This window comes from Miscanthus floridulus, chromosome 7 (assembly GCF_019320115.1).
Source record: "Miscanthus floridulus cultivar M001 chromosome 7, ASM1932011v1, whole genome shotgun sequence".
NCBI classification, from domain to species: Eukaryota; Viridiplantae; Streptophyta; class Magnoliopsida; order Poales; family Poaceae; genus Miscanthus; species Miscanthus floridulus.
Window position 1 is genome coordinate 98,216,048 of NC_089586.1, and position 69,464 is coordinate 98,285,511.

General features: G+C 48.8%; 5 protein-coding genes, 1 long non-coding RNA gene and 2 pseudogenes across 9 annotated transcripts; 6 read left to right on the plus strand and 2 right to left on the minus strand.

The window, feature by feature from the left end:
* The first annotated feature begins 6,432 nt into the window (after positions 1-6,432).
* On the plus strand, positions 6,433-9,077 carry LOC136467397 (uncharacterized). Of its 3 annotated transcripts, none has more exons than XM_066466085.1 (7): positions 6,433-6,656; positions 6,762-7,115; positions 7,205-7,298; positions 7,819-7,940; positions 8,136-8,255; positions 8,352-8,450; positions 8,533-9,077. In XM_066466085.1, exons 2-7 carry the CDS (start codon positions 6,795-6,797, stop codon positions 8,572-8,574), a joined length of 798 nt encoding a protein of 265 aa, XP_066322182.1. In that variant the 5' UTR covers positions 6,433-6,656; positions 6,762-6,794; the 3' UTR covers positions 8,575-9,077. The 3 variants fall into 3 exon arrangements, 2 of the variants coding, with proteins under 2 accessions (XP_066322182.1, XP_066322180.1); XR_010761560.1 differs by having other exon boundaries at positions 6,434-7,115; positions 8,533-8,869; positions 8,949-9,077; XM_066466083.1 differs by having other exon boundaries at positions 6,434-6,651.
* A 360-nt stretch (positions 9,078-9,437) lies between these two features.
* On the minus strand, positions 9,438-12,124 carry LOC136467396 (membrane steroid-binding protein 1-like). Its single transcript, XM_066466082.1, has 2 exons — positions 11,642-12,124; positions 9,438-10,372 (listed from the first exon to the last, which is right to left on the minus strand). Exons 1-2 carry the CDS (start codon positions 11,965-11,967, stop codon positions 9,622-9,624), a joined length of 1,077 nt encoding a protein of 358 aa, XP_066322179.1. The 5' UTR covers positions 11,968-12,124; the 3' UTR covers positions 9,438-9,621.
* Positions 12,125-15,998: 3,874 nt separating this feature from the next.
* LOC136463919 (L-type lectin-domain containing receptor kinase SIT1-like) lies at positions 15,999-18,265 on the minus strand. The gene has a single exon (XM_066462890.1). The coding sequence runs from the start codon at positions 18,245-18,247 to the stop codon at positions 16,211-16,213; it is 2,037 nt and encodes a 678-aa protein (XP_066318987.1). The 5' UTR covers positions 18,248-18,265; the 3' UTR covers positions 15,999-16,210.
* A 22,757-nt stretch (positions 18,266-41,022) lies between these two features.
* LOC136465930 (salutaridine reductase-like) lies at positions 41,023-42,508 on the plus strand. The gene is made up of 5 exons (XM_066464474.1): positions 41,023-41,033; positions 41,142-41,385; positions 41,474-41,548; positions 41,669-41,854; positions 42,131-42,508. Exons 1-5 carry the CDS (start codon positions 41,023-41,025, stop codon positions 42,506-42,508), a joined length of 894 nt encoding a protein of 297 aa, XP_066320571.1.
* A 1,796-nt stretch (positions 42,509-44,304) lies between these two features.
* Positions 44,305-46,008, plus strand: LOC136465932 (UBX domain-containing protein 2-like; annotated as a pseudogene).
* A 9,624-nt stretch (positions 46,009-55,632) lies between these two features.
* On the plus strand, positions 55,633-59,688 carry LOC136467401 (salutaridine reductase-like). 2 transcript variants are annotated; one of them, XM_066466090.1, is made up of 9 exons: positions 55,745-55,763; positions 55,806-55,925; positions 56,070-56,313; positions 56,417-56,482; positions 56,616-56,810; positions 56,932-57,713; positions 57,809-57,876; positions 58,093-58,317; positions 59,273-59,688. In XM_066466090.1, the coding sequence occupies exons 2-6, from the start codon at positions 55,891-55,893 to the stop codon at positions 57,316-57,318; spliced, it is 927 nt and encodes a 308-aa protein (XP_066322187.1). In that variant the 5' UTR covers positions 55,745-55,763; positions 55,806-55,890; the 3' UTR covers positions 57,319-57,713; positions 57,809-57,876; positions 58,093-58,317; positions 59,273-59,688. The 2 variants fall into 2 exon arrangements, with proteins under 2 accessions (XP_066322186.1, XP_066322187.1); XM_066466089.1 differs by having other exon boundaries at positions 55,633-55,925.
* A 502-nt stretch (positions 59,689-60,190) lies between these two features.
* Positions 60,191-63,344, plus strand: LOC136467402 (uncharacterized; annotated as a pseudogene).
* Positions 60,745-61,754, plus strand: LOC136467405 (uncharacterized). The gene is made up of 2 exons (XR_010761562.1): positions 60,745-61,356; positions 61,446-61,754. It is a non-coding gene; the product is annotated as an uncharacterized lncRNA (long non-coding RNA).
* Positions 63,345-69,464: the final 6,120 nt, after the last annotated feature.

The following is a 69,464-nucleotide window of genomic DNA, read 5'->3' on the forward strand; positions in this document are numbered from 1 at the left end:
GCATAAAAAAGTCAGGGGAACCCCCAACGGCCTTCTCAGAGGCTAGGGGGCTCCTCCTGCAAATATGCCGAGACCCCATGACCCGGGCTCGCGCCCAAAGGGGCCTCAGCAAACAAACCCTCATGCGCGAGGGGCGTATAAAAAGCCAGGGGAACTCCCGACGACCCTCTCACACAGAGGCTAGGGGCTCTTCCTGCAACCTTGCCGAGACTAGAATGGGCTTGGCAAACTAACCCTCTGTCCGAACAAAAAGGACATGTGAAGATCAGATGAAAGGGCCAGGACACCCAAGACGAAGACAAACGGTCCAAAACCACGCTAGAGGTTTCGCTACAAACACGATAAAGGGCACCAAGCCTGTTATGATCTAGGGGTTCGAAGGCTAGGCCTCCAAGAGGTTTCGACAGCTACCCCAGGGTAACAAAGTCAGGGACGACATCGGGGCGAGCCTACGAATGGCCCAGGCCCGAGCGAACGGTTGCTCAGGGCATCCTAAGTCGTGTCCAAGAGCGAAGGGGAAGTATCCGAATGGGATCCCACTATAGGGAGGCACCGAGCCACCGAGGCCCGCGAATGGCCTTGGCACCCACTAGAGAGACCCCTTGGTGCTCTTGGAGTGCGTCTCTGGACCGCTAGCCATCCCCCAGTGAACGGGGCTCGGGCCTCCACTCGGACTACCGCTAACAGCTCACCGGAAGTGTCCATGCTCGTGCCCATCGAGGGTAGCCTGGCACATTCCACCCCTCCTTCCGAGCGAAAGGAAGCACGAGGATCATACCCAAAGTTAGGGGACCCCTAATGAACCTCTCGCTCCATGCGGAGGCTAGAGGGCTTTTTCCTGCAGCCTCGCCGAGACCCCCGCAACCCGAACTTGCGCTTGGGGGCTCAGCAAATGCAATAAGAACTACTTATTCAGACACACAGATGAAAAAAGCCCCTAGAGGAGTAACTCCACTCCTCTAGGGGCTCGGGGGCTACACCCGGTGGGTGCGCTCGCGTGCACGCACCGGAACCTCAAAAAACAAACCCCAATTCCCACAGGGTGGGTATAAAATAAGCCTCGGCAAACCCACAGGGGGAGTGCACGCACTCCCCCCGAGGCTCGGGGGGCTACTATCGGGTACCTTAGAATGGGGTACCCCAAGCAAACATCAAAAGGGTCACTAGAATCCCATCTAATAAATAAAAACTAGAAGGCAAGTTGTGGGCCCCTCACCCGCCATGACCGAGCCCACTGGGTCCTCCTCCTCCTCGCCTCGAGCCTCGAGCAGGAGGTCTCGACATCCTGATGCAAACTCTGCTTCACCCGAGGCTCTCCGGAGAAGGCCTCGGGAGGGAACGCCATCTCTGCCTCGCCCGAGGCTCTCCACAGAAGGCCTCGGTAGGAGGTGCATTCTTTGTATCGCGCGAGTCCTCTCGCGTGAGGTCTCGGCAAGGAGCCTGATCTCTGTCTCGCGCGAGGCCTCATTCTTCGTACCGCTTGAGGCTGGCTCGTCCACAGCCCATTGCCCCCACCTCGATCGACCCCCCCCCCAACAGCGCGTCATGTCTCATTAATACTTTCAACCACTCCCACAATCTCAGCCAGACAGTGGCTCAACGCCATAGAATGGCCGACGCGACCCAAGGTCGCATCAGTGCCATACCGGCTGGGGCAGGGCACGGCGGGGATTACTGGCCACTGTGTCCTAACACTGTGTCCATGATCAGCGCCATACCAGATGGGACAGGGTACGACAGGGATTACCGGCCACTGTGTCCTAACACTGTACCCATGATCAGCCGCCCGCACAAGGCCTCGGCACTATACACTAGGGCCTCGGCGATCTTGGGGTTCATGCCTACCGAGACCCCCCCACCGCAGTGCAAGCCTCGACACTGACCAAGTCTCGGCCTCGCGCACAGTCTGTCCACAGTGGCTTGCACGTTCGCCGCCACAACCGCTCCGAGGCATTCCCGGGGCTCCCATGACACACAGGATCTGATGGGACAACCACGCCACCCCAGTACTCCAAGGACGGACCACTCCTACGACCACGCCGCCACAAGAACAGGCCACAGGGCTCGAACGTGCCACCCCTATTGGCATGACGCTGCATAGTAATACATGTACTGTCCCTGTCCTCCCTTCAACTATAAAAGGAGAGGACTTGGGCCACTTAGGGGGGGATACTGGGCAACACACACGCACACATTCCAGCCGCTTGAGAGCAATGTCTCAGGCAGCCCACATGACACCCTGCTGAGACCTGGGACTAGTTCCTTCTCTCCCTTAGCTTGTAACCCCCTACTACGAGCACTTCGGTGCAAGGAATACAAGTTCGATCTCTCAGACTGGACGTAGGGCACCGATTGCCCGAACCAATATAAATCTTATGTCTCTTTGCATCACCATTCGGAATCGGGAGCACGCAGAACAAATTCACTAGTCGGTTGAGGACCCCCTGGTCTAAAACGCTGACACAACACTAACCTCAATTTGCTTCATAGCTGTGCAAAGGGTGGACCATAGCCTCTTCACCTCCCTGGTGGTGTCATCCTCTTCTACGACCACAATTTTCTCCCCTCGCTTGCAAAAGATGCGAAAGGTTTGAGGTCATGATCCTCCACGCTCGATCTCCTCAACCCCATCCTCTTCCTCCATAGCCGGTGGCGCTCCTTGGGGGCTCGGTGGCCCCACGGAGCGACTGACCACGCCTTGCGGCATCTCAGGGTGCGACGCTTGTTCCTCCGACGCTGTCGGCCTTTGCGCCCCTGATTCTAGCATAGCTCCGGCAGCTCCTGCTTCTACCTTCGAAGACTCAGCGGCTCTCGCTGTTGCTCCTAGTGTCTCTGTTGAATCGCCCATCGTTGTCGCCGACCGCTCTCCACCTCCAACTCCATCAGCAACGATGGTCGAATCCTCTGCAAACCGATGAGCGCCCGAGGACTCTAGGACAGAGTATGCCCATAATGTCTCCACACTAGGACCAGCCCCTGGCTGCTTGGTGATCTGGCATAAAGGATTGAGATCCTTCGTGTGCCCCGTTCTGCATTAGATTAGCTCATCGATCACCGCAACTATAAAAATCGAATAATTATTGATCCTAAGGCAAAGATACTTACACATCAGCTTCCTGATGAATGGTTCTGAACTGACGCTGCCTCCCCAAGCTCCCAGGCACTGCTCTGGGGTCAACCCGTGTGTCCTGGGCTAGAGGTCTTGCGGCCCTCGCCGTCGGCGTTTTCTCTGCCTACCGCTCAGGGACACCTTCCCCTCCCTTCGATTGCACCTCCGCGTGTGTGCTGCGCGATGATGCTTTAGTGCTCAGAGGGGGAGCTACTAGAGCCTCCTCGTTGTCTGACCACTTGGATATCACCGTACTCGACATCCGAGCGGTCCGACCGCCATCAAATGAGATGCCGACCAGCTTGTGGGGAGCTACATCCATTGTTCTTCTTTTATTTTAGACTGACTCATCTTTTGTCGCCCTTTTCCCCTGAACTTTCTCCAATACCGGGGGGACTCTCCTTTTGACTAGCACCTTCGCCTCTGGATTTGGACGAGGTGCTGACGGCACCTTCCTCCAACTGAGTGGTTGGACTGGTGTCCACTACCTCTGGCCAATCGCTCCTCAACACGCCCAAGAAGTACACTGCCCGTTCCTGCCAATGGATCTTTCCATGAGTAAATTAGTCCATTGCTCAGTGTCGGCATAGGATAAAAAGCACCAGGAACAACAGTCAAGATTTTTACCTCAGGAGGTGAGTATGAACAGTTGAAGGGTTTTGGCTGCCCCGGCACGGTATACGACACGTTTAGAGCGAATAGTTCAGTGGCTTGGTGTAGCACAGCCTCCTTCGGCAGGTTCTTCGTCCTCTCTTGGGTGTCGTCAGTATCTCCTTTGAAGTCAAAGCCCGCATGAGCCCTCTCCTTGCAGGGCTAGACACGACATAGTATGAAGTTCATCGCTACCAACACTCCGCTCGTCTTCATGCACCTCATTAGCTTGAGGAGCTCCTTACCTGTTCCATATCGTCACTGGTCTATTTCTCCGACCTGCTCCTTTGATTCTTCGGAATCTGGTCGACGTCGCATTGGATGGCAGAATCAGTTTGCTTCATATAGAACCGCCTAGCATTCCACCCCTTCAACGAGGTATTCAATGGCACAGGAATGTATTCGCTCGCCATCCCATCATGGAGTTATAGATACACACCGCCGACAACTTTGGAACCGCCCCTCCTTTCTTCTTTAGCCAGAAAAAGTGTCGAAATAGATTGAAATGGGGAAGAATGCTAAGATAAACCTCGCAGAAGTGGATAAACACATAAATGTGTAAAATAGTGTTCAGATGAAGATTACATAAGCTCACTCCCTAATACAGCAATAGATCTCGCAAGAAATGATGTACCGAAAGCCCTAATCCACGCCAGAAGTAATCTTCGAATACAACGAGTTCATCGGTGTGTGGCATCGGATGGGGCTCACCGTTGGCCGAACGCCATTCGGCGGTGACACGATTAAGAAGAATGCCCGCCTCAACCATCTCGTTGAGCTCCGTCTCTCCCATGAGTGGCGGTACCCATTCCTTATCATGGCTCGCCCCAGCGACCGCCTTCTTCGTGTTACCACCTTCCCTCTTAGGCGCCATCCCTCAGATCTGGATCAGAACCGGTCCCTTTACTCAAGCTTTCTAGCCCTAGCGGCGGAGTGCATGTGAATACGAATGGGGATCGTGAGGGCGAGGAAGAAAATGAAGTGATGGAGTGGCAAAGGTGGGAGCGTGGAGTGCGGTGACGTAGTTATAAAGACACCCTCCTGACTTTTCGCATTCAAGGGTTTTTGGAAAACCGCACCATGCTGATTTGCACCCTTCCAAATTCCCCAAAGCGGCGTGCTGGACCGTTATCTGGGCTTCCGCGCAACTGCGGCCCATATCGCCCATTTTTTGACGCAACTCGGTACTGCACACCGAATATTCGCCGACCTCTCCGTAATACCATCAAGGCTCAGTAATTTCTACTCTACAGTCATTACTCTGGTTTTTTTTCTCCACGATTTGAGTAATCGACACTTCTTGATTTATCCGAGATTTTTACTTGTGGCTCGGGGACTACATTATTATGATTCGGTTTCTCACCATATTGGGGACTTTTTTCTGATTACTGTTGTTTCTGACCCTGGCACCACGTGACCACATCACCTACTGTCAGGCTCGGGGACTAAGTGGATATACGTCACCTTGTGGTGAATGTGCGCTTTTCATTCTAGGGCTCAGCCCGTGGGCTGGTTGCCTATTCGGCTGGTCTTCTGTCTTTTTTCTACTTTTTGGACCCTAGCACCATGTGACCACGTCACCTACTGTTAGGCTCGAGGAGTAAGTGGGCACACTTCACCTTATGGTGAGTGTGTTTTCTTTAATATGTTCATTGGAAGACTTCGTGCCTCCTGAAGTTGAAGAAGATTATCTTCCTTTCTCGTGGTCGGACTCTAAGTGGACACACTTGATTCATAGCGAGGAAATTTTTGATTTTGAACTTGAGCTCCTTACATCCTTCTGGCAAGCTTCACTTGGGTAAGCCCGAGCTCGGCCGGACAGTTAAGCTGGTCGGTTACGGTTCACAACTGTTCGACGACTCATTAGGGTGGTCGGACTATGAGTCTGACTGCTCGGCTTTGTTTACTCCTGCTTGGATAAGCTCAAGACGGCGTTGCACAGCGGATACAAGGCGCTCGAGGACTAGCTGTGGGGGGTACGACCCCGGATACCCATGACGGACTACATGGGCTACGCTGCCAGGAGCGATCTAGCCCACAAGACGAAGACCTACGGTGCACGGTGCTGCTCAGCGTGTACCGCAAGACATCAAGGGCGATATCCTGAAGGTGCTACGAGATCTGTTAGGATATGCTCGATCCTGTGATTCCTGTAATCGATTATTACTTACCTGTTATCTCCTAGATCTAACCGACTTGTAACCCTACCTCCGGTTATATACGGCGGGTAGAGGACCCCTCAAAAAACACGTAATATCATACGATAGTCAATACAAAACAACAGACCACATGAGTATGGTATTACGTCGTGCTGACGGTTCGAACTTGTCTAACTCTTGTATCTCTGTTGCCTTTTTTTCCTAATTATATACACCTCTACTAATTGATCTATCTTTGTAGGATAACTTTAGAAGGACTACCGACGATATTCCGTCGATAAGTACCTAGGAAGGTGGCAATTGAGCCCGTGAGAAACCTAAAAGTGGGAAAAAAGAATCGCCGCATACTCGGGCTCGCCACGCCGCTCCGCCGTGTTTTGGATGGGCCACGCGACGCTTGCGTTTGTGACGACGTTCCGTGCATAGCCCACATGAGTTAATACACGGTTGGGCTCACGTTTCGCTGGCCCAATAACGACCCTCCGACCTTTCCTGCTCTTGCTCCGCACGCGTGACGGCGAGGACGAGACGAGAGGATTCTGGCGAGAGACGGGACAACGGGAGTGGGGCAGAAGAAGAAGAAGGTGGTTCAGGGGAAGAAGAGACACTCGTTTCCACCTCCTGCGGCGTGATTCGGGCAATCGGGCTCTGCCGCTCCTTCTCTCCTCCCAGCATCCATCGCCGCCGCTTGAGCTCTGCCTCCACGGCTCCACTTACCTAGTACAGCTACAGGTGAGGTGATTCTCTCCTCTCCTCCACTCGCCATCCGCCAATCAGCGCCGATTCTCTCGGGAGGACAAGTGAATCTGCCGCTGAGTTAGGGGAGCTCGTTGGTTCATCAGACCGTGCAGGCTCCTGGCCGGAACTAGGAAGGCATGCTGAGTGGCCACGCCGTGACACTGAGCGAGAGGAGCGCCTCCGGTACGCGCTTGGTCGAGGATGTAGCGCGCGAGGCAGGCGATGAGGAGGAGGAGGCGGACGCCGCCGCGAGAGTTGTGTACCGGGCCTCGTTCCAAGAGCTCATGCCCAACTACCTTCAGTACGACACCATCATCTGGGCACTCATATCCCTGCTGCTTGTCCTGGCGTGGGGGATCGGGATGCTCCTGCTCTACCTCCCGTACAAGAGATACGTGCTGAAGAGGGACATCCTGTCCCGCCAACTCTTTGTCACCGAAAATAAGATAGTGTACAAGGTATTGGTTGTCTTGAGTATTGATTGGTTGGTTGTGCTGGAGTTTTTCACTTCTCAGATTAACGCTGAATGGGTATGAAATTGTTTCAGGCGACTAGGCCTTCGTACTTGCCATTCAAGGGGATAGTTAAGAAAGAGATTAAAGTACCTCTCCATTTGATTGTTGATGTTATAATTGAGCAAGGTACATGACTGTAGTTCGGTAGTTTCTATTTCAATTTCAACTTTTCGCAACTTCTTGTTTGTGCGAACCAATACGACAAAACAGTCTCTACATTTTACTAAGCTGAAAATTCTTTATGGTCCCTTTCAACATTGTTTATGATTGATATGAAGTTTTGCTAGCACCAGCATTTGTTTTTCCTAATTCATCAATATACTCCACTTTTTCATGGAACGATGAAGGAGAGCTGTGCATACCTATATACCGTACTTGATGGATTCATTTGCGTAAAGCTATAATTTTGTTATGTCCTTCAACCAGGCATTGGTTCTTTGTAAAAATTCACTGAATGTTCAAGGAAAAAAAATCACTGATGGACATGTTAATGCATTTTACTTATCTAAAAGTTAAGGGTATATATGCCTATCTTACACTAGTTCGTGTGTCATGCATAAACTTGAACAGAAAATTGTGAAACGGCCTTCTTTAAAAGTTAGAACTGTATGTTTGTATGTTTCTGAAAAAAGGATCTATTATGTAGGCTGTCTACAATCTGCCTACATCTTATACACGTTTAGAATAGAAAGCATAGCCCATGGGAAACCTGCTCCAGTGGATGAATTGCAATTTCATTGTGTCCATAATCCAGATTTTCTAACAAAGGTGATTGCTCTGTGTTACTGCTTGCAGTGGACCTTATAAAGGTGTATTTTTTTTATTATTTTTACACCTGTTAATCTGTTTTACCATCTTATAGCCACAGTAATCCTTCACGGTTGAAAATAACATTTCGGTTTTGGACTTCTCCAATCACCTCTTAGCTGGTTGTTTGCTGACATCTGTTTCTATTTTGTGAAGGTTGTAATCAGAGAAGCTTCCAGGAGCATCAGAGAAGTCCAAAGTTTGAAAACTACATCGTACTCCGAGGAAGGCCCTTCTCATATTCCAACTAGTGGATTACACTCACCTAGTGCAAAGGTAGTGCTGCAGCCCTGGTCATATGTTTGTTTGTACTGAAATTTGATTGCTCCTGCTGGGTGTCCATGATTCTAACGCTGGAATTACTATTTGCAGGTTAAAGCTTCCCTAATCCGCGCTGCCCTTGATTCTAAGGGTAAAATCCCTGACAATATATTGCTCCATAAGATTGAAGAACTTAATCGATCAGTGAAGGTAGGGGACTTATCTTTGTAGTTCTGTATCATTTAATTGCTGGTGATAGCTCAAAATCCATTATTGCCTTTTGTTTATGCAGAATCTTGAGTCTCTACTCGTAGGATCACATAGAAGAGAATGATCTGATATTCGATTAACGCATATCTGATATCATCTTCGACAATTCTCTCTCAAATTAAACATGGAAAGAACAGGAGGAACAAGCAGAGTATATGAACTCTTTCTTCTATTTAGTCCTGCAAACACAATGGGAAATTGCAAAACTGCTCATGCCGAGAACGAGCTTCTAGTTTTATGCAAGTTTCACAAGTTATCTGTTGTACATAGGTCGTGCTGATTCTTCCAAGTTTCACAATTTGGTGTACAAAGAATTACAGAATCAGTGATCTTGGATCACAAAGTAGATCAACGTACATGTAAGCTTGTTTATCGTATAAATTCCAAAATGGTATCTGGTGCCAATATGTCATGGCTGATGTGAATATGCTTTTTCAGGCTTTTATTTGGTCACTGATGTAGAAGCATAAGATGTTTGAATACGTTTGTTGGAGATATGTGCAAGGTTGCACCTGTTGAACTCATGCTGAAGCTTGGAGTGATAATTGATTTATCGTTTGTATAGAATGGATTGTGACCAATAAGATGTAAAGTCATTTTTTAAGTTTAAACCAATCATTCGAAGGTGTAGAACTGCATGCTTGGCCCTAATGCTTATCCTAACTTGATTAATGCCCCAATTGATAACCAATCAACCCAAAAGATCTTCCTTCTAGTACCATCCAGGCTAAATTCAAATGATGTGCACGTGCCCATAAGTTTATATCCTTAGCTATAGCAACCAATGAACAAAATCAGTATTCAAAATGCTGATTACATCTTTTCCTGCTGATACTATCATACTAGAACAACATTTGCAAATACTTATATGTAAAATACTAAATTAAGAGCTTGCATAATTGGACCCAACGTGAACGACAGTTTACCTTGACCAGAGTGTACCTTTATTATTGTTATTATTACTATTACTATTATTGTTATTATTAGTTTACTTTAAGTATAATTATACTCCATACAAGAATTCATCTGAATTCTGGCCACAATGTGCATTACACTCTATTATGTTAACTGGCTCAGATAGCCAGAAAGCTTCCCAGCAACAGCACCAACTCTATGCATTCTTGACCTCTGCATCTGAATTTTCTTTTGGATTCTCCTCACCATGCTGATGGCTGCTTACATCCTTTTCATCTTCATTCCGTGTTTCCTTTGGTTGCTTAGCATCCTCATGACTGGTTGTGTTCTTTAATTCTACGGCATCTGCTGCTTCATCTGGCTTCTCTGTTGCGTCTTCAGGTTCACATTTATCTTTCCCATCTACTCCCTGAGGTGTTTCCTTTGGCTCAACTGCATCTTCAATGCTTCTCCTGTTCTTTACAATTGCGTTTGGTGTTTCCTCTGGCTTCTCCACTGCATCAACTTGGTTGCTCGTATTTGTCACATCTGAATCTGGCAATTCATTTGCCTTCTCCTCTGTATCTTCATGGGAGCTTGTGTTAACATCGACATCCGGTGATTCTGTTATCTTCTCCGCTACACTCCCTTGGTTTGTCATTCCAGTTTCCTTCGGTTCTGGCACATTGTTGCTTTCAAAAGTGCTTGCATCTATGTCTCTTTCAGTTGTCACAGCGCTCCTTGCAGTATCTCCCTCTGAGAGTGGAACAGTCTTCTTGATTATTCCAACCGTAACATACTTGCTCTTGAATTTGAGCTCCCATTCTTGCAAGGCCTCCACCTCGAACGGACCTAACCCCGAAATGTCACCAGTTAAGTCACTTGCTTCAAATGACATCTTTGCCAAAGCCCTACTTGCGTCTCTGCCAGCGAACAATGCGTACGGGCCACCAGGTCCATAAAATATCCTGCGAAAGGAGATGAAATTGGAAGATGAACATGTTGCAATCAGGAATATGTAATGTTCATGAACACTACTGGTTCCTGTAAAATCAACTGGGAAAATAGTGCTCAATTTGGAAGGGCAGATATGAATAATGTCAGAATCCAAACAACAGAGAAGTCTTGACATAGAATATCATCCAGAACCAAGTACTTTAATGGTATCTGGTTGACCATCTAGTCCTTTTCATGCCATCAGATATGCTGTTCCTTTCTGATAAATCTTCTAAAAGAGAAAATAACACCTGATTTTCCCCTTGAAGGTCAGATCATTTGATTAGAACAAGAATCAGCAGAATTTTCTAAGGTCAGATAGGTATATTACCATCTGAGCAATCTACAGTTGACGAAGGAAAATAACTGAGCTCACAATAGCTGAAAGCCTCTTGCTGAATGTGGTGACTTGAAGCGCGCTCGTTTACATGAGAAATGAATCTATTTGGGACTGACCAGCATCTAGAAACCGCAAGGATGGTCAGTATGTAAATATTCCATAACGAATCCGATTATACTTATTTGGTATCAAAATACATATACTACGTAAATATATTCCATAACGAATCCAATTATACTTTTGGTATCAAAATTTATAGTGCTTTTTTGATAGAAATTATCTTGTTGCAATCCTATGAATCAATTGGATTAAAACCTTAGATTTATACTAGAGCCACGATGATTGATGAGTCAAGGTTCGAATAAGAACTGCTTGATGATCATTTATTGAAAGAGAAAAACGTTGTCTTTTGAGCAAACAAAATTGGAATGAAGAAAATTCATACTTTTTTTTATTAGGAATCACTTGAATTTTATTAAGAGCCACGGTGGCGCTTGAGCATCCTTACAAAACAATTAGTTTAAGAGATTTCTCCTTTGATTTCACATGGCAAGGTCCGTAAATTCAGCTTTCCCGTTGCACTTGCTTTTGCCGACATGAAGATTACTAACTGAAATGACGAGTTAATTTTCTAGTCCAACCATCTTCCTTTTGCTAATTTGTTTTTTCAGTAATAAAGATTAACTTTTTTTGCGATTAGTAATAAAGATTAACCGAAGACTCCTATATGAACCATTTTATTTTTAAAAAAATTAGTACTCCGTGCTAAAGATTCTATGAGAGTATTTTTTTTTAGAGAAAAGATTCTATGAGAGTTTTAGGGGTGCTAGACTGCTATTGTCTCCGTTCCAAGTTTTTCCATCACAAACAAAATCAAAACAACAGGCTAGAAAGCACGTACCTGCTCTGCGTGACGTCGTAGATTTGGCCCTTGATGGCCATGAGCAGCGGTTTCTTGGGATCGGACCCATCGTAAGCTCGCAGCTCCTCCTCCGTCACCTCGCCGAGCTGCACCGGCGGCGGCAGTGGTTCGAACGCCCTCTCCTCCGCCGCCACCTCCTCCCTCCTCGTTGACGTCTGCGCCGGCCGCGCGAGCAGTCCTGAAACCGCGACGTACAGCGCCGCGGCCACCCCCACGGCCGTGAAGAACGCCGCAGGAGTCATCCCCGTGTACGCTGCGACGGCCGCCGTCGCCGCATCCCACCACTCCGCCATCGCCATGGCCATGGACGGAGCAAACCGACCGGCAAGGGGAGAGGGAGAGGGTGTAGTACGTGTAACCGACAGAGTAAGGTGGAGGGGGCAACGTAAGGGAACAGGTGAAATGGGACGCGCGAAGCGTGCGCCTTTTTTCAGAGGGCGCTGGGGGACAGGGGGAGCAGCACCGCGCGGTGGATGGGACTTGGGCTGTGCGGTGCGGTCTATGACGGTGGTGTGGTGACCTGGCGGCAGCCGGCGGGTCAGCGTTGGAGAGGGACTTGCAACCGCGCGGTTTTCTTCACCTTTGCAGTTTTCATTCACCAGCCAGCCTCCCTGTCTCTCTCCTTGCTGAAGACAGAAACGGAGAAAAAAAGAACCAGATTCGGAGAATGGAGAACTGAAGATAGGTTTGCCGTCAAGTCAGGTTTTCTGGAGAAAAAAATGTCAAGTCACATTGTCGACAAGTCGACATGAAAAATCAGGAATCGTGTGGTTTCTCTTTCTCTAACATTGAACATCAGAGGCTGTCAGTGTGCCAGGTGAAGGCGATCTTTTTTCAATTGGTGGGCTGAGGAAATCACATTACTGGGCTTTTGGAACCGTTTGTGAGGGACCGTGCGACCTGAGCCCACCAAGCTGATGCTGTGCAATCAGTCAATCACACAGCCCAGTAGCCAGTGCGCTTGGAATCCTTATGCCGTTTGGGCCATTTTCTTCCTGAATCCTTGAGGCTAAGTGAACAGCCTATTAAGGCTCTGGCAGAGCTGTTGTAAAAAAAAAAAAAAAATTCTGATCCTTAGAGGCTAAGCGAACAGCCTACCAAGGCCCTCCAGCTGATTTTCGGCTGAAGCAGCTCTGCCAAACAATTTTAGAGAAGTGATTATCTGTTGATTATATGAAGTGGTTCTATGAAATGAATTAAGTGGCTAAGACTTGAAAAAAATAGTTTCTCCTGATTTTGTGGAGTGATTCTCCATCATGATTTTGAGAGCTTATGCTAAAGAATTAAAGAGAACCACTTCTCTCAGGAAATCAGCTTCCACATAGAATCAGAATCAGATGGAGAATCTGCACCACCCGTAGCTGATGGCCAGTGGAGAATCTAGGATAAATTACTGCCAGGGTCGACAAAGACTCATGACCTAAACTTATAGTAGTAATCTAACACACCATGCACAACATAAATATTAATAACGATGACACACTGCAAAATTAAGCATTTGTATAGTAATCTAACACCATGCATAACATACATAAATATTAATAACGACGACAAATTGCAAAATTAAGCATTCGTAAAGGAATAAAATTAGCAATACCATAAATTGGAGACAATAATTTTTTTACGATGTGGTTACCTCTTACTGTAACTAGACGCGTTCTAGTGTGCTTTGACCTTTGATTGCCTATAAAATTAGTTAACACAACTAAAAACTAAAGCACATAATGAATAATGTGCAAGCCGCGACACCTATATGACTAGAAATCACTAACTTTCTTACCTGAAATTACAGCGAATGAAGAGAAGAAAGCTCTTTCTATGGATGGAACTACTATGACATGTTTGCTTCTGAATTCCGATTATCTCAATTCTCAAACAACTGAGATAAAACAAAAACAAATCTAAGACATTAGACATCAATAACTCGTAGGAGTCACAAGCCAATAGGGCACGCGGCCAAGTTTTTGAAGGAAATTACAGAAGAACGGATAGATTAATCCAACAATTACAAGTTTACGGATTAATTTGGCGTACCTTCACTACAAGCTTTTAGGCTCGAACAGATGCCCCACAGTGCCAGCCGTCAGTTCGTGGCCATGAGGCGCGGCCGCCTCGTTGCCGCAGGCAGAGATTGATGAACGAGCTAGTAAGCTGAAAGGGCGTCGTAGGCGATGAGCTTGTAGCGTAGATCGATCTACAAGGATGCCAGCAGTCGTTCACGCTAGAATTCTAGGCTTGTACAGCCTGTTCGTTTGGCTGTGGCTTATCGTAAACGATCGTAAATTTTCAGCTGGAACAATATTTTTCTCTCACACAAACCAGCCAGCAGTATTTTTTCACGAACCAGCAACGATACGAACCAGCCAACCGAACAGGCTGCTAGCCTGTTGGTGACTTTTGGTGGGCTTTTCTTTTGTGAGTTGTGAGCTGGCCTGCCGGGGTCGGATTTCAATGTTACTGGGGTCGTAGCTGGCCAGAAAACAAAGGGTACAGGAGCTTCTTGGAAGCCGTCAGCCGACCCCGACAACATACTATAGATTCGCCCTGCTTATACATGGCCAAACGGGCCGTCCAAGCACGGCACGGCACTAGCATGACGAGGCATGGCACGATGAGGCACGACACTATCAGGCACGGCGGCATTGCCGTGCCGTATCGTGTCACCGTGCCCATGTCATAGCCCAGGCACGCCACTACAGGGCATTAGGCGTGCCGTGCCGTACCGCTGGGCACGCGGGCCGCTGTGCCACCGGGCTCTGTTGCTATCGCTGACGCGCGCCCAGCCGCATGTCGCCGCCGTGCCTGCATCGCCACCGCCGTGCGCCGCCGCAAGGACATGCTCCACCTGCTGCGCGGATGCGCCTACGCCGCCGCAGGGACATGTCGTCGGCTACGAGGATGTGCTCCTGGCTGCGCGCCAGCACCTGCGTGAGGACGCGCCGCTGCCATGGGGACGCAACCCCGGACGCACCTCGCCGCCACCGCGAAGACACACATCTGGCCGCGAGCGCCGCCGCAACCCAAGCCACACGCCTCTGACTCCTCTGTCCGCGTTGGCCGCGAGCACCGCCGTAACCCAAGCCACACGCCTCTGACTCCTCTGTCCGCGTGGTGCTGAGAGTGAGCAAATGACGGCCGAGAGGGATACAGGGAGGAGACTGAGAGTGTGTGAGGTGAGAGTTTGTTTATATACCTAGGTCTTCTAGATCCAACGGTGACAAATGCTTTAAATGAATCCAACGGCTAAGCATAATCAGGCTGCATCGTGCTGGCCCAATTTCCGTGCCGTGCCCGTGCCGACACCGTGGGCCGGACCTGCGGCCCAGGCATGGCCCTAGATCGTGCTCGTGCCGGCACTGGTGCTATAGCTTCGTGCCCGGGCCGTGCTAGTGTCGTGCTTTTTCGGGCCGGGCACGCCCATTTGGCCATCTATACCCCTGCTGACGGCCACAGAATATTAATGCAATGAACAATACAGTCTACATCGCTGCAGATAACAACGTACAGTATATGTTATTGTCTGCCCTAATTGTTTTCATTCGCTTGCATTTCTGTCTGCTTGAGCGACGGAACGCAAGTCGTCAACGATATACAGCGTGCAGCGTGCTCATACGAACGCTGCACGTCACCACGGCGAGGGCTGCAAACAGTTCCCGAAGTTGACTATGCATGCATTTTTGTTGTACACGTAACCTTCGATGTACATCGTATCTGATCTCGAATCCTAAACTATGGAGATTACAAAACAATGATTGCTGATAGGCCATTATAGCCCCGTTCGCTTGTCTTAAATTTGGCTTGTTCGGCTTGTTTTTTTAGCCGGAACAGTGTTTTTCTCTCACAACAATTCAGCTGGAACAGTGTTTTTCAGCCAGTTTCAGCTAAAGTTCAGACCAGCGAACGGGGCCTATATTGTGTCCCAATAAAAAATGCCCCAAATTTCAAAGGGTTTTTAACATGCAGCGAATGGCCTGTAAGTTTGTTTTTTTCCAGAACCTGCACGCAGTAGGAGCTTTTTGCGCTGAGTACGCCCTTTAGAGGGAATGGCCTGTAAGTTCGTAACAGGATCAGATCTTGCACACGTCTTGCAGTCGCCAGTCCATCCATTCGTTCGCACTTCGCAGTCAATTTCAAGCCTCACGTGTTTCTAGAGACGTCAAATCGTCAATCTTACAATATAGAGCAAGAAAATCCAAAAGATCAACCTCGCAGTTGACTAGCTCCAAATAAGAAATTAATAAACATTGTGAAGTGTGAACTACAGAATACAGATACAGAGAGCTTTTCCCTTGGTGCCAGTTTGGTTGCCAAAATTTTTGGCAAAACGACACGGTAGCATTTTCGTTGTTATTTGACAATTAGTGTCCAATTATAGTCTAATTAGGCTTAAAAGATTCGTCTCGTGGATTTCGTCTAAACTGTGTAATTAGTTTTATTTTTTATTTATATTTAATGCTTTATGCATGCGTCCAAAGATTCGATGTGACGGAGAATCTTGAAAATTTTGGCATTTCTCGACGAAATCAAGATTCCTTCGCAGCAGTTCGCTCATCTCGCTGCAGGGATGTCAGAGATGTTGCCAGCTACGGCAGATGACGAAGAGTGCGCCTTCAACGCCTGGTTTTGCATCAGAGCCTGCAAGTCGAAGCTTAGGTGAGTTTCCGACAGCTCCGGGAGCGGCATGCTGCCATCCAAGAACTGGACGATCTGCCGAATGCCAGGGCGCGCACCGGGCAACGGGTGCGAGCATAGCAAGCTCAGCTTCAGCACCCGGCTCGCATCTTCGACGGCGAAGTCACCGTGGAGGCGCGGGTCAACGGCGTCGGTGATCGTCCCTTGGCGCCAGTGCTGGAACACCCAGTCCAGCAGCAAGCGGTGGTCGCCGTGCTCATCTTGCACGACCGGCCGCCGGCCGCAGCTGACCTCTAGCATGAACACGCCGAAGGCGAACACGTCGGACGCCTTGGATGCCCTGCCGGTGTGCCCAAGCTCCGGAGCAAGGTACCCCCTTGTTCCAATCACGTGCGTGGTGTGCGGGTCGGTGCCATGGTCATACAGCCTCGCCAGGCCAAAGTCGCCTAGCCTTGCGTTCATCTCGGCGTCGATGAGCACGTTGCTCGCCTTGATGTCTCGATGCAAGACGACTTGCTCCCAATCCTCATGGAGGTATAGCATGCTGGATGCGACGCCTTTGATGATTCGTAGCCTCTGGCCCCAGCTCAAAACAAGACTGTTTTGATTGTGCAAGAACTTGTCGAGGCTACCGTTTGGCATGTAGTCGTAGATTAGCAGCAGCTCACCCTTGCGCCGGCAGTAGCCAAGCAGCTGGACAAGGTTCCGGTGCCGGAGTTGGCCAATGGTGACCACCTCCGCGACGAACTCCTTTATTCCCTGCCTCGACTCATGGGACACCTTCTTCACCGCAACCTCTGTCCTGGACACAGGTAGCACTCCCCTGTAGACCCTCCCGAATCCGCCGATGCCAAGCAGGTGTTCGTCACAGAAACCTTTGGTGGCATGGAACAGATCCTTGTATGAGAATCGGTGCGGCCCAAACATGACCTCCCATTCCTCTCTAAGCTCCGCGTACTTGTGCCGCCGCCGCCGGATCAGAAGGACGACGACAGCCAGCGCCGACACGAATGCCGCCGATGCTATCGGTAACACTATCTTGAGTATCTTTGACGGATCAGGTTTGGTGATCGTCACCGGCAAGGCTGGCAGCCTCGATATGTTTAGCGGCGGTGCCGGCCCGTCCATCCTGAAGCTCCACGCGAGCACATAGTGGCGGCTGGCGACGACGCCGGTGGACGACGAGAAGCCAACGTAGGCTTCTGATCCGTCGACGATCGCCGAGAGGTTCACTGCGGTGGAGAGCAGCGGCTTCCTGGGCTTGGGCAGCTCGAGGGGAGCCATGGTGATGTTGACCAACGAGGTGCGCGCGTCGAAGTCCACCCACACCTGCGCCGCCGTGCGGTTCAGCAGGCTCATGTTCCGGAACGCACCGGTGCCGTCGTCGTAGTAGCCCGCGTTGTCCGCGACCACGGACACGAGGCCGTTCACGTTGACGCCGACGTGGTTGTTGCTCATGTCCCCGAACTCGGCGTTGACGATGGTGTCCAGCTCCACGGCCAGGAAGTGGTTGGTGGCATTGCCGTTGTCGGCCGCGTTGGCCAGGCCCATGTACTGGCTCTGCAGCGCCGCCGTCGAGAAGTCGGTGCTCTTGGCCACCACGAAGGCCAGCCCGGGGCTGCTGAGGTCGGCGTACTCGCTGACGATGCCGAACACGTAGGCGGCCGAGAAGGACCGCACGGCGCCGTCGCCGCTCGCCGCGTCGTGGCGGAACCGCAGAGGGGAAGGGTAGAAGGCGTGGCCCTTGAGCAGCGTCGTGCCGTTGGTCAGCATGAGGAGACCGTTTGGGGTGACTGCAGCCGTGCCGTCGAGCGTGACGTTCCTGCCGGCGAAGCCGTCGAAGGTAAATTGGTCAACCGCCGTCGCCGCCGCCAGACGAAGGCGATGGAGTGTCAGGAAGAGAAGCAATGGAATGTGGCGCATGATTCTTGGCTTGCGATTGGTCTGCCCCATGGCTCTTGCAGCATCGAGTGTTTGCTGAGGTTAACATGCTAAGAGCTACGCATATGGAAGATGGAAGAATCGGTCCGAGTATACCGTCATGATAAGTGACGGAAGACGATTAGTTGGTCGTGTAGTTTGGACGTACACGTACGTGTCGAGATGCCAAGGTCTACAGTCTACACATGTGGAAGAAACTTCCAAGAGAAGCCCGACGAATTGTACTTAATTCAGTACGGGCTTACAAAACTGCAAGAACAACTATGGGGACGAGGGGATAATGTTAAGCCCAGAGTGATGTGGTTATCGTTGCACGGTCACTATGAAAGATACCGTTCTGGCGTTCTGCTAACAAAATCCTCTAGAAGACCTTAAGCGACCTTACTCTATTATGTGCTAGGAAATAAATTGGGTGGCCCCAGAGGGGCGCACCGAGATCTCCGTGCGCTCCCCTCCTTGATGAACGCCACGTGGAGCCCGACGGCATCACACGCACCGTATTTAGAGTTAGCCGCGGTCCTCGCTCTCCTTCCGATGGACCGGCAAACAGACGTGAGGACCACGGCTCCAACTCTAGATGCGATGCGTGCGATGCTGTGGGCCTCCACTTGGCATCCATCGGAGAGGGGAGCGCACGCATGTGTCCGTGCGCGTCTCGCCCACACAATTTATTTTCCTGTGCTAAACCGCGTGTGTCCGAGCGTCCCCTTTCGTTTTTGTTTTACGTACGCAATGATTGGGGGAATAGGTGTGCAATTCGCGTGCAATTATTTATTTTAATATTTACAAATCATGTCTGAAATGCCGAACGGTTTCCTCGAATTTGTCTTGCTAGTATTATATAGTCACTTTGTTTTCAAATAGTGTATTTGATATCATCAACTCTTAGACTTTTTGAAACAATGTATTCTTGGCAGGTGACTGAAAATTTATTTAAGTATCAGTCAACAGTCTGGACCGTAGGGATCTAGATCTAACGGTAGGTGTACTTTCTTCTTCCTCCTGCTAAGGCCCTGTTTAGATGCAAGCCAAAAACCAAAAATTTTCAAGATTTCCCGTCACATCAAATCTTGCGGCACATGTATGGAGTATTAAATGTAGACGAAAAAAACTAATTACACAGTTAGCCGAGAAATCGTGAGACGAATCTTTTAAGCTTAAATAGTCCATAATTGGATAATTTTTGCCAAATAAAAACGAAAGTGCTACTGTAGCCAAAAGCAAAAAATTTTCGAAACTAAACGGGGCCTAATTGACGTTGGTTCCTCACCACACCACGGCGCCCGTGCATCCTGCAAGCAACTGCCTGCAGCCAAGTCGCGACTAGCGGAGCCCGTGCACCACTGACGGCGTCTCGTCGGAGAGGTCAAAGATTGAACGCAGAGCAGCGCCGGCTGACGGAATTGGGTTGATCCGGCGATGGGTGGGTTGAGAAGTGGCGCCGGCGATGGTGTAGTTGAGGATGGGGCCGGCGGGGGGATGTTGAGGCCTTGAGGAGCAGCACTGGCGATGTGAATTGAGAAGGCAGGTGACTGCAGGTTGTTTATTTAATTATTTAGCAATGTTATTTGCCCTGTTCGTTTAACTTATAAGCCGTATCTTTTCAGCCAACGAACAATATTTTTCTCTCACAACAAATCAGCCAACAGTACTTTCAGTCATGACTTATCAGTGAAGCGAACAGAACGAATTTGGCTTATCGTAACACGGTACCTGATAAGGATCTTTGGTATGATTAAGGATGTCCAAACGACTAGTTGGGCCTGCCCAAGAATTTGTAGGGGGGGAATTTGGCTCGCCCTTGCTGACCCATTACGGTTTATATATAGTATATATGTACAGAGTGAAGACGAGTGGAGAGCTGCAACGAAGAATTTCCATGGAGCACCCACTTCTTTTTAGATTCCCGCTCAGTTGTCTATCTGCTCTACTCTCCCTCGCAGGCGTCGACGCCTCCACCTCCACCAGTAGCTCCTTCCTTTACTCCGCTCGCAGCTCCTTCCTTTGGTCTATGCCTGGCCGCCTCTCTCCGGATCTCCCTCATCGGCGTCCGCAACTCTGCCCACCCGTCCACCCCTTTCGCAGCTCCTCCCATGCCTATACTTCCTTTCGCAACTCCTCCCATGCCTTCCCTACCGGGACCCTTGTAGCTCTGCCCGCTTCTTTCCTGCCGGGGACTGGCCTCTCAGCTCCCTCCCCGATGCCTGGAAGGCGGTCACCTCAAGCTGCAAGATGTGCTACCACTCTTCCTCCTCTGAAGGTGGTGTCTGTTTCTGCTACTCTACTGCTGTGTTATGACTGTTGCCTCCAACTTGTAACACATTTGTGTGGCTGTGCAGAGGATGCTCGACGTCATGCAACTGTTAAAGTCTATTTACCTAAGAATGAAGCTATCTCAGGAGGGGGTGGAGGTAATTCTGCCTCAGCGTCGTCGGCTGCTCCAACTGGAGCATCTCTAGTAGCTAAATCCATAGCTCAATTGCTGCTAGATCTTGCTGCCATGGTTGAATATAATATGAGAAAAGCAATATGAGTTTTGGGAAGGAGAATGTGGATGGACTGACACTAGCCACCACCATCTCATCAACTCTTTTGCAAATAGTCTAGTAGGAAAATTCTTCTTAGGTTCAGTTGATGCTTAAGTGAGATAGCCAATGCATCTATGTTAATAGTCTTGTTAGAGAAACATATTGACAAGGTTGGGAAGGAGAATGTGGTGCAAATTGTCATAGACAATGGATCCAACTACAAGGCTGCTGGAAGAATTCTTATGGAGAGGATCCCAACTTTGTTTTGGACACCATGTGTTGCCCACGGCTTGGATTTGACGATGGAGGACACTTTAAAGATACATGACTTTAGCTCTTGCATTAATTTGGCTAAGAAGGTGTTAGGTTTATCTGGAAGCATGGGAGGATTCTTGATCTTATGAGAGAAGATTGACGGAGATCTTTTGAGGCCTGCTATTACTCGCTTTGTTACTTCCTACCTCACATTAGCAAGCATGCATAGGCACAAATAGGGTCTGAGAAGTTTGTTTGTGAGTGATGAATGACATTCTAGCAACTTATCAAGAAGTGTCAAAGGGCAATTGGTTGATAACACAATCATTTCCATTGAGTTTTAGAAAATAGTGGAGCATTGTATAAAAGCATCACAACCCCTTCTCATTGCTATGAGGATAGCAGATGGTGATGAAACACTAACAACTCCTGAGATAATGGCAACAATGGATGTTGCAAAGAAGACAATCAAGTAAACTTTAGTATACAAATCATCATTATTGAATGAGGTAATGGCCTACTATATATGTGTCGGTGTTTCGAACAAACACCAACTAGTAAATTTATATTGTTGTGCGTTAGGCTCGGATGGTGTACTAAAGGACACAAGGTTTATACTAGTTCGGGCGGAATGTCCCTACGTCTAGGGTGCAAACGGTCGAGAGAGGGATAGGTCCCAAGTCTCTAATGGAAAGGTTGAAAGAACGCCAAGAGCTTGATTACTGCTTGGCTGTGTGCTATGTGTGGAGTTAATCCCTCCGCTTAGTGGGGTGTCCTACCCTCCCTTTTATAGGCCAAGGGGAGCAGGGGTTACAGATGAGAGAAAGAGCAAAAAACCAAAGGTAGAGAAGGTCCTTCGAAGGTGTCGGTCTTCCTTTTCCTTTGTGCCTGCCCTACTGTCATGGTAGACCACGCCAGGGATAACATGCTTCGTTGATCCTAATAGGGCTAGGCTCTGGCTTCGTTTCAGTGAGTGGTCATGTCCCATCCTCCCCCGGCGGACGGTGCGGTGTGTCACGGTGCCGAGCCATGACTCTATGGGGAGTAGACATGGAAGTGACTATATGCCTGTTACTGTTGATGACGTGAGTTCTCTCTTAGACTGTAGTGGTTGTTGTATGCCTGTGTTAGTATCCGCGCCCAAGGGCTGATGGCGGCGCCTACAACACTGTAGGACAAAAGTCGACGCCTACAACACTGTTCGGGTTCCGTCAGGTCGGAAAGGGCTTAAAGCGCCCATCCCGTCATATCCTAATGGTACATTCCTATAGGCGTGCATGGCATGGTCCTTGGGACTATGGTTGACTCGAATGTCCTGTCGTACCCTGTGCTCGTCATTATAAAGGAGCAGGGTGCAGTCATCGGGCGAGGCGGAGCCTGCCTTCAGACATCAGGCGAGGCATAGCCTACCCTCAGCCATCGGGCAAGGCAAAGCCTATGCTCAGCCATTGGGTGAGGCGGAGCCAATCTTCAGTCCTTTGGGCAAGAAGTGTAGCTGCATTCTTGTCTGTTCGGGAGCATCAACTTTCGATAGTTATTAGTTCCACCTCATTGGGTACCCTGATATTAGGTCCCCGACAGTAGCCCCTGAGCCCCTGGGTGATTTGGATAGAATCGCCTGGGGTGATTTGACTTGCTAGAGGGTGCACGCGAGCACACCCGACGGGTGTAGCCCCCTGAGCCCTCGGGTGATTCGGACAGAATTGCCCGGGGGTATTTTGATTCACCAGAGGGTTCACGCGAGTGCACCCGACGGGTGTAGCCCCCGAGCCCCTGGGTGATTTGGATAGAATCAGTCGGGGGGTAATTTTGGACCCTTCATGGGTATGGCTGTGAGATTTGGTTTTTATCAACTGGTCAGTTTAAAGGAAACCCTAGTATCCCGCTCACGGGGATTCGTCCAGGGTTAGCCCGGTTGGGATTTGATTGCGGATCGAGGCTCCCTTGAGGCTTGTGCGCCTGAGTTTTGGCCGCTCGTGGGCCAATCCCTTGTTGGGACGGCCGTCGAGACTATTGGGCCAGCCCTTGAACTCCTGGGCCCAGGCGGGTCGGAGAAAACCTTTTTGACCCGTATCCCTTCTGTGGGAAAAGAGTCCTAGTTTGCTCGGGAAGGCGAAACGTCTGATGCGATTTTGGTGGGAAAGGATAGGGATCGTGGGCGCATATTCCGTGACATGACATGGTGGTGTATCGTGGTAGGCTCGAAGACCTAGGTGCGTGGCTACCCTTCTCGCATCCGTCGCCCCTATAAAACCAAGGGGTTTGCCCCCAAGGTTTCATACTTTTCCTCCTCGCCTTTGCATCTACAACCTCCACCACCAATTGCCTAAGCCTCCCGCACTCGCATCGCAACCATCGTCAAGCTTGCGTTCATACCGCAGCCACCATCAATCTTGCATCCACCCCCCTTCCAATCGTTCAATGGAGCCATGGTGCAGATCTAACATCACCCCTCAGTGCCTGGAGGGCCTTGTTCGCCATGGCCTCCTTTGCCCACTAACCGCCATCGAGGAGTGGTGGCTGCCCGGTGATGAGGATGAGCCGTTGTCGCCCGAATGCTACATGGTGTCCTTCGCTTGCTTTCACGAGTGGGGATTCGCCATCCCCGCCCACAAGTTTCTTTAGGGGCTACTGGATTACTACAAGGTGGAGTTGCAACACCTTACTCCCAATGGGGTCCAACACATTGTGGCGTTCGTCGCCCTGTGCGAGGGGTTCCTGGGGATTAGTCCCCACTTTGACCTGTGGCGGTATCTCTTCGCCGTCAAACTTCTGAAGAAGCGGGCTGGGAAGCAAGAGCTGAGCGTGCTGGTGGGATGTGTCGGCATTCATCTCCGCAACAACCGTGTGAATGAATACCCGTCGATGCGTTTGTCGACCTCCAACAAGGGGTGGCATTCGCATTGGTTTTATGTCAAGGATGACATCGCCGCCCCCTTGCCAATGTTCTCCGGGCGCATCATCGAAGAGGTCTTGGAGTCGTGGAAGTGGGGTGTCCCGGACAAAGACAAGAAGAGGATCAAGGACCATCTCGCCTTCCTCCAAATTCTGAAGGAGAGGGGCGTGAAGGGGTCAGGGATCATCGGCGCCTACCACATGAGGAGGGTGGCGCTGCTGATGGCACGCATGGTTCCCCTGCCCAGATGGTGCTTGGAGCATCGCTTGAAGGGATGGTGCTTATCGATAAAGCACCCCCCTCTTTGAAGTGGCGCAGCGCATCAAGGAGGCGATGGAGCCTTTGAAGGACAATGCCGGCGTCGTCCTTGATTTCATGTATCTAGTGCCGGGGCATCCCCTGATGCGGTCGGAACCGGGGTTCATCGACTTCGTAAGTTCTCCTTCCCCGTGTCTCATTTTTACTTGAATTCCTGACCCCTCGGTGCTGACATTGGGATAGCAGGACCAGCCGAAGAAACTTGTCTTTATGGATTGCTTGGCTCCACTACCAAAGGACAAGTTCATGGCAGCGACCAACCGCGCCATAGCCGAGTGGCAGAGGAAGATGAAGGAGTCCGAGCAGAAGAAGAAATAGAAAAGACAACAGGCACGAGAGCTAGGAGAGGAGACAGACAGCGAAGATGACAAAGATGATGATGATGAGGTAGTTGTCGATGTGGAGTGGGATGTCCTAGAGAGCGAGGGTACACTGACAGGTACCCACACGTCCATGTAGGGGCCCTTCCTGTTTCACGCCGGGGAAGATGTGGCCGTAAGGCCGATGGAGGTGGCCTAGACCATTGGCCCGTCCTTAGGACCAATAGGAGCAGATGGATCCACCGCCGCACCTGAGGTGACGGTGGAGGGGGGCGGCTCTGCTATCGCGCCCCATGATTTGATAGGGGCGGGCGGATCTGCCATTGCGCCCGAGGTGTTGACAGAGAGGGGTGGCTTCGCCACCGCACCCTCAGAGGCAAGGGAGACGAGTCCCTCTGCCCTGGAGCAGGGGACAGGCTCAAAATGGTCCTACCCCGATGAATTAGAGCAGGAATCTAGGGTTCATCCCCAAAACGTCCCTACCGTCGAACATCGCCAGAGTAAGTCACCGATTCCTTTATTTTTTGTGTTTTTGTTTTTCAGTGTGACCTTATGCCTTTAAACTCTTGTAGACTCTGGAGACAGGGCCGCTCTTTGGTGCTGGCACCCAAGAAGAGTGTTGCTCTTTAGGTGGGACGGACGTCGTCACCCAACGTTGCTCCTATTTTAGGTAGGAGCGGAGCTGATGTTGTGGCCTTGTTGGCCGATCAGGCGTCGCCTACGGTGGTGCTCGTGCCCTCGGAAGGTCAAACAGGCGCCAGGGCTAAAGAAGCGCCCTCAGGGATCACCGAGCAGACGACGATGGAGGTGACCCAGCCGCCTATGTTGGAGCGGATGGAGCTATTGCCCGTGCTTGTGGCACCCTCTCTGGTGGGTGCGACACTACAAGTGGAGCACCCGATGTCGCAAGCATAGGTGACCATGATCATGACAAGCCAGGTGTAGCCGGACGCAGCCATGATGGTGACCGAGGAAGCGGCACGATCCGTGCCACCAGTGGCTCAGGCGACGGTGCCCGAGGCGGGCTGAACGGAGGGGGATACGGATGGAGGGTCCCTGGACATCATGGTAGTGGTGGAGAGGATCAGTGAGGGGTCGCCCTCGGCCCTAATGTCGGGGGGTAGCCGCTCGCCTATGTAGGGTGAGTTGCCGCTCCAGTGGATGGCTCCTCAAGACCCAATGTTGACTCTCATCTCACTCGACGATGCTACCGAGAGCATAGAGCGGGAGTCTCGACGTTGGGTTCTCGGCTATGATGGATGCCTTGAGCTAGGCCAGGGGTGTCCTACATGACATCATTGTTCCCACTGGCCGGGTATCCGCTTGATCTTCCGTCTCGCTTTCTTCTTTCTTCATGTATTTTTGTATTTTTGATACTGGTCTTCTTTTTAGTCCCTCATTGCTCGTAGCCGGGAGAAATCCCGGTTCCTCTATGAGCAGAAGGTGGAATGGGACCACCTCACTAAGGAGGCCTAGCTGTGTGGAGATGTGAGCGCCTAGCTTGCTGCCGCCCAATAGCAGGAAGCCGAGGCGCGTCGGGATGCAGAGGAGAACCATGGGATGTTCTAGGATCTATCGATGAGGGTGCAGCAGGACGAGCAGGTGGCCGCCAAGGTCCGAAAGGAGAGGGATGAGCTGCTCTAGAAGGATGCCGAGGCTAGGCAGTGGGCCATCGAGCTCCTGGAAGAGCTAGAGAGGGAGTGGGACCTCAAGCTAGAAGCCGAGGAAAGGTCCACGACCTTGTAGCAGAGGGCGAATCTGGATGCCGAGGTGATCACCCGGCTATGTAGGGAGCGAGACGAGCTATGCCAAACCATAGAAAGACTCCGCTCAGAGTGTGGCATGACCCATGAGTAGCGTGACCAGGGGGTCAGCTCCCTCTAGGCGGATCTTGGAGTCATGGTGGCCCGAAGGCTGGAGGCCGAGAGCGTCTCTGCCGGGCTAGGCATGGAGTTCGTCGAGGTGTGGGGATTCTTTAGGCTGAGAGTGATGAGTATGATCTCCTATGCACTGTCGTCGGGATTATTTTCGATGACCTAGGGGTGGCATGGCTAGAGGAAACCGGCTCACTTGCGGCCCATGCCATAGATATCACGGTGCGGGTGCGCCAGCTTGAGGAGAACGCCTTTCACGCTGGGATCACCCAAGCCTTTGATGTTGCCCACTCTCATTATGATCAGGAAGTTAACTTGGAGGCAATAAGCCTCGGCTTCACGCCCGGCTATGAAAACTCTGAGCTAGATGAGATTGAGAAGGCGGTGACTCCTATTGCGCGGAACCTAGCGAACAGGCTGAAAGACATAGTTCTCCCTCTGAGGAAGTAGTTAGTCGAATAAGTCTGATAAACATTTATCTATAATTTATGGACAAGTGTCGATACTTTTGTGTCCAAAAATAGTTTTGTAATTTTGTTTTGTTTGTTTGATCTTACTTTCTTCCCTTTTGCATTCAAGAAAAATGGTTTATGCGATCCGACCCTTTCGTTCATTAAGACCATAGGGCCCGAGGTGTATAAGGGGGAAGTTTCTATTGTGCTGGTGAGCAAAGTTACCATAGCCATCGAGGTGTGGGTTTTTTGCAGTCTTACCAGACATGCTCTTTCTCTGTTCCCACAAACCTTGCCGTCAACCTTAACGTGAGGAAGAGGTCTGATGCAACGGCTGTTTCAAAAAAGGAGGTATTTATACCTTTATCAGCCCACGAGTGAGATCCGACCCCTTACAGTCACTGGGGCCGGATGTTACTGGAGACCGAAGTGAGGGTAGCAAACTTAGTCTTGTATTCGCACGTACCCCTTACTTGGGATTTTAATGATCGTTCCGTGACCATGCGTTTGGTCTCATTGCTAGCCTAGCCTTCCCCCGAGCCCCCACGCATGGTGGGGATTCAGTCATGGGTTAGCTCATTTTGTGACTGTCGCCCCGTCCATGGTTTCCACAACTGGAGGGGTTGAGGTGACATCACTTGCCTCAACGGCTCGAGTGACGTGCATGATGAGCTCGCTAATAGGGATGTTCGAACGGAATTCGATCCTGTTGCTTTGCGATAGGGTCGACAAAGCCCCCGGGTGGCGTTCCATCGCTCCTTGACCCGCCTTCCAACAGATTCCCCCTCAATGGGGATTCTATGGGATCGGTTAGAGGCTGGATTGAACTAGAAGGTTGAGATGACCCTATCCGCCTTAATACAGGTTGGGCAAAGGCCGCTGAGGCTCATATGTGTTTTCTCCCCTGGTTCTTGTTTGACACGAGGTGACCTTAGACCCTTCGCGAGCCAGCTTTTGAACCTCAGTCTCTTGATCTCGGATCAAGCGGCTTGAGCCCCTGAGCCCCTTAGGGTCTGACAGGGGTCGATCGTGTTTCGTGCGTTACCCCATCCTTGGTTTCCCGCAACCGAAGGGGCTGAGCTGACGACACTTGCCTCGATGGCTCAAGTGTCACGCTCAATGAGCTCGCTAACGGGTATGTTCATGTGGAATCCGGGTCCGTCATTTGCTGACGAGGTCGGCAGAGCCCTCATGTGGCATTCCACTATTTCTTAACCCGCCTCCCGATAGATGCCTGAGCCATTCGATAGGCTCAAATGGCCCGTTGGCCTCTGCTCGACGGAGATTCTGTGGGTTTGGCTCGAGGTTAGAATCGAACGAGAAAGGTCAAGATGTCCCTGTCCGCTTCTGAGCAGGGTCGGGCAAGGCCGCTGGGGCTCATCTCGGTTTTTCTCCCCTGGCTCTGTTTGACACGAGGCGACCTCAAGCCATTTGTGGGCTAGGCGGTTGGCCTTCGAACCTTGGTTAGTTGCCGCTCATATCAAATGAGGCAGGTGCCGCTTTGTGACACGACATAAAGTGTTGAGATGCAGCGATTGCATATGCAACGTTTGGACATATGGGAATAATGTTTGATTTAATTGAAATGAAAGCAGGGGTCGGTAATGTTACCTTGGTGGCATGAGCGACAAGAAGCTCTTACCGGACATGTCCATGCGGGGTTCGGGTCCGACATTTGTGACGGGGCTGGTGTGACCTGCACGAGCATCGCAATTTTTTGTTTCTGTCTCTCGGTGGTGATCCGAGCCGTTCGATTGACTTTAGGCGACCTGAGAGCTTCTCCTTGAAGGAGATCTTATAGGCGAACCCCTCCAAACCCTTCTCGAGAAGGCGGATGCTAAAGCTTGGGGTACTAGGAACTGTGAATTCGATTATGCTGGTGAACAAAAATACCATAGCCATCGGGACGTAGGGTCTAGCGGTTCGTCCAGTTTTACTCAAAGTTTTACACCTACACACCATGTCTCCAGTTTCAAATGTAAGGAGGGGTCGGGCAAAGAGAACTATCTAAATGAGTAGACACTCTTGGCTGCCCCCGAGCGATGTCCGTGCCTCTGCCGTTGCTGGGGTCGGAGGCTCGATAATGAAATTAACACGCAAAATAAGTAAACAGAGGTGCTTATCTTTTGGTGGCCATTCGTTTGGCGCTTTACCTAGGCCATCCGATCGACCTAGGAGGCCTGATGGGCTCCCCCTGATGGGGGTTCCATCGTTGGGTCTTTCTAGGTCCTGCCTAGGGAAGCGGAGAGTCGCCTGCATACGGGTGCGCCCTGATTCTCGCGCCCGGTGTTTGGTAGTGGTGGGCTATGCCCAGGCAATGTCCTATTTGACCAGGCAACGTCTTGTCAGCCAGAGCATGTCCCATCGGTCTAGGCGCGCCCCCTTGGATTCCTGTCAGCATCGATTTCCCATCTGCATTGAATAGGGGAAGGGGGAGAGTTTTTCGTCCCAACATTTCGCCTTTCCTCAGCTGTTGCGCCTCTTCCTTAAATAGGGAGGGGGAGAGGAGTTCTCATCCCATTCCTTTGCCTATTCTTGAGCCGCTACCTCTCCTCCTTTCTCCTTCTCGTCTAGTGCATTTGCATGCCACGGTGATTCCTAAGTGAGAGAGGGTAATGCAAGGGAGAGGAGAACTCACAGATCTATTCATAAATCTAGAGTCCGATGTTGAGTTGGAGGTCATCCAACATAGATGAGATGGTGCTAGCCACCTTTGTCGAGAAGGGGCCGCTTCTGCCGAAGGAGGAGGCACACTGGAGGGTGCTGAGCGTCGTCGGCTTTGTCGTCGTGCGCGAGCCCTTCGTCGAAAGGGGGCCGTACGGGGACTTCTTCTAGCAAAGCTTCTCTAGGTGAGCCTTGTCGGTGGGGAAGCTACCTAGGACTACATCGATAGGGGGTTGCGCCCTTGCTACTGCTCAGATCAGCCAGTTCATGAAGCTTGATGAAATGTCAGAGACATCCATCAGCCATGGCGGCCTTTCTTCGGTGGAGAGCTCCCCCCGTCTAGGTGCCGTTGTTAGGGTTGTGGCTGATCATGATGGCGTAGTCCCTGGATGCTCTGGCGAAGGCACCACAACCACCGACGTGGTGCTTGATGTTGTAGACGATGGTGCCCTTGAGGATCCCATGGAGCGATAGGACGTCGCTGATGGAGAGCGTGGCGCGGCGACCGTAGTAGTACTCATAGTAGAATTGGTTAGAAATTATAATCAAATAAGTTGTGGGGGAGCCCCCGAGTGAACAATCTTTTGTATTTATGAATACATCAGACCTTTTTGTGATAAAATCACTTTGTAAGCGATGAATTTGTGTGAAAAATGAACAAGTTTTCAACTTTCGTTACGGCAAACAGTTTTTCAGCTCTTCTCCCTCTTTTTATAAAAGAGGTTTGGTGCCTTCCGACCCTTCCCATAGTTAAGGTTGCAAAAAACTTAGAGTGCAGGTGAGCCAATTTTGATCACGCTAGTGAGCAAGGAGGTCGTAGCCACTGGGGCGTGGGTTTCCCATAGTCCTACCAGTTATACTCAGATTTTGTTCCTGAAATCCTAGCCCTTAGGACTTGCTATGAGAAAAGAGGGAAAACAAAGAGAATGTTTGCAAAGATAACACAGAGAGTGTTTGCAAGATAAACATACTTATATCAGCCCCCAAGTGAGGTCCGACCCCTCACACTTTGCAGGGGTCGGATGTCACTAAAGATCAGGGATTTTTATGACAAAAACTGACAAGAGAAGGTATGCATTTATTTAAGGATAAAAACGACGTAGCTACTCAATGTTTCAGGCGTTGGTGAAGACCTCGCTGTCGATATTTTTCAATTTGTAGATGCCTAGCCGGAGTACTTCCATGATGACATATGGCCCACCTAGGGTGGAGAGAGCTTGTGGCGGTCCTTGTTGCTCTGCACGAGGTGGAGAACCAGGTCCCCAACGTTGAAGGCTCGGTCCCGCACCCGTCGGCTATGGTACCGTCGCAGTGCCTGCTAGTACTTGGCTGAATGGAGGAGGGTGATGTTGGGGGCTTCGTCTAGCTGGTCCATGGCATCTTTGTGGGATGCCTCGGCTCCTTGTTCATCGTATGCTATGATCCTTGGTGCTCCATAGTCGAGGTCGGTTGGGAGGACGGCCTCGGAACCGTAGACCATGAAGAAAGGCATGTAGCCGGTGGCTCGGCTGGGAGTTGTCCTTTGGCTCCAAAGCACAGCAGGGAGCTCGACGACCCAGCGTGCGCCGAGCTTGTTCAACTAGTTGAAGTTCTTAGGCTTGAGGCCCTATAGGAGCATGCCGTTCGCGTGCTCGACCTGCCCGTTCGTTTAGGGGTGCGTGATGGCGGCCCAATTGATCCGGATGTGTTGTTCATCGTAGAATCAAAGGAATTTCTTGCTGGTGAACTATGTGCCGTTGTCCATGATGATGGAGTTTAGTACTCCAAAGCGATGGATGATGTTGAGGAAGAACAACACAGCTTGCTTACGATCTGCTCGGCGTCGGTTATTATAGTGGGCTAGTAGAAGCCCTGCCGGAATGCATTTCCAACCAAGGTTCTAGGTGCGGTGTGGTGACTGTAGACCCCACCGTGGATATCGCTCAGCAGAAGCTTCCCCTATTCGACGGGGATACAGAGCTACAGGATCCCGGTATGGCTTCATCTATAGAGTTCGCCCTCTACAAGAACGAAGGGCTTGGCATGACATGTGAGCCATCGAGCTTCCGTCTTGTCTGTTGACAATGTGTCATGGAGGAGGTAGTCGAGGTAGAGTGTTCTCCAATCGTCTAGAGGGTCAGGCTCTATCGCTGGATCCTCTTCAAGCTCCATGACCTTAGGGCCGAACGGAGCCATCGGTTGGTTAGCCCTTGGGGCTAGATCGGACGGACCGTCGTCAGCCTATTCCAACCCTTCATAGCATACCAAGGGCTTGTGTTGGTCGCTGGTGAAGACACCCATTGGCACCGGCTCTCGATCGGATGCTACTTTTGCAAGCATGTTGGCCGCTTCGTTGAGGCGCCTTGGGATGCGACTGAGTTCGAGGCTATCGAATTTGTCCTCTAGCCATTGGACTTCTTGGCAGTATGCATCCATCTTGGCATCGTGGTAGCTCGACTCCTTCATGACTTGGTTGACAACTAGCTGGGAGTCGCCTCGGATGTCGAGGCGTCGGATGCCCAACTCGATAGTGATTTGTAGGCCATTGATGAGCGCTTCATACTTAGCCACATTATTGGATGAGGGGAAATGGAGACAAACCATGTACCTCATGCGAACCCCGAGGGGTGATACGAAGACTAGTCCAGCGCTGGCACCCTTCTTCATCAGTGATCCGTTGAAGTACATCGTCCAATACTCTTGATCGACGACCGCCAGTGGTGTTTGGACCTCGGTCCATTCCGCAATGAAGTCAGCCAACACCTGGGACTTGATCGCCATTCGGGAGGCATATGTGATGCCTTGATCCATAAACTCGAGTGCCCACTTTGTGGTTCTTCCTGTGGCATCCTGGCTCTGGATGACCTCACTGAGGGGGAATGGCATCATGACCGTCATGGGGTGCAACTCAAAGTAGTGGCATAGCTTCCTCTTGGTGATGAGTACGGCGTATAGGAGATTCTGGATTTGGGAGTAGCGGGTCTTAGAGTCGGATAGTACCTTGCTGATGAAGTATATAGGGCGCTGCACCTTGAGGGCGTGCCCCACTTCCTCCCGCTATGTATAGCAGGAGGGATTCTCCATCACTTGGAGGAACTAGGATCGGGGGCCTTGTCAAAAGCACTTTGACCATGTCAAGTGCCTTCTGGGCCTTGGATGTCCACTCAAAGCGGTTGACTTTCTTCAAGAGTCGATAAAGGGGGAGGCCTCGTTCGCCGAGGCATGAGATGAATCGGCTGAGGGCAATGAGGCACACTATGATTCGCTAGACCCCCTTTATGTTCTGAATCGATCCCATCCTTGTGATGGCTAAGATCTTCTCTGGGTTGGCTTCGATGCCATGCTCGGAGACGATGAAGCCGAGCAGCATGCCCCTCGTGGCCCCAAAAACACATTTCTCGGGATTGAGTTTGATGTCATTCACTTAGAGTTTCACAAAGGTTTGCTCAAGATCAGCAACGAGATGGTTAGCCCGCTTGGACTTGACCACGATGTTGTCAACATAGGCCTCGACGGTCCGCCCGATGAGGTCCCCAAAGCATTTGATCATACAACGCTGGTACGTAGCCCCAACGTTCTTTAGACCGAACGGTATTGAGACATAGCAGAACGATCCGAAGGGGGTGATGAAAGATGTCATGAGCTAGTTGGATTCTTTCATCATGATTTGATGGTAGCCGGAGTACGCATCAAGGAAGAAGAGGGTTTAGCACCCCAAGGTAGAGTTGACTATTTGGTCTATGTGCAGCAAAGGGAATGGATCCTTTGGACACACCTTGTTGAGACCCGTATAGTCAACACACATCCTCCATTTCCCACTCTTCTTTCGTACAAGAACAGGATTAGCTAACCACTCTAGGTGGTATACTTCCTTGATGAATCTAGCCACCGAAAGTTTAGCTATCTCTTCACCGATGGCCCTGTGTTTCTCCTCATCAAAGCGATGCAGGCGTTGCTTCACTGGCCTGGAGCCTAGATGGATCTTCAAGGTATGCTTGGTGACCTCCCTTGGAATGCCCGGCATATCCGAGGGTTTCCACGCAAATATATCTTTGTTGCCACGGAGGAAGTCGATGAGCGCGCTTTCCTATTCGGAGGAGAGCGTGGTACCAATGCGTACTATTTTACCCTCAGAGCTGCTAGGATCTATGAGGACCCCCTTGGAGCCCTCTACCGATTTGAATGACCCAGTTGACTTTTTTGCGTCGGGCGCTTCTTCGGCGACCTCCTCCTTGAGGGTGGCGAGTTCCCTAGAGGCGATGATTGCCGTGGCATGGCCACAACACTCGACCTCGCACTCATAGGCATGCTAGAAGGAGGTGCCAACAGTGATGACCCTGTGGGGGCCTGGCATCTTCAGCTTGAGGTACGAATAGTTGGGGATGGCCATGAACTTTGTGTAGCATGGACGTCCTAGGATGGCCTAGAAGGTTTCGGGGAACCTAACCACCTCAAAGGTGAGGGTCTCAGTCTTGTAATTGAATTGATCCCCAAAGGTAACGGGCATATCGATCTGCCTGAGTGGCATGGCCTGCTTCCTAGGCATGATGTCGTGGAAAGGCACTCGGGTTGGGCAGAGGCACATCCGATCGACGCCCATCTCATCGAGTGTCTTGGCATACATGATGTTGAGGCCGTTGCCTCCGTCCATCAGTACTTTGGTGAGTCGCTTTGGGCCGACAATTGGGTTGACCACAAGCGGATATCTTTCCAGGTGTGGGATGGTATCTGGATGGTCGGTCCGATCAAAGGTTATGGCGGACTCCGACCACCGGAGGAAGGGAGGTGTGGCCGGTTGGGCCGTGTAGACTTCACGGTGTGTGACCTTCTGACGACGTTTGGAGTCATAGGTCATTGATCCTCTGAAGATCATAAGGTAGCCATTCGGCATTGGAAAGCCATCGTCCTTCTCCTCAGCGTCGTCCACAGTGGGGGAGGGTCTTTCCCCTGCTCCCCTTTGTTGGAGCCTCTAGACAAGAACCGCCACATGAGGCCGTAGTCCTTAAGCAGATGCTTAACAGGAAAGGCGTGGTTCGGGCATGACCCCTCAAGTAATTTTTCAAAGTGGTTTGGAGTGCCCTCCGTGGGCTTCTGACCACCCTTGCGGTCAGTAGCGGCCATGAGTGAGTCCTCGCGCTGTCATTTCTTATTCTTCCTTTTGGCGAAACGATTGGAGGTGCCTTCGCTAGCTCCCTCATCTCGCCTTGCCTTGCCCTCGAGGTGATCGAAGATCGCTCCGGCCGCCTCCTCTCCTGAGGCGTGGCTGGTGGCGATGTCCAGGAATTCCTTGGTGGTTCATAGGCCTGTGCGTCCTAGTTTATGAACCTAGGACTCGCAGGTCATCTTGGACTGGAAGACTCCTACCACGTCGGCATTAGCGATGTTAGGGAGCTCGTTGCACTATCGGAAAAAGCGTCGGATGTACCTGTGGAGGGTCTCACTGGCCTTCTAACGATAGTTTTTGAGGTCCCATGGGTTCCCAAGGCATTTGTATGTGCCCTAGAAATTTCTCACAAAGATCTCCTTTAGATCCGCCCAACTCTAGATTGTGTTGGACGGCAGGTGTTCCAACCACGCTCGTGCCGAATTAGCCAAGAACACTGGAAAGTTGCGGATAATGAAGTCATCATTATTCGCACCACCAACTTGACATGTAAGCTGATAGTCTTTGAGCCAAAGTCTGGGGTTTGTCTCCCTAGAGTACTTAGGGATATTGGTAGGTGGTCGGTACCTTGGCGGGAAAGCAGCGTTGAGGATGTGCCGGCTAAAGGCCTAAGGGCCTGGCAGGTCGGGGCTCAGGCTCTAGTCCTCGCTGTTGTCGTAGCGTCCGCCGTGATGAGGATGATAGCCATGGCGGGCTCCTTCTCTTGGGTCACTGTAGGTGCGTCTGCGGGCATCGAGGGTGCTGCGGGCGTCACAGTTGTGGCCGAGACATTGATGTATTAGGATCGCAGCGTGTTGCCTACCGCCTTGTGGTGCTTAGTGGACTGATGCGTCCCTGGCGGGGCGCACCAAGGACGTACGTTGGCTGGTGTCAAGCTTGCGTCGCCAAGACAATGAGCTCTCCGCCTGCTGCGCCACCGCACGCTCAAGTAGCGTGCGTATTTCATGGTGGGCCCAACGATCCTCTGGCGTTGCGGCCTCTAGAAGGCCATGGAGCAAAGCCATTGCGGTGGCGATGTTCTGGCTTGCTCGAGCAAAGTGAGGAAGGGTTTCATCGTCAGTGATGATCCTTCAGTTTACGTCATGGGCCACGACGCGTGTGCGCCCACTGTCTCCAAGGTGTTCGATCTCCCAGTTGACCTTCGTGTATTCCCACACAAGCTGTTGTCCGGCTTTATCGATCTCCGACTTTTGGGCTCTCAGCTGCTCCACCCCTACACGAGGTGGGCCGCTGTCTCCCCTTCGGTTTTGCCACCGAGGTTGCCTGCCAGGGTAGCCTCCTCCGCGGAGACGCTTTTGACATGTCCCTTGGGGGTACCCACCATGAAACATTCCTAGGAGGGGTGATGGCTCCCCTATAGGAGTCAGAGCCAGAGTCCGACCCCGACTCCTCTGTGAGGAGGCCGTGGAGGGATTCTGTGACGCTTTCGATCATCCTCATGAACTCGTTGTTTATAGGGGACGGGATCGTGCGCTGTGCCACAAGGTGGCTGACGATCACCGCGGCGTTGCGGAGACTGAACAGAAGCGCCGTCAGGGCGCTCCGTGCAGAGTGTTCTGGAGAGGGGTGAGGCGGTGTGGGTCCTCCCTGGACGGCTGGGGTCCAAGGGAGACACCGGGCTGGTGCTCAAGCCCCCCATAGTTGAAGCCGATGGAGGGGAGAGATTGGATGGCTACGTGGGCCAATGCCAACTCTCCTCCCACCATGACGATGAAGTCCAGGTCACCGAAACATACATGTGCGCTCGGGACCCAGCTGATTGCGTGGCTAGCCATCCGACGCCTGATTTGGAACGCGCAAAGGCCCCTACCTGGCGTGCCAACTATCGGTGTTTCGAACAAACACCAACTAGTAAATTTATATTGTTGCGTGTTAGGCTCGGATGGTGTACTAAAGGACACAAGGTTTATACTGGTTCGGGCGGAATGTCCCTACGTCCAGTTTACTGCTGCTCGTGTTATTAGTACCAAAAAGGTTCATAGTAGGGGGTACAAATAGTCGAGAGAGGGACAGGTCCCAAGTCTCTGATGGAAAGGTCAAAATGACACCAAGAGCTTGATTGCTGCATGGCTATGTGTTATGTGTGGAGTTAATCCCTCCTCTTAGTGGGTGTCCTGCCCTCCCTTTTATAGACCAACGGGGGAGCAAGGGTTACAGATGGGAGAAAGAGGAAAAAACCAAAGGTAGATAAGGTCCTTCGAAGGTGTTGGGTCTTCCTTTTCCCTTGTGCCTGCCCTACTATCATGGCAGACCACGCCAGGGATAGCATGCTTCGTTGATCCTGATAGGGCCGGGCTCTGGCTTTGTTTCAGTGAGTGGTCATGTCCCATCCTCCTCCGGCGGACGGTGTGGTGTGTCAGGGTGCCGAGCCATGACTCTGCGGGGAGTAGACAGAGAAGTGACTATATGCCTGTTACTGTTGATGACGTGAGTTCTCTCTTGGACTGTAGTGGTCGTCGTATGCCTGTGTTAGTATCCACGCCCGAGGGCTGATGGCGGCGCCTACAACACTGTAGGACAAAAGTCGGCGCCTACAACACTGTTCGGGCTCCGTCAGGTCGGAAAGGGCTTAAAGTGCCCATCCCGTCGTATCCTGATGGTACCTTCCTGCAGACGTGCAGGGCATGGTCCTCGGGACTGCGGTTGACTCGAATGTCCTATCGTACCCTGTGCTTGTCATTATGAAGGAGCAGGGTGCAGTCATCGGGCGAGGCGGAGCCTGTCCTCAGCCGTCAGGCGAGGCGGAGCCAATCTTCAGTCCTATGGGTAAGAAGTGTAGCTGCGTTCTTGTCTGTTCGGGAGCATCAACGTTCGATGGTTATTAGTTCCACCTCATTGGGTACCCCGGTATTAGGTCCCCGACAATATGAGCCTATGATAAGATATGGGAGAACCAAATGGAGCAAAAACTATATAGAGCAGTCCTATTGTTGAATCTAGGAAAGCACTTTGCCATAAAGGAAAATGATAGGAGACAAGCTACAAAGCTAAGGTGCATGTTTAATGACATTATATGGAAGATGATGACTGATGAGGGTGAAGTGAAGAAGACAAGCAAGCAAGCAAATGACTATGATAGAGCCGAGGGTTATTGTTTCTCAAAGAAATTGAAATAGCGGAGAGAAATAGTAAAAATCCTAGTAAGTAATGAGCAGTACAACAACCATCACTTTCTTTTAATTAATCTCTATGCAATGAGCTGCTGGTTATTGTTTTGCTTGTACTCTATTACTGCAGTTCTATGGTGGGATGCATTTGGTGGCCTTGCATTTGAGCTACAGAGTTTAGCAAAATGAATTGTAAGTCTCTGTTGTTCTGCATCTGGTTGTAAGCGCAACCGGAGCGAATTTGCTCATGTAAGTGCTAATTGCCAATGACTTAGAGTAGTTAGCAAATATTTTCACTTTTTTCTTATATGCTGCAGCCATCTAATGAATTTTATTCCCTATTTTCTTTGGCTCTAGGTGCATACTAAAAAGATAAGGAGCACATTAGGTTTCAGAAACTACGTGAACTTGGTTCCAAAGACCAGAAATCTAAACCATTACTCCCCGAAGAGTTTCAATGGGAAAATGAGTGGATAGATATCAACCGTGACCTAGTTAATGCATGTAATGGCAGTGATATGCTCTGGACACATGTTGATCAAGTTGTTGGAGCAACTGACCATCTTAGAGACTGCAATCTGCCTAGAGCTGCTGCTACTCGTACGAGGACTGCTGTCACCCACACATATGGCAAGAACAACAAAAAGAAAGTGTCCAAATCCAAGGTCAGCTGCACCAACAACTAATGAACGGATTGAAAGCAGTGCTCATGAAGAGGAAGACAGAGTAGCACGAGATCATCTACATGGTGCAAGTGCAACATATGTAGAAATGGAGGACCTAGAAGGGGAAGAAGATATGCATTTCTACAAGTGCAACAAATGCCTCTTCCATTTACCAATAGTTTTGTGCGCATCCACACACATAGTAACATGATTCATGCATGCATACCTTGTATAAGTTTTTTTTATATCAACAAATAGAAGTGAGTAATTTATAAGGATGTATAGAAGTACATACTTGCGATATTTTTTAGTGATAGATTTAGCTATTTTAGATTCAAAAGTTACATTAGGTTACTTTAATAATAGCAAAGCGAGCTTCACATTGAGTCAGATTTTTTTCTATATTAACAATGAAAGAATTGAGTAACTTAGAAGTATTGTGCGATTTTTATAGGTGTAGCATAATTTAAATTTAAGGATCACTTTAGGTATTTTTAGTAATAGTGGGGTGGAAGATGCAAATTTAGGATACTTTATTTTTTTTCATAATGACAATCGTAGATAATTCTGATGGAGACTAGAAGGCTACTTTAGGTTATTTTACACAATGATAGTGGTGGGTAATTTAGGTCAAGCCTTAAGGGTCACTTTAGTATTTTTTTAATGCTATAGGTGTGCAGTTTTATTTAAAAAATAACATATCTAATGTCTATTATTTTTAATGATTATTAGAGTCTACCAAACAAATCGCTAGATGTTTTCTATTCTTTAAATGTTTAGATTTAGCTTTGTAAGAATTAGGATGAAGGCTCCAAACTCAACGAACAAATATTGCTCTAATAACTCACAAGAATACGTTATCTTATTACAATAGTGTTAAAAGAAGCCACCATATTTACCAAGTGAGTTTAGAAATTACAATATCAATCAAAAGAAAAAAAATAACACACACCGTTACTTCTGTGATGATCTATCCGTTGAGATCAAGTCAAAAAGTCTATACCTAATATAATTACCAAACAATAGTTTCTAAATAATAAATTACGAAAAATAGCAATGGTTTTCATATGAATTGGAAAGAAGAAATATCTTAATAAAGAGTTCATGTAAACAATCATTTAAACAGGTCAGATAGCTAATTAAATAGAAAAGCATGCAACCGTGTATAGCATTTACACAGAGTTTAAATAGGCTACATGAACTTTTAGGAAAATTGAGTAAAACACAATTAGTAAAGGCAACATTTCCATAAAAGCTAGAAAATAATACTTTGATCCCTTTAAATGAATTTAGAACAAAGAAAATGCCTAAATAAATGGCCTGTGTTATTAGAATAGCTAAATTAAAATAAAAATATGTCCGTGTTTGGCAAACAATAGTGAGATAGAGTGGTATGTGTAGCAAGCCTTAGATCAACAGCTGACTCGCGCCAGTGTCCCAGTGATAGCTTCACAATTTGTATGGAAAGACTTGAGGCGTAGCGTAGGTAGAGGTTGGCGTGATGATGGGGCCAGCTAGGAATTGCTTGAGAATTGAGATAGCAACGGCTCCAAGTAGACTTCAGCAGCGATGTTTTAGGGTGGAGGAGGGGCAAGGCAACTATATATGGATTAGTAAGACAAGATACAAGATGATCTAAATTTTAAATTTATATAAATGGACCGAGGAGCTAAACAAACCGCAAGAGACTTGGACTGTGGTTCAGGCATGTACATGGACATGGTCCGGTTTTACCGGGTTCTAGGCAAAAACCAACCCAGCCCATAAGGCATACTGATTCTTCGGTTTGGAACCCGCGAGTATCATGGTTTCCACGGGTTACCTGAAACTGGAAGATGACGATGGAGCTCACGAAGAGAAAATTGAAGTCTACCTTGATTTTGAAAAAAAAAGGAGGGCGGGATCATAATAGTTTTAAGCCAAAGAATTGGTCAACAACAGTTATATATAGTTTGTACAGATGGTGAGATGGATGATGTGAGGGTGCATGCAGAGAGCACAACTGCAATCAAATAAACAAACGAAACAATATGCAAAAAATATTTTCAATTAAGAAAACAAAATTCTTACACCGAAAAGAGCTTGCTACCCGTGCAACAGCGCGGGCCACATTGCTAGCTCAATTGGACAGGAGAGATACAAGGATTCGAGTACTGTTCACAAGGTTCCTTGGGCAGCCAAAGTCTCAACGAGATAGTAAAGTGCAGTGCAGTACCCTGTTCCTGTAGAAAAGCGAACATAGCTAGAAAAACTTGAAAACGAATGCTGTCGACCAGACTGGAAGCAGACTAGCAGAGGCTCGAGGTTTCCAAGGCTAGAAGTTTGGAAGTTACAGAGCAGTTTGGCCCTCCCAAAGACACGCTCCGGTCAGTGCTTTCGTATAAGCGCATAGCAAACAAAACATTAGCCGATGAAATCATCGATGCTTAAGTGGCACGGCCACAATTTTCTAATCCCAATTAACCGGTCAGCAGCTGCGGTTCTACTAGTATTTATAGTTCCCCTGCCACTTCGCTCTTCTCGCGGTTCTTCACCTCATCACCTTCACCAGTATAGTCAGCATCAATGGCAACCAGGTAGTGCTAATTGCAATTTGCACACGGAAAAGTTAGTCACCGGCAGCAATTAGTAATAAGAGACTCTCTTTTCTCTCTGACGGGCATATATACATGACCTGACCTCAGGGTTGCAGTGGTCACCGGAGGGAACAGAGGAATCGGGCTGGAGATCTGCAGGCAGCTCGCGAGCAACGACGTTCTCGTTGTCCTGACAGCCAGAGACGAGAACAAGGGCTCGCAGGCCGTGGAGGAGCTGCAGAGCTCCGGCCTCTCCGGCGTGATCTTCCATCGGCTGGACGTCGCTGACCGGTCGAGCATCACGCAGCTTGCGGAGTTCGTCAAGGCCAGGTTCGGCAAGCTCGACGTCTTGGTGAGTAGCCTGTTTTCTAGCACAGCAACTTCAGGTGCATTGTTTCAGGGGTTCAGTCAGTCTCACGGTTTGGGTTTGGGTTCTTCAGGTGAACAATGCAGCCGTTGGTGGAACAACCATCGATCCTGACAGGTTAAAAGAGCTCCAAAAGCAGGATCCTAAGGCAAGTCCTCAAGCACATAGTTTGGATGACTAATTAAACTTTGCCAAAAAGAAGTGTCCGAGTGTACAAAGATAGGATGAGTTCGACGGCTGAGAAATACTGTATTTACCATGGCTGCAGGAAGATATAAGAACTTTTGCGGATGGTTACATGGGAAGTCTTCAGCAAAGTTATGAGCTAGCCAAGGAGTGTCTGGAAATAAACTTCAACGGCACAAAGGACGTTACAGATTGCCTGATCCCCCTCCTCCTGCTGTCCAAATCAGGAAGGGTTGTGAATGTTTCTTCACAAGTTGCACAGCTTAAGGTAAGCTTAACCACTGAAGCAGTTGTAAAAAAAAATGAATAAATTCACCGATGTTATTCAAATAAGTACTAACCGGTAACCTACACATATATATCTGCAAAAAAATTCACCTAAACCGCAAATCTGGCACTGAAAGATTCGCAAAAAAAAAAGAAGACCTGTGCAAAACTCTGAAATAAATTCAGTGATTGCATTGCTCTTCCTCTACTAAGAATGCAACAAACAAGGGAGTGATGACGTTCTGCAATGCCTTTTCTTTCTTTTTCTCATCATCAGTTCATGTCAAACGAAGGAGTCATAAAGGTGCTAAGCGACATCGACAACCTCTCAGAGGCGAAGCTCGATGAGGTGATGAGCCTTTTCCTGGCAGATTTCAAGGACGGTATCCTAGCGGCTCGTGGGTGGTTCCCCGTGGTGTCGGCCTACGCAGTGTCCAAGACGCTGGTGAACGCCCACTCCAGGCTGCTCGCCAAGAGGCACCCATCGCTGGTGGTGTGCTGCGTCAACCCGGGCTTCGTGAGGACCGGCATGAACTACGGCATGGGCCTGTTCTCCGCCGAGGAAGGCGCCACGGCGCCCGTCGCGCTCGCGCTGCGGGACGAGCCCGGCGACTCCGGCCTCAACTTTGAGCTGCTGGACGTGTGCGAGTTCTGACTGCTAACTTTCTAAGCTAGGACGCTAGGTAGTGCGTGCTGCAGGTGCTGGCATGTACTACGGCAGTGTCACTCGATCTGCTGTTCGCAGTAAACACGGTTTGAGATTGGGAGTTCAGAATAGTTTCATATTCTGTTTGTAAGAAGAAAACTTGATTATTGAGGGCTAGTGCCCTGAACCATCTCAACACGCCATGCAAACAGAGACGGGTTCAAAGTCGCAGATGTCTAGTTGGTTGGTTCCTGATAAATCTACTATCGAGAATAATACAATTAAGACGTCCGGGTGGACGGACGCCTCCCTCCGCTCACTCTCGCACGCGCCGCTCCGACAGACCCTACTCTGCCTCGCCGTCGCCAGTCCCCTGCAGTGCCGCGCCCCCGCCGCATTGCGCCCCATCCCCTGCGACCTCCTCTATGCTGTCTCCTATGCGCAGCATTCCCCATGCGCAGCATTCCCCATCGGGCCCAGTCTGCTTCGTCCGTCTCCATCGCGCTGCCTCCTCGCTGCGGCTGGCTCGCTCGCCGTGACCGCCTCCACTGAGTTGGCGAGCCGCTGCCGCCTTCACCGAGCCGGTGAGCCTCCACGACGGATGCTCCAGCAAGCAGGCGAGGGGGACGAGATTCGTGTGACGCCGCGCCCAATGGCGAGTTGCCCGTGCTGCTGTAGCACAGTGAGGTCAATGCGCCGCTGTCGACCTCCGCGCCGGCATGCCTCCATTCGTCCAAGCAAAGCCCATGTTGGAATAATATGTTTCAAGTGTTTCGAATGTTTCATCTGAATGTTGCAAGTGTTTCATTTTGATGTTACAAAAGTAAATCAGAATGTTGCACATGTTGCAGTGGCTATACACGTATGTTTCAATTGTATGTTCCAAATATTTTTATCTCATTTTCCAGACGTATGTTTACAAGTGTTTTATCTGAATGTTGCATATGTTTTCACATATATGAAGCGTTTTCAGGTGTTTTTTTTCTAGTGTTTCATATGCATGTTTCGAGTGTTTTGGCTGTTTTGTACGTATGTTGCAAGTGTTTCATCTGGATATTTCAAAGTAAATCTGGTGTTGCAGCTAGTGTTTCAGATGCATGTTTCATGCGTTTCATCTGCCTTCAGATGTATATTGCAAGTGTTGCATCCGGATGTTTTAAAATTAGATTGGGTGTTGCATCTCTGTCTTCTCTTTTTTCTCTTTTCTATTGCCTCACCTTTCACCTCGGTGTCTCCTCCTCCTCCTCCTCCTCCTCCTCCTGGCATCGGTTGGGCATCCACCGCCTCCCCCCTTCTGGATGCTAGCATAGCCGCTTGCTGTAGTCACCTGCTTAACTGCTGGCCGTGTGCATGCACATGAGAAACGGAAGGGTGCGAGCGAAGACTCCCCACGTGCAGTCGGGCGGCGCAGGCCCGTGTAGGCGGACGCATGATGCAGGTGTGTGGGGGAGACGGTGTGCACGCAGGCACAAGGGTCCTGACGTCCGGACACTGGCATTGCCGATTTACTTACCGCGCGGCCGCGCCGCCACATTTGCTAAGGAGATCTCGTGAATTGATAAGGTATCATGAATTGATGTACGGGCGAATCAGAGTGGGATCGGAACTGTATACAGCGCCGGTATCCGTTTCCCTGGTATAACCGATCACGTCACATATCGACGAACCGTGCGAGCTGAGACTTGGCCCAATAAAAGGAGAAGCCCGACCACGCTCCCCGCTGTGAGCCCTAAAGTTAAGAGGAGAGGAGCGCCGCCGCCGCCGAAGCCGGCCAAGCCCATCGATCAATCAAGATGGATAAACAGATGGTGTCTACGTTCATAGAGGTCACGTCTTGCGAGTCCCAGGCGGACGCCGTGCGGCACCTCGGCTCGTGCCATTGGAATCTGGATGAGGCCATCAATCTCTACTTCAGTAACGCCGGTGGCAGCAGCCGTCAGGTTCGTCCGCCGATCCAATCTTGCGTGAGGAGAACGCCACCGAGCCGTCGTCAGGTCCGTCCGCCGATCCAATCTTGCCTGAGGACAACGTGCCGACGAAAGAGGAGGACAAAGACCACGGCGATGCAATCGACGGCGACTATGAAGACGACGTGCGCGCTGCTCAGTACTATGGCAACCCCAGTACCGCCGTCGACGCCCCCTTCGTCGTGGAGGTGCCATCTCTTTCACTAAGTGAAATAGTCCCCACCGGGTGGGGACAAGCGGAAACCGATGACGCCGGAGAAGCCAGAGTGGAAAACGTCGACGGCAACCAGCAGGAGGCCCACGTCGACAACGCTGAGCAGGACGACAACATCAGCACGAAGGAAGACGACGGCGGCAGCATGCACAGCAGCAACGGGGAGGGATATGGTGAATACAACGACGAAGATTACGACAATATGAGCTACAGCGAGGAGGACGATGATGATACCTACTACGCCTCTCTAGCGGAGGAAACCGAAGGGGATCGGCCGGCGGTGCAGCCGCCACCACAGAAGGAGTCGCTGCAAGAGCCGTTCCGGCCTCCGCACGAGCTGATGTACCGTGTATCCTTCCACGACGCCAAGGTGCACGCGGCGAGGAACGATCGGTTCCTCCTGGTCAACCTGCAGACATCCAGCGGCGCCGGCGATTTCCCGTCGCAGATGCAGAACCGGGATCTGTGGGCGGACGAGATCGTCAAGAAGGTGGTCGAGGACAGCTTTGTGTTCTTCTTGCTTCGAACGGTGAACAGAAACGTCGCACACTTGACGAGTGCAAGAAACTGGCTAATTTCTACAAGCTCGAGGTCGACCAGCTGCCGGCCGTGCTCGTCCTCGACCCGATCACGGGGCAGTTGCTAGCTAATTAAGCGGAGCGGCGCCATGATGCCTGACGAGTTCATGCAGTTTGCTGATGAGTACATGAAATCGAAACCGAACGCGCTATCCTTGCCCAAGTTCGTCCAGAAAACGCCGGTGTTCCCTGCACCTGTGGGTGCAGGCGGCGAGCAAGAGTTGGCATGGGGATCTGCCGCTGCAGCTGCAGCCGTCGAACAACAGCCGCCAGCAGTGTCCGAGAGCCCTGCTGCGCCTGCTGACGATGAAATTGGCGAGCAAGAACAGGAAATTCCAAACAACTCTGCAGCTGCCGGCGGTGCCTGCAGCGAACAAGAACCTGTACCGGTGCCTAATAATACTACTGATGAGTTGCCCGCCGAGATGATCGATGTCGACGACGACGAGCCCATGGAGGACGAGGAGATGTACAAGCTGAGGATTCGGTTCCCCGACGGCACCATGGTCGAAAAGGAGTTCGGCTGCAAGAGGAGGGTCGCGTCGCTCTTCGCGTTCTGCAGATCGACCCTTCATGGTGGAGGGCAGCTGCCGAGGAGAAGAAGGCGATCCGGACAACGATGCTGGTGCTACGTTTGAGGATCTGGGCCTGAACTTCGCAGCCGTGTCAGTTGTTTTCGATGTCTAGCTGGGTCTTCAGAACCGCAATAACATTAGTCGACTAGTCGACGTTTGTTTCCTCGGTAAGAACTTTTTTTTTTAGAATCAGGAGGAGCCAGGGGCTCCTACTGTAAATAGATTAAACCAAAACAGAGTACAACTTATAAAAGAAACAAACAGAGCAAGAGCAAGAGAAAGCTAAAAAGGAGATTCAGGGAACAGAAAAAGAAAGAAAGAAAATCCAAAGAATTACATGAAGGAGTTTATCCATGATTCTAAAGGAGGAATTAAGTTAGCTTTTGCTCTGTGCAGCAATAACAGGGATTCCGAAGCTATATATCTTTTGCAATCATCCACCGTTGGGTTATTGTTTCTGAATATGACGTCGTTTCTTACCATCCAAATTCCCCAACAGAAAAGAATGAATAAGTCTTGGGAAAATTTCTCCTTCATCAGTGATTTCCAGGCTTGAAAAATCTCTAGAACTGATAAGTAATCAGCAAAGTGGAAATTCACTAGGTTCCAACATTCTTTAGCAAAGGAGCAATACAAGAGAAGGTGCATAGCTGTTTCATCAGCGGATTGCTGGCATAAGACACACTGAGAGTCATCAAGATGCATCCCTCTTCTCCTGATCATATCTCTGGTACTTAATCTATCTTTAAGAATAAGCCAGAAAAAAATCTTGTGTTTGCCTTGACAAGAGGTTTTCCAGAGCCATCTGAAGATTGGCTCGGCCTAAGAATGACATGTTAAAGTTCTGTATGCTTTGGAAGAAGAAAATAGAGTAGAGCCCCAAATATATGTCCAACTATCATTCAGATCATTAAGCAACAAAGCAGAGAATTCAAACTATAATGGACCAATTAGTCGAGTAGTTGAGGTGTTTTTGATTTACTATTCTCTACTATAATGGACCAATCAAAAATATACTAGGTCCCCCAGGAAAACGTTCCCGCTGAGAGCCTCCAACCATTATGCACCCAAAAAAATGCACACAGAAATTTGTCTCTATTAAAATCAAGAGCTAATAAAACACCTAAACCCAATCCGATGGCCACGATTGGATGTGGGATGCGAGGCTTCTCACCCCGCCTTCTCACCCCCGCGCCCTCCTCGCACGCCGCACGCCGTGACCGCGATTCAACGCTCGAAGCCAATCATCACCGAATCAAAAAAAAAATCGACGTTCTAAACCTTCCAGGCCGTCGCCGCGCCGATCGACGTTCAAAACCTTCCGATCGCCCACGCCCACGCCCTTCGCGGAGGGGAGGCACGCCCTTCGCGGAGGGGAGGAGGAAGCCGCGGTGCCCATATGTCGTGGTGCTTCACTGCCAATGGGAGGTGTCCGGGAAGGAAGAGGCACAGCCGAGCTGGGTCTGAACGACGAAGAGATCCATTCACCGTCGGCGACATTGCCCAGGTACTTAATTATAAGTGCAAATCTCTCATATATCCCATGAATCTTAGTCACTGAAATTTGCAATAGCATCTTGCTACTCGGAGCGAAGACCTCGCGTCGTCGCCCTACGTGCAACCTTCATCTGCCTGCACGACGGCACGCTTTCATTGCTATATTGCCTCAGTTTGCCGGACGTGGTGAGGAAACCCTGCTGCCCGTTGCTACCGTCGGCCGGCCGGCCATAACCCCGGCGCCGCGATGAACGTGCAGCAGGCCACTAAACCCGGGCGTCCCGGCTGCATCTACGGACTCGCCGACAGAAGATCTGGCCGGCCACATCTCATTGTCATCGCAGGTACTTCACAATGTCTACTATCAGTATCATGGGGACTCTGAAGTTTAAACATTAACGATTTCCAATGTGACAAATACTCTGCATTTGTTCTAAAAACTCTGGGAATGAAAAGTTGCAAAAAATTAGCAGCGAACCAAAGGAGCTTGACGGCTTGACCCTGGCAGCCTGGCCTGCATTTAACACACTATGTTACTGCTAAAAAACTAGAAAATATGTGCTCTGTCTGATTTCAGTTTGAGTTTTAGTCATGTGCTAGAATATGATAATATGCAAATATCTTCTTTGCATTGAGTTCAAATAAAGTATCTTCGTAAATATGAAGCCGTTTTCTTTCTCAAGTTTTTCCATATCAGAAGTCACTTCTTTTTTTCACCATCTAATGGATTTGATGTCGAGAATATTTTCTTTCATTCTAGATTAATATGTACCAGTGCCAGGGTGCAACACTGCAACTTGACTAATATATAAAAAAACTAAATAATATTCATGTGTTGCAAATGTCAGAATTCCTTTTATTTGTGAACTGAGATACTATAGAATTATATATACAACTCAATTTACCAAAACCAAAAGTTCAATATTCAGATGGGACAAGAGTAACTATCCCATGATCAATAATCCTGGTTTGTTCTAATTGTTCTTAATTTCATTGCATGACTATGATGAATGCTTGAGCTACTTACCAGTACTCACTTTTGGGGTCTGTTTCTATACAAGAAAAATAAGTAGAACGAAAGAGGAAACACAGCTAAATTCGTATTTACGAATCTGCTAAATTCGTATTTGACACGTAATGTCAAATTAGTTCTGTGCCAAACCAAATATTCACTTAAATCTGTACCCAGTTATCTTATCTTGGAGGAAACCCTGCCTGCCGCTACTGCCAGCTGAAGATCCTCGCTGGTACTTCGCAATGTCTACGCCCGCGATGCGCTAAGCGATATCACCAACATCGTAGGTATGCTTTCAGTATGTATGTATTCAACACTTTGGAGTGTCTTTCTGATTTCCTATATATATCCAAACTCCCCGTTAAACATAGCAAGAGGGTTTCAGGATGATGTGCAAGTTAATGAGACCAGCGATAATCTGGATGATGGTGTCATAATGCTCGATGATATGGATGACATATCTTATTTACTGTCGGGTACAATAACATGGACAAACAAGAAAGACCTATTGTCTGCAATTTGCACAAACATCTGATTGATAGCCGATGCTGAACCTTTGGAGTAAGTCATTCTAAAGAAAATTGTTTTGGTCTAATTTAGATATTTTCATTGCCCGTGCAAGAATTGCTAGAATAAGTAATTTGTTCCTTGTCCTTGTTTTTTTAGCAAAGAGCGGGTCTGAAGTACACGACCATACCCAATTTCTTTAAGTCACAGAAAAATCAGAGATATTTTATATGAGAATAGAGAAATGGATTATGATTGCTTCAATACTGCTGTATGAATGGCTGCGTGGAACGAATCCTTGTTGTTGAAGAAACAAAAATAACACTTCATGGACCTCTAGTTTGCTGTGAGTTGATCTAATTCTTAATTATATAATTCATCAAATAATTATAATATATATAATTGTATAATTAATCAAATAATTATAAATTTGCAAAATCAACAGTCCATAACTCAGTTTAGATGAGATCCGTGATGTTGTAACAAGCTAGACCACAAGAAATTGGCAAAAATGCGTGAGTGCTAGCCTGACATGGAGTACAAAATTAAAGATTGCAGCAATGTAAGATATGTTCTGTGTATTCCTTAAAAACTTACTATATTTTATTTAGCATCTATAGTCTGTGTGTATGTTTTTAAATTCTACTACCATATTATCGAGATGGACTATACACTTTATTCATAATGGACATACAAAAAAATTGTGCACATTATGAATCCACTCTCAGATGATGTTTATTACAAGGGTTATGATCGAAGCATGCCATATATAGCTATATTTCACACTATTGCTAAAAGGTTCAGTCTCGCCATGAAACTGACAAATTCTAAGTGGAACGACAATATTTATTACTGGAAGCGAAAATTCCCTACATGTGTTCCAAAAGTTCCAAAAAATAAAGACCGGTAATCACCATCTTTCTTATCACAAAATAGTTATTTGATTTATGTACAACAAATAAACAAATGCCCTTCTTCAGGAAAGTGGGAGGCTTCCTTGTAACACTGTAAGCATATATATTCTCTAACTATATTCCATACACTACATAGGAAATTAATAACTTAACTTATTATCTACCATGCATAGCTATCAAGTTCACTGAGGATGGAATTCTTGGCGGACATTTTGAAGAGCCGTGCAAATGAATGTTTTGACAACTTCTCTGAAGATCTCCAAGTCATGATTATGGACTTATGCATAACGTAACTTAGATGGTTAATACGACAAATAACTTTACTATGCCTTCTTATGCAAAAGTGTTTCCCGAATTGTATACATGCTCAAATACAATTGTGTAAAAGTTGAACTATGAAAAAAAATCATTAGTTGGTTTCATGTGTATCCCCAAGATAAAGCCGTGACATTAGCATGAGCTTTATACTATTGATGCTATATTTGCTAGCTAAGTTCGTATTCACCTGTGTCGTTCCTTTTTGAAAGGAAGGTCCGCTCTGTCTGCTGAGTAGACCATGACCTCGTTATCGCCGTGTGAATCATTACTAGCTGTTTTTTGAGCACGGCGTCGCACACAACGCGTGATATACTGATACATAATGTCTCTAAAGCCTTTGGGCTTTATGGGAGCTTTTAAATATTAGCTTTGAGACTTTTCAAAAGCCAAAATGCTTCTCAAAGTGAGTTTTGGGGCTTTTGGCTCGTGAGAGTTTTTTTTTAAAGGTTCTAAAGTTGAAGTAGAAAAGATCCCAAGAAGCTAAAACAAACAGAGCCTAAACCCTGAAACCAGCAAATTTCTAGCTGGAGCTGCGAAACTAGTACTCCAGTTCAAATATTACTAGTTATTTTGCGTGCGCCAATGCGTGCATATCTAAGTAACAATTGACCCAACATAAGACAAGATTGACAATTTATATAATGTAATAGTCCATTGACATAAGTTTAAAGCAAAAGCGACATATCGTTCTCGACTATGCTTCTGTAAAAGAATTAAACTCTGAATTTCCTTTTTCATAGTAAGAACCCTAAAGCTAATCCTCGTCCATCGTTGTCAAAACAATAATATAAGCCAATGTTTTTCATTTGGTAGCAACTAATAACAAGAACTGCACTCTTTGATATTTTGGCCGAGGGAACGAAGCTCTTTCCTGATCTTGAGCTAGAATCCCAGACAAAAAGATCCCTGACATATAATGAGGAGAAAATGTATTAGATGTATGTTAGGGAAAAACTAAAAAGTAGAAGAATTAGACAAACTTCACTATTTGTTGCTGCAAAAGGAACACCAAATTCAAAGAAGATCCAAACCAACCAAAACCTGATATGCACAATCTCGCACTGCACCAAAACTTAACAACAAATCCAGATAAGGGGAGAAACTAACAACAAATCTAGTAAGGGGAAAAACCATCTCACGTCAGTTAATGGGCCAAACAATAGCATAAAGGAATTATGTAGGGTTTGTCCAGAGCTAGCAATCACAACAAAATTGACCACTAATCAAACCAACCAAGAATGTCGAATTTTGGCAGACCAAGCCACTGACCAAGGAGGCATTCCACTCCGAGGGAAAAACCAATCCTTTGTACCACAAACTAAGCTTTTATAGTAGATCTTTACTACCTACGATAAAGTGTATAAATAGAGCTTGGGTGAGGAACATCCGGGGAGTTCTCACAGTCCAAGTGGTCGTCGAATACTTCTCCTTGGGGAGGTGCTGGAGGCCGTCGTGCTACGGCCGCAGGCTGAGGACAGGTTCTGTTGGCGCTTTATCTCTGATGGCGTCTATTCAGCGTCCTCGGCCTACAAGGCGATGTTCGTTGGTCCCTCGACGCTGAGGGGTGCAAAAGGAGTTATGGAAGACCAGTGCACCTCCAAAGGTTAAATTCTTTTTCTGGCTAGCAATTCATAACGGGTGCTGGACGGCGAGTCGAAGGAAGAAAAGAGGGCTGCCAGACTGCGATCTTTGCGCCCTTTGTCATCAGGAGCCGGAAACGAATGGATCATTTGCTTGTTGGATGCGTCTGTATGTGAGAGGTGTGGGCAAGGCTGCGTGCTGCACTGGGCTTCCAACAGCCGGCACAGGTGGCACAGATGGTAGTCAATAACTGGCTTTCGGAGAGGAAGCTGATGCCGAAGGATTTGAGGAAGGCGTACGATTCATTGTTCCTGCTTGTCTCCTTGTTAGTCTGGAAGGAGAGGAATAGCCGTGTCTTTGACAGATTTGCAACCATGCTGGCTTGGCTAATGCCGAAGATTAACCTTGAGCCAGGACAGTGGGTGGCAGCAGGGTTTAGGAGGTTGATGCCGCTTTTCGACTTTTCGTTTGTTGATCGCAAATTGTTTCTGTGTAATTTCGACTCCTTTCTTTTGTTTTCTTCCTTCCCCAGCAATCCGTGGCTTGCCATGTGTATTTGTGTTGCTACCGTCTTAATGAAAAATATGTTCGTTGAGTGCGGTCGGGAAAGAAAGATAAAGTGTATGGACCTAGGTTGACATAATCAGATACTTTGGTTGCTACCTTCCCGTAAAGTCGCCACAATGCATCATGACACTAAAAGGAGACACCAATTTTTATACAACATGACAATGCACCACAACAAATTTCATATCCACCAAATGAGACATAATCTACTCACATCATACTGTAGCCCAAAAAATAACACAATAAGGAGAAAATAGAACAACAACCATTGGCCCTGAAGAATCATAGTAGGAGGGCTGCAATTTCTGCAGTTATTTCACCATCATTAAACACAAAATTATTAGCTTGTAATGGTACCCTACATTCAACACAATGTTTGTTGTATCGAGCCGGATTTCAAAACATGACATCACCATGGATAGAAAACGATGGGAAAGGCCAAGTCTAAATTTCAACTCTACACTCCTTTGAGCGAAGCACATTCCAAATTTGATGAATCTTGGGCCTCATTTACATTTCGGGTTCTCTTAGGGCCTGTTTGGATGAGACAGAGTTAGTTACTAGTTGGACTAAAAATTAGCTCAAATTGTCTAGCTAATTGGCTAACAACTAGATGAAGGAATGGCTGAAAAAATAGTGCACCTATAGCTCTCCTGTTTAGATACACCAGAGCTAATTTTAGATAATTTTTAGTTAATTAGCTAGCAATTAGCTCTTGTATCAAACAGGCCCATAGTCCCCGCGAACAACACTAAGCTAACATACATAGTGCTGTCAACGCTGAGTGCTATTTGAAGATGAATAAATTGAATACCATAACATATGTTACTGCCAAAACATGCTCAAAATGGAACATATTGACATTGCGCAACACACCTAGCGTCTAAACAGGTTGACCCAACCCTATGCGCCCGTGAAAATAAACGTCCAGGATGGATACATGACCCACAATTTCCTAGCTTGGGAAACAAATAGGCCCCAGTCTCGGACCCGCGTGCAACACAAGCGCAAGCGGCTTGGCCCCATAGCCGCCATGCCACAACGTGCAACAGGCCAACAGATCATGGGGGGCCTGACCCCATGCCGCTCGAAACCACCAACTCACTCCGTTCCAAAGAGTCATTCTCACTTTTTAAAAAATTAACAACTTTTAACTTTAATCAAATATATTTAACAAACTATTAATATTTATGGTACATAATTAGTATCATTAGGTAGATCGTTGAATATACTTTCATAACAAACATATTTGTTGATATAAATATTCCACACATTTTCTATAAAATTAATCAAAGTTGAGAAAGTTTAACCCGCACGATTCTCATAGCAACTTTTTTTTTGACAGAGAGAGTAGAAAGCAGCACCTGTCTGCTTGAGTGCTTGGGATGAGGAAAAAGGATGTTGGTGCCGCTCTCGTCCCCTAAGGAGAGAAGCTATGGGCGTGTTTGCCTGACCCAACTGGGCCACTGCGCCCTAGGGATACAACATGGGCTGTTTGATTGTCTGGGCAGGCGTGGGAGCCAGCCCTGCACGCTCCCTAAAGCACCCCTCGGACTCTGGGGGAACAAAAATAATGTTCGTTTCTCCCGAGCTCGGCCCGAGCGGACGCAACAGAGGCAGCAGCGAGTGATTCTGTCACCTCGGTGCGTCTTACCTCCTCCCCGTCTTCTCCACGAAATCGCGAATCACTCAGGCCACCGCTGGCGAGCGAGCCACGGATGCGGCCCAAGCTGCCCTGCAGGCCATAGGGGCGGGCGCTGCCGCCGCGCAGGGCGTCGCTCGCACCTCCGCCGCCTCGCGCCATTCGTGCCGCTTGCCGCACCGCTGCCCTTCCCCCTCCTCGACCTCCTCCTCGCCGCTTCGCGCACCGCTGCCCCTCCACCGTGGCCGAGATCCAGAACCGGTACTTCGACCTGCACCTCGTCCCCATTGCTTTTGCCTCGGGTGAGTAGGCCGCAGGCGCGGGTGGTGCCGCCCCGCGTGCTGAGGGAAGACGACGACGTGCTTCCTCCCTTCTCCCTTCTCCCTTCTCCCTTCTCTTCTCTTCTCTTCTCTTCTCTTCTCTTCCTTTGTCTGTAATCTCTCTCTCTACGGCGCGGCCATGGATTGGATTGGTCACGAGCTGAAGTCCACGTCCTCAAGGTGTTTGTGCAAATGTCTCAGTGGTAGGTGCTGGGAAGAAGAAAGGAATAACTCTACCCATGAGCTGATGCAGGGTAGTCGTATTTGCTTGTGCAGCCTACCAAACAATACCCAGTCCTCAGCCTAGCTTAGCTTCATGCACCGAAACAAACACGAGTAGTTGCACATGGTGAGCATGTCCCAATCCAGCCGGTCTCTGGCCAGCCACATGAGCCACCCTTGGGAAACAAACACGCCCTATATGACACGGCCTAAACCTGGGAATGGTCTGGAATCCAGCCCAAATAAAACCGCACCAGACCAATTCCCTGAGGTCACGAGCATCCAGTCCACCCCACCCTACCGTTTGTGTTCCTTGACCCAAATCCAACCAAACCACCTTCTAATTTAAAACCAAACCAAACTGCATCTACTACTCAGACTGGTTTGAATCCATGTCAAACCTGTTTTCAAGCTTCCGATCAAACGCTTTATGCCTTGGTTTACTAACCTGCTACCGTACATATGAATGTGAGCATGCATGTTAAGACATCAATCCTCATACTGTCATACAGATAAATTGAATAGCGTCTATTTACCATTGGATCACCTAAGTTTACTTACATTATAAATTTACAAAAAAAAAAAAACAAATAGACCTAATTCATTAAGTGAATATTTAAATAAAAAAACAAAATGTGAGGGGAATCCAGATAATTTATAAAGAACATAAATTATAAATGTGAGGGGAAGACCATTGGATCACCTCAAGCTGCATGACGCCGACGGTGAGGGGCACAGATCCTTCTAATTTAAGACAATGTTGCAGATCTCATTCTTGTTCAGCGTCGCCCAGGAGTCGCCGATGTTGAGTAATAGTTCAACCTTTCCGATAGGGACGGGCTGAATTTTGAAAAAGGAACGGGGCCCACGTTACACGTTTTTTGGGAGAGCCGTCTCTTAGCGTTAACCCGTTTCCTCCCCGTGACGATGGAAAATGTCCTTTTTCTCAATTCCTGACCTGACGAATGGTGCCTCCGATGACCCCGTCAATTATCTCGCTCGCACGGTTGTAGTCGTGGCCCGATGTACGTAGATGAATCAATGCCCTAGGGAAGAAGCAAACCGAAGTTACCAATCCAACATCAACTTTGACAACAGATTCATGCGTCATGCATGACGCTAACGAGAAGTTGTTTTCGCCCATGTGCCCAGGTAAGCTCGCCCAGGAATTAACCTGCCTGCGCGCCGCCGGTTCGGACTTCAGAGCTGAAAGGTCAAGCACCCCCAAGGCCCCAACCATCACCTGCGGACCTGCCAATTGCCCGAGTGCTTCCGACTTCCTGTGCCTGCTTCTGACCCTCATCCTCTCGTCAACAGACCACATCAATACTAGTACTAGGATTCATCATCTCAGTATATAAACGAACCAGAACCACCTGTCTGTCTGCAATGCGATCATTTCAAGCCTGACGTCCGTCTCTGCTCGACTACCGCCGCGCTCTGCTCCTGCACTGCACCGGGTCAGCTGAAGATCATGGAAGGAGCCGTTCCCAAGCCATCGGAGAAGAGGTGCACACAAAGCACGACATAAGCTTCTGGCCGATCATTGATCGATCGGCAGCAGCTTGACTTCTGCATCTTTCCGCCCTGCTGCATGTTTTGATGTGCGCTTGCTCTTACCACTTCGATGGTTTATTTTCTTGTGGACGTCAGGGTGGCCCTTGTCACGGGCGGGAACCGGGGCATGGGGTTCGAGATATGCCGGCAGCTGGCGTCCAGCGGGCTCACCGTCGTCCTGACGGCGCGGAACGAGACGAGGGGTGTCGAGGCGGTCGACAGGCTTTGCGGCCTCGGCCTGCCGGACGTCGTGTTCCACCAGCTGGACATCACGGAGCCCGCCAGCGCTGCTCGCTTGGCTGATTTCGTCAGGAGCAAGTTCGGCAAGCTCGATGTGTTGGTACGGCTCTTTCCACTTTCCCTGCCTGGCTGCCTGCTACTTCTGACGGTCGTCTTGGTGTGCATAAACTGGTTGCATGCTCTAACCGATTCATACTCTGCAGGTCAACAACGCAGGCATAATGGGAGTGACGATGGAGGTTGGCGACGAGGCAGCCATCAAAGAAATGGTACGTATACCGAAAGGGGAAAATGCTAGCATATTTATACGGAGTATAGCTGATGAGCTGGGCTAGCATGTTACTGCTTACTATCAGTACATTTGGTGTTAGACACTTACGCCGTTTGGCTGCATCGAGACAGATGGTAGGCGAGGACCAGAACGAGATTGCAGAATGGCTGAAGCAGCGGACCACGCAGAACACTGAGCAAGCAGAGGAATGCGTCAAAATTAACTACCACGGCACCAAAACCGTCACCGAAGCGCTCCTTCCGCTCGTGCAATCCTCCTCTGACGGAAGGATCGTCAACGTCACCTCAGCCTTTGGGCTACTCAGGGTACGTGCCCTGATCATACACAACAGATCATCACAGTTTGAAGGGAGGAAACGGGAAATCACAAAACATCCAATGCAATCTTCTTCTGTTCTTCATGTATATCCTGCTCTCTTTGGTGCAGTTTTTCAGCGGTGAGGAGCTCCGGCAGGAGCTGAGCAGCATCGACACGCTGACCAAGCAGCGGCTGGACGAGCTGCCGGCGCTGTTCCTGGACGACTACAAGAGCGGCAAGCTGGAGCTCCGTGGGTGGCCCACCGACCGGGTGTACGCGGCGTACCAGGCGTCCAAGGCGCTCGTCTCCGCCTACACGAGGATCCTCGCCAGGGAGAACCCCGCGCTGCGGGTCAACTGCGTGCACCCGGGCTACGTCGAGACGGAGATGAACTGCAACACCGGTGACCTGACAGCCGCGGAAGGCGCCAGGGTCTCCGTCGCGGTCGCTCTCGCCGACCAGGGCGGCGTCACCGGCGCTTACTTCGACCGCAATGAAATAGCTTCGTTCGTGTAATCCTGGAATACGACAGTGCAGACCGCAATGAAATAGCTTCGTTCGTTCATGGTTTTTCCTATGTTGTCTTCCTAGCAAACTACAGTGCAGACCACAGAGTGGTAATTTTAGTTTTGGCAGTTTCTATAATCTGAAAATTATTAATATGGAGAGGAATGGTTATTGCCCTTGTGATGCATAGGAATTATATTATATGCTTTATTAAATATATGTACCGTGCTCAAGTCATGATTTATTCTATATATTTCTCTAAAAATGAATTGATTCTTTCCATTTCATTTTTCCAATATATGACGGTTGTTTTTATGTATATCCCTGAATGAAGCCGTGGCGTTAGCACGGGCACTATACTATTACTTAATAGTTCATACACCCACTGCAGTTCTGAAAACAAGGTAGATTAGACCTATCTCTTCATTGTCTCTTCTTATATGGCTCATTCAGCAGTGGTACAAACCGAATGGTTAATTGGTGTGGATGCATTATCCAGGATCCTCATTGAGCAGTGCGTGCACTAGGCTTTTTGCCAGAAGATGGTCACGGTGTTTATGTTGCTAGGTGAGATTCCCTTACAAAGTTGTGTATGTAATATTAAAAACCATCTTTAATCAGTCATGATAAACATTTCTTCAACTTAATATTTAAATCTGCAAGTGTTTATCTACTAAAGATTTGGATCTGCCAAATTTATTTTGGTCACTGCTTGTGTGTGGCATTAAAATTAGATGAAAACTGATTGATTTGAATTAATGTCTGAACTATTTATTTGGTTAGGGTCTCGAAGATGATGAATTTGTTAGAGTGAGGACCGTCCATTTGAATGGAAAGCCTCGTGTACTTACTCTGAAACAGGACCTTCACTACTGGCCGACTTGGGAGCTTAGCTTTGAACCAGAAACTGCTACGGCTGAGGAGAATAATAAAAGCATTGCAATCAACTAAGGCATGATATTTTCATGTTTTGCTGCGACCTTTCCATGATTTTGGAGGAGCTTAGAGGTAAGGAAATGAGAGGTTCATGCCTTTGTTTGGTAAGCTCAAACCTACATTATGTAGGCTTATGTTTGCCTGCAGGATTTTCCTTTTGTATATAATCTATTCCTATATTATTTTGGTAGAAAAAGAAATAATTTTTTAGCCTTTCTAGCGGTCATTTCACTACTCTGCATTAAGAATTTGTGTTAGCTATCAAGTTAACAGCTCCACAGATTTAGTACGTTGTTGTTTATTATCACTGTTATCAGCTTGATTGCATAATTACTGTAATGCCTATCAACAGTTTGATCAGTTTTGTATTTTACCGTAGTGTTAGCACGGGCACGCTTTTCATTTTAGAAGTAAGAAAATTTTATTTTTATTGCCTCTGTCAATCAAATCACTTCCCTTCGCTATCTATATTTGCAATCTGGGTTTGGACAGTGTGGTGGCCTTTTGATCTTTGAACTTTGCCTCTTTAGCTATTGTGGTTGTCGTTGTAGACAGGTGAGATAGTTGGTGGTACTCCGGACTAATTTAGCTTTTGCTTCAATGTGTTTTTGACTAAATGTAAGGTCCAGTTGGCCAGTTCACTTTAATAGCTGTGTTTGGAAGTTAATAAATAGGAACACTCCAAATTACTTGTAACATGCATTAATAGTGCCTTTGCATTAACTTATCTTTTGGTTCCATGATGCTTTTGATCAAAACAAAGGACGCTCCTTAAAATATTGCCCAATTGTTGTTTCTCGGCCATAATAAATTATTCCTGCTGCTTCAAAACATTTCACATGATCAGTGCCTAAAATTTCATCACTATGTGCCTGGACAATTAGACATTGTTTTAACAATTAATATGTGCACTTATGTGGTGAAGTTAGTACATAATTGTCCTAACAATATGCAATTTCCCCTCATTTTATGAATTATAACTTATATCTAGCACAGGTTGGTTTCTAAGTCCTGTCTTCTTGCGCAGGTGGGTTCCTGACTTCTTGCGCAGGTGGCTAGAGCTCAGCTACGACGGTGATGGTCTGGGGGCAATCAAAGTGCAGCGCCACGGAGAAATAGAAGCTGCTGCATGCTCGAGTCTAACGGCTCGTAAGTTCTTTTTTTATTGACAGGTGCAAGTACAACCTGTTCGCTCTTTGGTGGCACCGATCGTCCATGAGCTCAGCAGGAAGGCTGGTAGCTGCAAAGCTCAAGAATTAAGAAGTTTGGAGTGGAGCGAAATAAAGTTGTGCATGAACGTGCATGTTTTGCCAATATGTCAGGATAAAGACTGAGTATTGTTTTCAGTTCTGTGTCAAGAGTTTTGTTTTGTAATGATATTGTTGAATCTGTGATAATAAAGCTCTCTTTGGCAAAGAGGTGGGTGTTTCCGTAGTAATATTGGATCCAGATCTTTTGAAACTAAGTATTGTGCAGGTAGATCATTTTTTATTGTTTGATTTGCATTACCAAATGTTACCGTAGCGTTAGCACAAGCATTATACTAGTATCACTGGTATCATAGTAGACCAAGGGGTATGTTGTATTATTAACGCGATTAAGTTGGACTTCAATACTGTTCTGTCTTATCCACGGTGTAGGGGCTCAGTAACCCTATTTGTCTATGAATGACGTTGGGATTGAGTCTCAGTGACTAGTCAACATGTTTTTGTAATTCCAGGATTTGACATGTGAAAGTCCACGTGTTGTCCATTTATGTCCTGATATCATCATCTTCTACAATGGTAGTAGATTATAAGTTACCTTAATTTTGTCCGTAAGTGATTGGTATGTGATTAATGTTTTATTTCATATGCTCTATGATTGGACATACTTCACAAAAAAAGCTATGCATTTTCCTATTTTTTGGTGAGATTTGTCTGGACATGGCCACACACGGTAGGAGGCAAGTCGGCCCCTACTGCGTGGACATGGTGACTCACGCTAGGAGCCAAGTTAGCAGGTGGATGCTACCCTTATGCGGCCAAGTCAAAGTTTCGCCTCCTGCCTGCTCTGCATTCGACCCATTGACGCTGTCGCTGCGCCTGGACGCAGAGCGAGTCGCCTGGACGCCAAACGAACCGAACCGAGAGAGGATCGGCGATGCAGCAGAATCAGCAGCTCACGGAGCGGTGGGGCGATCTCCTGGACGACGATGGCGGCGACTTCGACCTCGCCGTGCTCCTGCCGCCGCCGGTCGTCGTCGGGCCCGACGCCAACGGCATGAAGAAGGTGATCGAGTACCACATCGACGAGGAGGGCAACAAGGTCAAGGTCACCACCACCACGCGCGTCCGCAAGGTGCGCCGCTCTAGGAGGGCCATCGAGCGCCGCTCGTGGCCCAAGTTCGGCGACGCCGCTAAGGAGGCCGCCGGATCGCGGCTTACCATGGTCTCCACCGAAGAGATCTTCGATCGCACACGTGCATCAGGTCATTACTGTTCTATGATTCCTTTAAAACTTAACTGTTCTATGGTTCCTTTAAAACTTAACTGTTCTATGATTCCTTTAAAACTTAAATCTGCTTTGGTTTCGGTTCATTTGGCGTTTCGTATATATGCTCTGTTGGAGTTTTGGTTATTCATCTGTTCTGTACTTCTATTGCTATATATATGCATGCTTACTTTTAGTCAAAATTCGATCGGGTGATTTGGTCGACTTAGTTCATGATAAAATAGTATCAAGATAGGCTGCACGTTCATGCATGATATGATCAAGCAGATTGGTGTTTCATTGCATTTGCATCTAGCTGCATGCTGGTTTTGCTGCTCTTGGACTTGGAGTCTATACGTACGGTCAGTTAGATCAACTAGATATCCAATCCTCTGAATGTACGTGATCGGTTGGTTGTGGTTGTTATTAGTCTAGGAATAGCTTATCGGTTGGTTGGATTATTATCTCTAGACTAGAAATAACTTAGTTATCGTAGTCAATATCTTTTGGTTGGGAGATTACCATATACAGAGCAGGCTTGGATTCGTGATTAATAAAGGTGACATTTAATCCCAAGGAGGGGTAAGCGGCAAAGAAAGTCTCGCCAGGAGTACAAATTGCTCGTTGGCACCTGGCCCAGTATAGAAATCACGCCTAAACAAAGATCTGCTGTGATAACTTAAAAAAGTGGTTCCCTGACGAAATGCTGCATCAATCGAAACATGTAGGCGTAGTCGGCAGCAATTTCAATCGTCGAGGGCTCGAGGCGACGACACGCGTGTGTCCGCGTTTTAGACGAAACCTCAGGCGCGGGGTTCATCACATCACCCCAGACGTCGACGTGAGGCTGATCCATTTGTACAGTGTCCACGGTTTCGAACACTGGCCAGTGCTCGCGGAGACGCGGACTCGCCTGGACACCTGCACTGCACTACCAGCCGCCGGACGTGCGCCGTCCGTGCCCTGCTCTCAGTACATACAGTAGCCAATCAGCGGTGACCGGTGAGACGACGGGGGGTGCGGTGCGCCGCGTCATGGCCGGTGGCCGGTCCCCGATCCGTCCGTCCAATCCCTTTGGCTGCGCGCGCCCAGATGCTCCCACCTTGCGCGCCCCCATTGGGCAGCCCGTCGCGTCGCAGGCCGTCAGCGTCGTGCGGAGGCCGCCACGTTGCGCGCTCCGGAGCGGCGTAGCCCACCACCACACACCACGTTCTGTCCAACGAACGGGAGCTGGAAGAAAAAAAGCCTTGTCCCACCCGCGCGCTGCACCCAGCAGATTCCGTGCATCATCCCAGCCCCCAGTCCCAGCACGAGGAGCGGAATCACCCACCGAATCAGCGGTGGCCGGCGGGCAGGCGCGAGATCTTAGGCGTCTGTCTGTGTACGGGTGCGGCGTGCGCGAGGCCAAAATCCAAAGGGGGGACTAGTACTTTATTACCCGGCGCGCACCCAAATCATGTAAATAAATGGTCTGGTCTCGTTGCTGTTAGTACGTATATACGAACACACATTCAAAACAAAAATATGGCTGTTTTTTTTCATTAGGACTTAGTTACTTTGGATTTCTTTTTGAAAGACAATGAACATTGTCGGTATATATTAATATAAGAAGAGTGAATTGCATGCTTGAGAAGTGCAATTTTAGAAGTCACTTAGTAGCTAGAATGCTAAGACAGGCAGGAAAGTTGACTACTCACAAAATGCGGGGATGATTAACCAGTGGTGCCAAGCGATTTACTTTTTGTTAATACCCGACAAAGGATGTGTTCAGTAGTGGACATCAGCCACCGCTAAATTCTACAATAGCGGTAACATGAATCTTCGTAAAATAGCTGACAGTGCATATCCCTTTTCATTTTGTATATACAGTGTGATTGGTTCTGAATTTTCTCAAAAAAATTTATGTTTTGCTTTAGCATCGGTATTATCCCCGTACCACTGTTCTCTCATTTGCTAACTGCCAACTGCTCGTTTGGTTGGTTGCAGGGAACAACGCCGACGGAGCAGGGCCATCTAGTTCCGCTGATTCACTGGCCAAGGGAAACGATAAACCAGGGGGAGGCCTTCTCATGGTTTGCAGAACCTGCGGGAAGAAGGGTGACCACTGGACCTCAAAGTGCCCCTACAAGGATCTTGCTCCACGGCAGGGCGAAAGCTCTGCCGACAGGCCTCCTAGCGCCGACGGCTCTGGAGGCGCAGCTGGCAAGGGTGGAAGTGGAGCATATGTTCCTGTGTTCAAGAGGTTGGGTGGCGACAGAAGTGGAGCGGATGTGATGAGGCGCAGGAACGACGAGAACTCGGTCCGCGTGAGCAACCTCTCAGAGGACGCCCGTGACCCCGACCTCGCAGAGCTGTTCGGCCAGTTTGGGCAGCTTAGCCGCGTCTGTGGCAATAGACAGGGTGACTGGAGAGAGCAGGGGGTTTGCCTTCGTCAACTTTGTTCATAGGGAGGATGGCGAGAGGGCTATCAATAAGCTCAATGGGTACGGTTACGATAACCTTATCCTGCACGTCGAATGGGCAGCGCCAAGGCCCAACTAGCTAGTTTCTGATACTACACTGGTTGTTAAATCGCATATTTACTGAACAGTTTATATGAATATGAGTATGGTGGTTTAAACTTTCAATCAAGGTAATATAGTCATGTTATGGACAGACCACGTGTCTCCAAGCTGATTTGTGTTATTTTGTTCGGACGAAAATACTTGTACTCGCTGCTGTTTTTGCTGTCTGCTAACTGCGCAAATGTGAATTTAGGAGGACTATTTTGACTTATGAGTTCTGACTGTCGTCTTTGTGTAGCTTTTTCTCGGCTATCAGTTTGCTCTGCATCTCCATTCTCACAAGGGTGGGTGCGTTATTTAAGCAAGTTACATAGCACCAGCATATCTGAAACAATCGTACGACGTGCTGCTTTAAATTAATGCAAGGATGAAACAATCATACTACGTGCTGCTTTAAATTAATGCAAGGATGCAAAGATTGGTGCAGTACTTTAGGATTCCTAATGTCCAAGATTGGTGCAGTACCTAGAACACCCGCAATGCTACAAGTCAGTTGCTAGCTCTAAGTTAACCTGTGCAATAGTGCTAGTTTTTAGCAATAACTCATAGTATGATTAGGCTCACATGACACTCTCACATGATCTTAAAATACGTGTATAAGCCTAACTCTTGATCAAGAGCTAGCTTTTCTCTCTCTTCTATTAAAATATAAAACAAATACTTAGAGTTAGCTTTATAAGACAGTCAATGGGGGTGCCCTTAAGGATACGTTTGGTTAGAGAGTGAGGTAGAATAGAACGATTTCATTTTAGAGATGAGATAGCTAGTTTCATTCTAGTGTTTGGTTGAAAGGATATATAGCGGTTCTATTCTGTATTGGATTGTTGTAGGGATGAGATGGATAAAATAGCAGAGCAGTTAACCCCATTAACTATGCGGCCCACCTGTCATACAAACATGTGCTTCTTCCCCTTGGGCCTAGTCATGTCTACGCCTATCTCTGTCATGTCCGCGTCACCACCATTGGCCCTGCTCGTGTCACCACCGCCTATCCCCACCTCCGCCCAGCTAACCCCTACCTGCCTTGAGCCCGGTTGCAGTGCTCCGCTCACCTCAGGTCGTATGCCTCCGCCGCCACCGCTTGCCTCCGCAACTCGCCCTAGGTTGCGCGCTACCTTGGCTGCGGCTCCGCTCGCCCCTAGGCGCGTGCTTGCACTGTTCATTTGGGAAGACGGCGTGAGCACCGTTCACTTGGGACGAGCACATCCGGTCGTTTTTGTGGAGCGAGCTCATCTTACACTTATCTGACTTTTGTTCTATTGTCCACACAAGTTGTTAAAGGGAGACAAATGAAAAAATGGAGAGAATTTATGCTCTTTAATGTTAGGTGTATATACATAATATTGTATTTTAATATTTTTAAAGGGATGTATTATTATTGTTATTACTGTTGTTATTGTTATTATTATGATTGTTGTTGTTATAGATGTGATATGGATAAATTAAAACAGTCCTTTTCTTTTAAAAAGTATTATTTAGAGTATCTCCAGGAGTTTCCAAAGCTGACTTATAATCTTGATTTATTGAGATGATTGGAAAAAATATCTCTGCAACAACTCCTTATCTCAATTTCCAATCTTTCCGTACATGGAAAAATTGATTTAATCTCGTGGAAATATAAGCACGCGTATCCAATTGGCCGATCTAGAGGTGGAAGGGCATGTGGAAGAAAAGGAGAAAGGATAGTGTTTCCAATGCAAATGTACAAGAAAAGAAAAAATAAAGTATAAAATTGATTGAGGTGAGTTGAAAATAATTCAGCATTTCTGATATAAAATTATCAAATATATTCTCTACCTTTCTTAAGGAAACTATTGGAGATTCTCTTAAGTTTTTTTTTTCAAAGGAGATGCTCGCAAGTTCAGTCCAAAGGCTAGCCATGACCCATAAAACTGTTTCCGTTCACCTATTTGGCCCAGGCCCACTCAAGCAGCCCACGGAGAGATGACGGAGACTTACAAAAATTGAAAAAATTCATCCCATCTCACAGCACTCGCCCTTCCGCCGCCATCATCCTGCCCTTGCTCCAACCAAGGTTTTCATTATCGAAAATAAAAATTTATCGGAGGTCATGGATAAATAGGATAAACAGGATATATCGGACTAAATTAAAAAAAAATTAAATTGTTTTGAAAAAAATCCTAGAATATGGTTTGAAATTATTCCTAAGCTATTAAACATCACTTGTTCACAAATAAAAATAAGAATAAAACATTATAAGTGCAGGATTGTGGCAGTGCTGAATCTGAGCCGTATGTGTGGGAGAAGGAAAAATCCAAATAATTTGGCCGATATCTTATTTTATCGGACCCTACGGATAGAACGGAAATATCAGAGATTTCGGTGGATTCGGCCGATAAAAAAACCCTGGCATCACGGAGCCCCCAGCGCTGCTCGCTTGGCTGATTTCGTCAGGAGCAAGTTCGGCAAGCTCGATGTGTTGGTACGGGCTCTTTCCACTTTCCCTGCCTGGCTGCCTGCTACTTCTGACGGTCGTCTTGGTGTGCATAAACTGGTTGCATACACAACAGATCATCACAGTTTGAAGGGAGGAAACGGCAAATCACAAAACATCCAATGCAATCTTCTTCTGTTCTTCATGTATATCCTGCTCTCTTTGGTGCAGTTTTTCAGCGGCGAGGAGCTCCGGCAGGAGCTGAGCAGCATCGACACGCTGACCAAGCAGCGGCTGGCGAGCTGTCGGCGCTGTTCCTGGACGACTACAAGAGCGGCAAGCTGGAGCTCCGTGGGTGGCCCACCGACCGGGTGTACGCGGCGTACCAGGCGTCCAAGGCGTTCGTCTCCGCCTACACGAGGATCCTCGCCAGGGAGAACCCCGCGCTGCGGGTCAACTGCGTGCACCCGGGCTACTGCCGAATTTTTTACTATTTGACCTTTTTTTTTTTGAAAGTTTCTCTCAAATAGACCCCTGGTGGAAACAATTTCAGAAATGGACCCTTGGCTCGGCGCCAGAGTGAGCGGCGCCACGGTGACTGGCGCCGAGGTCCTAGGCACGGGCAAAAGGCCTGTCAGGGGCTCGGCGCTAGCCACTCTGGCGTCGAGCTCGGCGCCAGAGTGAATGGCGCCGAGCTCGGCCTAAATATCTACCCTCTTCTTCCCCATCTCCGCGCCCTAGCCAGCCGTCGCTGCTCCACCGCCGCGCCCGCGCCCACGCCCGCCCGTGCCCGCGCGCGCCCGACGGCGCCCGCGCCCACCCGCGCCCGCCCCGCGCCGCGCGCGCCACCCGCCCGCCCGCGCCCGCCACGCCGCACTGCGCCCGCCCTGCGCCCCCCCGCACCGGCGCGCGCCCCCCCGCCCGAGGCCGGCGCCGCGCCCTGCCCGCGCCGCGCCGCGCCGCGTGCCGTGCCCGCCCGCGCCGAAGCCCGCGCCGCGCCGGGCCCGTCCGAGCCGCTGCAGCTCCGCTTGCCCGAGCTGCTGCTGCTCCGGTGGCCGAGCCCGCGCCGCGCCGCTGCCTCCGCTCCCTCGCCCGAGCCCGCCACAGCGCCGCCGTGCCCTCGCGCTGTTGCCCGTTGGTTGGCTGCAGCGTCGAGCCGCCATGCCCTCCACCCACGCCCTCCACCGCCGTCCTAGCCTTTGTCTCCACCAGCGGCCTCGGCCTCGCCCCGCCTTGCCCCCTCCACCGTCGGCCTCACCCCGCCTTGCCGACGTCCACCGCCGCCCTCGCCTCGCCCCGCCTCCCGCGGCCATCGAGCCGGTCTCGCAGTGCGGAGCGCTGGCCACCCCGCGACCTCCACGCGCCACCTCTGTCGTTGGCCGCGCCACCGCAGGCCCGGATATTCGCCTAGACCTACGCCCATCGTCCGTCGACCCGGAAAGGTAAAAAATATGAATATGCAATGTACCTATTTAGTTGGTGTATGTTATTTACTAGTTATACTGTGATGACTTTGTTAGTTGATTTAGTTAGATATATATGTAGATAGATAGAAACATAGATACATTGGTAAATAGATATAGTTAGATAGCTACTTAGATATGTAGTTATATTTGTAGTTAACTACATATGATCTTACTATTTAGTGAGTACACTATAAATATATACGTAGTTATTATCATGATTACTTAGTTTGTAGTTAGAAAGTACTTGTTAGGTACTATCTATCGTCTAATTTGGACTAAAGGACATGTGTTTCGTTACGTTTTTTAAATAGATAGACAACCTAGTGACCATATATCATAGAGGCACAGTTGAAAGCGATCATTATGGATATGTTGAGTTTCTTGACATGCAAAGCGTGCCCGTGCTATTCAATGATAGGCCTTCATTTAGTGATATGGTTGCAAGAGCTTGGGAGGAGCTGCATTGCTTTGGAGATGATGACATTGCAGTTGATGGTGTACTGCACCTAGGTTGTCCTCCGAACATCTTCAGGTGAATGATCTCAATTGGTTGTGCGGATCAGTGGGACAACTATGTGAGATCGGCTATGAAGAGCCACCTGCAATGTTTGGACGTGGTTGTTCGTCGGGTGTTAGTTGATCCAATCCCTCATGGGTTTACCCCAGCAATGGATCATCCGGCACACATCGACCCTCCTGTTCTGGAACCTTACCTGCATGTGCAGATTGCGCCTACGGTTCCTGATGCTCAATCTGCCCCCAATGCGTTATTTGGAGATGGTTGTCATACTCATGTTTTCGTGGCAGATCCTCCTTATGAGATCCCTTTGACACAGAATTATCCGAGTGTCTTAACCGCATGGTTTTTGGGAGCTTATCCCGTTCCTTACATCTATTTCTTTCATTCTTTCCTCATTTCTGTAATGACATTGCAGGAGACATTCCTGAGAATATCGATGTGCCCCATATTGCTGCACAAGTGCACTTTTCAGATGGATTTCGTGGCTCCAATAATGTTGAAATTATGAATGATTCGGAGCCATATGAGATGGCTAGGGCTCTTGATTCTAATGATGATCGTCCTGTTGGAGAGCTGACGGAGAGTGATGTTGAGATGATGAGGCGTATCTTTCTCGACCGCCGTGATCCTAGAGTTCATGAGTTTAGTGATCTTGCTCATTTTGATCTGGTGTTTGCAGAAGGACGTGATGATGAGCTCCTAGAAGCTCCTGAGGCCAGTCCTAACATGGTAATTGAGGAGGGGAGGGTGTTCAATGACCTCCCTGCTTTGAAGAGGTGGTTGTAGGCTTTTGCAGTGATACGAAAGAGGCCTTACAGGGTATTGCATTCATATGTGGAGTGCCGTTACACATTTGTGTGTGATAAGGAACGCTGCCCATGGAGGGTTTGTGCAAGGAAGCAACAGGTGACCGAAAAATGGAAGATCACAAAAGTAGTTGGGCCACACAATTATGCTGACTATGAGCTGACACTGAGGCATCGGCAGTTGACATCTACCCTCATTGCGAACAACAAGTTGATTCCTGTGACGCGAACAACAAGTTGATTCCTTTGGCATTTGCTTTGGTTGAGAAGGAGAACAATGACAGTTGGGGATGGTTCTTGAGGCTAGTCCGGATACATGTGGTTGGCCCTGGCAGGGAGGTTGGCGTCATATCTGATAGGCATCAGGGCATACTTAATGCCGTGTGAGAGCAGTTAGAGGGGTATGCACCTTTGCACCATCGTTGGTGTACTCGACACCTTGCCGAGAATCTACTACGGAAGGACAGTGTCAAGAAAAACTTTGATCTATTGCAGGAGGCTGCTTGACAGCTTGAGGACAAGTACTTTAGGGAAAAGTTGGAGCAGGTCAAAACCGCATCAAATATAGAAGGTAGACAATGGCTCACAGGTTTGATGAGGGATTTGGAGAAATGGACGAGAGCTCATGACGACAGTGGCTGGAGGTACAAGTTTCAGTGCAGCAACATGGCAGAGTCATTCAATAAGTTGCTATTGGGGATACGTGGTATGCCCGTGAATGCAATTGTTCAATTCACCTTCTATAAGCTTGTTGCCTGGTTCAACGATAGACACGCCCATGCATTGCAGTTGAGGAGTGATGGAGAGATATGGGCTCCGAAACCAAAGGCACACCTAGAGAAGGCAAGAGAAAGGGCTGGCACACATGAGGTTGCATGCTTTGACCATGCCACAGGGACTTATCAGGTCGAGCATAGGGGCGGTACAACATCCGACGGCGAGGTCCGAGAGTCGAGGATACATGTGGTTGTCCTCCAAGATTTCAAGTGCACTTAT

Excerpts from the sequence above, each read along its gene's own strand:
- LOC136467397 (XM_066466085.1), top strand. The coding sequence starts at position 6,795 with ATGCTGAGTGGCCACGCCGTGACACTGAGCGAGAGGAGCGCCTCCGGT. Across the intron at positions 7,116-7,204 it reads AAAATAAGATAGTGTACAAG|GCGACTAGGCCTTCGTACTT; the intron begins GTATTGGTTGTC and ends AAATTGTTTCAG. Across the intron at positions 7,941-8,135 it reads ATCCAGATTTTCTAACAAAG|GTTGTAATCAGAGAAGCTTC; the intron begins GTGATTGCTCTG and ends TATTTTGTGAAG.
- LOC136467396 (XM_066466082.1), bottom strand. The coding sequence starts at position 11,967 with ATGGCCATGGCGATGGCGGAGTGGTGGGATGCGGCGACGGCGGCCGTC. Across the intron at positions 10,373-11,641 it reads TACGACGTCACGCAGAGCAG|GATATTTTATGGACCTGGTG; the intron begins GTACGTGCTTTC and ends CTCCTTTCGCAG.
- LOC136463919 (XM_066462890.1), bottom strand. The coding sequence starts at position 18,247 with ATGGGGCAGACCAATCGCAAGCCAAGAATCATGCGCCACATTCCATTG.
- LOC136465930 (XM_066464474.1), top strand. Across the intron at positions 41,386-41,473 it reads TCGGCAAGCTCGACGTCTTG|GTGAACAATGCAGCCGTTGG; the intron begins GTGAGTAGCCTG and ends TGGGTTCTTCAG. Across the intron at positions 41,855-42,130 it reads CACAAGTTGCACAGCTTAAG|TTCATGTCAAACGAAGGAGT; the intron begins GTAAGCTTAACC and ends TCTCATCATCAG.
- LOC136467401 (XM_066466089.1), top strand. The coding sequence starts at position 55,891 with ATGGAAGGAGCCGTTCCCAAGCCATCGGAGAAGAG. Across the intron at positions 56,483-56,615 it reads AGGCAGCCATCAAAGAAATG|ATGGTAGGCGAGGACCAGAA; the intron begins GTACGTATACCG and ends GCATCGAGACAG. Across the intron at positions 56,811-56,931 it reads CAGCCTTTGGGCTACTCAGG|TTTTTCAGCGGTGAGGAGCT; the intron begins GTACGTGCCCTG and ends TCTTTGGTGCAG.